Here is a 71,779-nt window from a genome sequence, read left to right on the forward strand (position 1 = left end):
TTGTGCCCGACACATGGTAGATGCTTAATAAATACCTGTTCCCATTCTCCTTTGGCTCTCTGTTTCCCTCTCCTGTCTTCTCTTCTTGTACCCCTGCCTACTTCCATGTACTCCTGCAGCCCCAGCCCACCCACACCATCCAGGAGAGAGCCCTGACGACCAACTGGCCAGTGCTGGGCTTAGACAGAGGGCTCTCGGGGGCACACACGTTGGCTGCCTGTGGAGTAATGCAGGTCAGCACACTTTGTAAACTGTAGGGACTGTATGTGTGCCTCATGGACAGTTGTTATGAATTAAATTTTGCCCTCCAAAAAGACTCTTTGAAGTCCCAACTCTTGTACCTGTGAATGTGACCCTGCTTGGAAATAGGGGGTTTCTTTTGTTCTGTCAATAGGGTCATCCCAGAATAGGGTGGGTCCTAGTCCTAATTTCTTCTGAGTGTGTCTTATAAAAAGGGAGTGACACACAGGGGGAACATAGATGCCATGTAACAACAGAGCCAAACACATCTATGGGCAACAAAAGAGGCCAGGGATTCCTGGTAGCCACCAGAAAGTAGGGGAGATGCCCATAGGAGAAATCGACATCGCCAAGACCGTCATTCAGACTTTTAGCCTCCAGAATTGTGAGAATATATTTCTGTTCTTTAAAGCCACTCCCTTGCAGTGTTTCTGTTATGGCAGCTCTCATAAAAAGGTGTCAGGACAAGGTTGAAGGGGACGGCATGGTTGCATTTAAGTACTGGAAGGGAAACTAGAATCGGAACAAGAAGACAGGCAGCCAGACAGGGTGAGGCTTGGCCTGAAGGGGGAAGAAAAGCAGCAGGGTTTGAATTTTGTTCCTGTTTATTAGCTTTTCCAATGACAAAATGAATTCCTGGCTCCCTCCGCCTGGCCTGGCAGCAAGCAGCCCAGGAAGAGTGAGGCACTGAGCCAGAGGGAAGAGCACCGTCCTGGGAGTGAGGGAAGTCCTTGGGTGGGCAAACAGTTAACTCACTCGGCTCCTAATCTAAAGGTTGGAGGTTCGAGTCCACCCAGAAGCACCTCAGAAGAAAAGCCTGGCAATCTTCTTCCAAAAAATCAGCCATTGAAAACCCTATGGAGTACAGTTCTACTCTGGCACACCGGTGGTGCAGTAGTTAAGTGTTATGGCTGCTAACCAAAAGGTCGGCAGTTCGAATCCACCAGCCGCTCCCTGCAAACTCTATGAGGCAGTTCTACTCTGTCCTATAGGGCCACTACGAGTCAGAATCCACTTGACGGCAGCAGCTTCGGTTTGGCAGCAGCTGGTCTTTGGAAGTCAGGAAGCCCAAGTTGCAGATGTCTGTCTCTGAGTTGGAACAAGTCTCACGCCATCTTGTGCCTCAGTCGTCCCATCTACAGGCTTGGGGAGGGGGCTGACAGGGGCCCCCGAGCAAGGCTGGAAGTTCCCTCTTGCTCTTGGATGCCTTGAAGCATTTGGAGGCCCCAGCTTGGGGTCACGTCAGAGCTGCCACCTCATCAGCATCAGCATAGAGACCCAACAAGGGAAGGAACAGTTTCTCTTAATGAAGTGTGACTCCAAACAGGCTGTGGCCTTGGGGCCCTGCCCAGTGCTGCGTAGACATTATACATCTGGTCCTTGCATCTTGATGGAGACTTGGCTTAACAGTGAAGGGGCTTGGAAGAGAACAGTGGGGACAATCTGGGGACAAAGGGCCTAGGCCTCCGTCCAGCCTCTCTCCCACTGCCTCCCCTGCAGGGGTGGGGGACATGGCAGTGACATGCCGATGAGTGACCAGGGAGCTGGAGGCCAAGTGCATTTTCTTTGCCACGCTGGGTCATTTTTGAACTCTTTCCTACGCTGCCTTCACAGCCGTGAAGATGTTCACATTCATCTGCTAAGGAATCAATATTTAAGATTAAAACCTCAAGCCTCTCTGATTCTGTAGCCTCCTTTGAGCCAGCTGGGCGCCCTGGGGCAAGTTACTAACTTCTCCGAGGATCAGTTTTCTTATCTATAAAAGGGAAGTGGATGGAGTCCGTGAGTGGGTGGTGTGAATGGCTAAGCTCTTGACTACTAGCCGAAAGGTTGGCGGTTCAAACCCAACCGGAGGTGCCTCGGGAGACAGGCCTGGTGATCTGCTTCTGAGAGGTCACAGCCTTGAAAACCCACTCTGCATACATGGGGTCATGTGGGGTCGCCATGAGTTGGAATTGGCTCGATGGCGACCAACCACCACAAAGTATTGCATCTAACTCAGGGTTGCTATGGAGAATAAATGAGATAATACATGCCAAGTGCTTAGTACAGAAAGTGCTAGATAAACGTGAACGATCGTTAGAGTCTAGAATCTCTCAGTAGACGGAAAGAAGGGACTCACTGGAGCCAGACAGCTGCGTTCAGATCTGAACTCTGCCACTGACAAACTGTGTGACCTTGACCAAGTCATTTCCCTCCTCTGAGCCTCGGTTTCCTTGTTTGTAAACGAGATGGTGACACGTTTTACCCCAGGAAGACATTGGTACTGGATGAGAAAGGCATGGCCCGTGGCTGTAGATGGTGGGCACTTGGTACCTGTGTCCCTCACTTCCTGAATCTCAGGAGCACAGTTCAAGGACTCAGCCTCAGATTCAGCTTCAAATTCACCGACCGAGCCCTTGGACAAACTCTTCTTCCATTGAGAAGCTCCGAGCTTGCTTTCTTAAGCTGCATTTCGACCTGTCTCCAGCAAGGCTTTGAGGAGGTTGAGGAGGAGCCACCCACCCCCACCCAGACACCCACTTTGAATATTTTATTCCAAGCGGCTCCCACCAGAGCCCAGTGGATTAGAGAAGGAGGGTAGGAATTGCTGTGAGCAGTGGGTGCTAAGGAAACCACCTGCCCTGACCCAGCCCCTGTGTAGCAAGTAGAGCTGAGAGGGGCTGGAACACAGGGCTGGCGCCATTCCCTCACCAAAATAGCTACGGCCTAAACCACTGTCGGGGCCCTGTGCCACAATGGTTAAGACCTCGACTGTTAACCAAAAGGTCCGCAGGTCGAATCCACCAGCCGCTCCTTGGAAACCCTATGGGGCAGTTCTCTGTCCTATAGGGTCACTATGAGTCATAAGTGACTTGACAGTAATAGGATAAACCACTGTCACCCTGGAAAGTTTTAGGGTGGACTGCTTCATGGAACATCCTTTTAAGGACCCCAAGTCTTGTGGCTTAAGGGCCCCCAACTTGTCTTTCCCATGCAAGACACTGGGCTGATCTGTCACTATCCTCTCGCAGGTAACCTGTGTGTTCCCATAGAGACGTTCTAAAGATTATGCGTCAACCCTGAGGGGTGGCTTGACTGGTGGGATTTTTCTGGCTAGCTATTAATATAGGTGTATGGTGGTGAGGGAGTCCTTTCGTGGTGCAAATGGTTAATGCACTTGGCCGCTAACTGCAAGGATGGTGGTTCGAGTCCACCCAGAGGTGCCTCAGAAGAAAAGCCCGGCAATCAATTTTTGAAACATCAGCCATTGACAACCCTGTGGAGCACAGTTCTACTCCGATACACATGGGGTTGGCTGGATGGCAGCAATTTTTTTTTTTTTTTTTACAGGGGTAAGAGATCTGCATCGCGTTATATTTTCCCTAATCTCTGCTCACGCCAAGCATGGCCTTGTAAAATGTCATGCCATCCCTGGGGAGCACATAGCAGGTAACTTAACATCACTGTCTTATACCAATCCCAGTTCATGGCAGTGTTTTTGAGAATTCTTCCTTTTTGCTTTGGTTTGGTCCCTGAGGAAATGTGGGTCACTGATCCAAGGCCAGGAGCAACACGGCATGATCTGTTTACCATCCCACTTGGAGAAAGGGGTTCTCAGGCTGGATTTCCAGCTCAAAACACTGTTCGTGCCCACTCAAAATACAGGGGATTTGGATTCACTATTGGACACACTCTTCTTCCATCGAGAAGCTCCGAGCTTGCTTCCTTGAGCCGCACTTTGGACAGTCTCCAGAGAAGCTTTGAGGAAGTTGAGGAGGAGACACGCACCCCCACCCCAACACCCACTTGGAATATTTTATTCTGAGCAACTCCCACCAGAGCCCAGTGGATCAGAGAAGGCGGGTAGGAACTGCTGTGAGCTGGTGCTAAAGAGGTTCCTGCCTTGGTCTTCAGAAAGCATACCTTCAGGCCTTTGTGGGTTGGCAGTGTCCAGTGAGGGCTTCCCAGGTGAGGCTCAAAGCATGTTGGTCTCGCGCTCATGCACGGAGGACCTCTCATTCACTGACGACATCTTGGTAAAGCTCCTGTGGCTGGGGTAGGAGGAGTGGCCTGTGTCCTCGCTCAGAGCATTGACCAAGCGGGAGAAGAGGGCCAGCTTGAACTTCTTGAAGTCCTGACCCATGAAGACGTACAGAATGGGGTTCATGCAGCTGTTGGCGATGGCGATGGCAGTGGCCAGGGGCAAACCCAGGCTGAAGATGGAGCCAGGCATGGCAGTGTGATGGAGCTCCAGGAGATAGAGTGTGTGGTAGGGGCACCAGCAGAGGAAAAAGGTGACGATGATGGTGATGATGATTTTAAAGGGTTTCTTGGTCTTGGCCAGGCGGTTACGCTGCAGCTTGCAGACAATGGTGAGGTAACAGGCTGTGATGATGAGGACAGGGACCAGGAAGCCACAGAGGAAGCGGGTGATGGTTACCACCATGTGCCGGGTATACCCCACAGGATCCAGTTGGGGATGAGTGGACTGTGGGGAAGAGCTGGCCGCTGACAGGCTGAAGTTGTTGAAACAGGTTATTTTCCCATGCTGGTTGGCCGTGTCCCGGAAGATGAGGGATGGGGAACTCAAGAAGAAAGCCAAGACCCAGATAACTGTGCATGCCACATAGGCCAGCCTAACACCTCGGTGGTTCTGGGACCAGACAGGGAGGAGCACAGAGACACAGCGGTCGAAGCTGATGACGGTCAGCAGGAAGACACTGGTATACATGTTGTGGGTGAGCAGGAAGCTGCTGATCTTGCACATGGCCGTCCCAAAAACCCAGTGGTAGTTCATGGCCGTGTAGGCAATGTGGATCGGCAAGAAGACATTGAACAGGAAGTCTGCCATGGCCAGGTTGAGGAACCAGACGGTGTTCACAGTCTTCTTCATCTTGAAGGTGGCAATGATGATGACCAGGCCATTACCCAGGATCCCTAGGAAGCAGACAATGCTGTACACCACCACCAGGAAGATCCTGGCCACCCCACCTCCCAGGTGGGGAGACATCTCCTCCAAGACCATGATGGAGCCAAAATCATCAGGGTACTCATCGTAATAGGCGGAGGCGTTGTAATCTTCGTCTGCCATTTTCTGCAAGGGAAGACAGGGGGTTGTTAGGGGAACCAGGTCTCTGACACTACAGACCCCACACACTTCCACTACCCCAAGCTTCCCCCTAGTCTGGCAAAAGGGCTCCAAACCAGATGTTTCTGCTTAGTGATGCGGCTCATCGATGCTTCATTTTAAATAACTCTAACTTTCCAACACATAAATTCATTGCAGTTGTTGGGTGCTGTTGAGTTAATTCTGACTCGTAGTGACCTCAAGTGACAGAGTAGAACTGCCCCATAAGGTCTTCTTAGCTGTCATCTTTATGGGAGCAGATTGCCAGGTCTTTCTCCCACAGAGCTGCTGGGTGGGTGTGAAACATCAACTTTTCGCTTAGCAGCTGAGCACTTAACTGCTGGGCCATAATTTCATTACTGGATCTTAACAGGCTCGAGGTTATATTTTATTACATAAAAGTTATCTTCTGTTTTTTTATTAAAGCCATTTGGAAACTTTCATTGAGTTCAAGGGACTCAGAATTTAAGTTCGGGTGTTGACCCACTCTGTAAACTGGGAGAATATTCTAGATATGCCCAGTTAGGGGTCCCAGAGGATTTTTTGTGGCACTGGAATGCTGACAGAAGATAGGAACGCTATCTGGGGTCTTAAAAGCTGTGAGCAGCCATCTAGGATACTCCTGAGCAGCCATCTAGGATACTCTACTGGTCTCACCCCTTCGGGAGCAAGGAAGAATGAAGAAAAATAAAGACTAGTCCGAAGGACTAATGGACCACATCTACCATGGCTTCTACCAGACTGAGTCCAGTACAACTAGATGGTGCCTGGCTACCGCCACTGACTGCTCTGTCAGGGATCACAATAGAGGGTCTGGAGAAAATTGTAGAACAAAATTCTAACTCAAAAAGAAAGACCAGACTTACTGGCCTGACAGAGACTGGAGAAACCCTGAGACTATGGCCCCCAACACCCTTTCAGCTCAGTAATGAGGTCACTCTTGAGGTTCACCTTTCAGCCAAAGATTGAACAGGCCCATGGAACAAAACAAGACTAAAGGGGCACACAAGCCCAGGGGCAAGGACTAGAAGGCAGGAGGGGACGGGAAAGCTGGTAATAGGGAACCCAAGGTTAAGAAGGGAGAGTGTTGATATGTTGTGGGGTTGGTAACCAAAGTCATAAAACAGTAAGTATACTAACTGTTTAATGAGAAACTAGTTTGTTCTGTAAACCTTCACCTAAAGTACAATAAAAAAACACACAAAAAAGAAGATAGAAACACTAACTGAAAGACATATGACTGCTGTTAATGACAAGACTGGGTGGCCTGCATTGAGCACTTCTGTCTGTGGGGGGCTGTGCTCAGCACATAGACTAGATTATCTAACTTTAACCCCAGGAAGGGGGTACAAGGAGGCTCAGGGAGATGAAAACCCTTGCCCAAGGCATCCAGGCAACTGTGGGAGAGGCAGGATTTGAACACAGGTCTGCAGAGCCTGGGCTCTTGACCATCAGCCCACACTGCATGGAGATCAACCTCTTCCCCAGAGTGACGACTGCAGTCAAGTGCAGCCTGTGAGGAAGAAGTGGCCTGTTTACAGTCTCGGGTGCCAGGCTGTACAGGAAATGCTTTCACCAGGTCCCACCCCAAGGGAGCTCACGGTCAACTACAAGGCACAAGGCAGACGGTCAACTACAAGGCACAAGGCAGACAGCTAAGTGCTGGTGCCCGGGCAAGCCCAGCACACTCCTAGGAGCCCAGAACCAAAACTAGTTGCCACTGAGTGGACTCCACTCATGGAGTGTGTCAGAGTAGAACTGTGCTCCATAGGGTTCTCAACGGCTAAGTTTTGGGGAGTGGATCCCCAGGCCTCTCTTCCAAGGCACCTTTGGGTGGACTCAAATCAGCAACCTTTCAATTAGCAGCCAAGCCCTGGACCATTCGCACCACCTGGGACTCCTAGGATCCCAGAGGAGGTGCTTATTCCCAGCCTGGGAGTCCAAGAAGGCTTCCTGGCAGAGGCAGTGCCTAGGCTGAGTCTTAAAGGACAAATAGGAGTTAAGAAGGTGGATGAAGGAGCAAGGCAGGAGGGCACACCAGACTGGCAGCAGACGGGTGTCTGAGCCCCGAGCCAAGGGTGAGGAGGAGGAGAGGGGACTTGGGATCCAGCACTTTGCACAAATGTCTGCAGAGATGGGCTGGACCCAGATAACGTCATGTCTGGCTCTCTGGCTGGGCTGTAAGCAGCTCAGGGTCAGAGGCCACATCTTTTCATCTTTGAGCCGGGGCCAAGTGTGACGATGCTGACACCCTCTGGGCAGGCTGTCCATCCACCCCCATCCCTCATCCCGCTGGGAATGGCCTCGGCACTGTGCCCCATGTTGGTTCTCCGCTACAGAGGGTGCTCCTGCTCCCCCGCCCTGAGCCCCTCAGCTCTCCCTGGAAGAGGAAGGGTGTCCAGTCATAGGCTTGCCCTCTGGCCTCCACTCAGTCCTGACCCACATCCCGCTGTCCACAGCCCAGGCAGGACAGCAGAGAGATCAGGACGAAGGGCTATGGGGCCCAACCAGGCTGCCTGCATCCAAACCTGGGTCTGCCATGAACTTCTGTGAACTAACTGCTTTCTGTGCACCTCAGTTGCCTTGTCTGTAAAATGGGCAGGGTAACAACAGTTTCTACCTCCTAGGACGGTTGTGAGGATTCAAAGGGCCATCATAGGTAAAGTACTTGGAATAGGGCCTATCATGGGGTAAGTGCTATGTAAGTATTATTATTATTGTTTCTTGGTATCCCCCTCTTACCTTCCTCCTAAACATGGCCTTTGCCTGGGGAGGTAGGAGGAGACAGGAAGGCCAGAGGACCCATGAGGTTCTGCCTACTTGTATCCACAGCTTGGGTTCAAGGGCAGGTTAGGGAGCTCACAGCAAGTGTTTCGCTTCTCTAAGTCTAGTCTCTCCACCTCTCCAATGTGATCCTCACATTGTTGGGAGAGTCACGTGAAATGACAATGAGTCTCTTGTCAATTATAAAGAGCTGCAAAATTGTAGTTATTCATATTCCTCAAGCCTCCACAAACAGGAAGCTTGTGAAAAATATTATGTATATATATGCAATATATATATAGACACACAGTTAACGGTTATTTGCCAAACACTGCACTATGCAAGACTCCATTTAATCCTCCCAACAGCCCTGCAAGGATAACGCCACTTTGCAGAAGAGAAAACTAATGTTCAGAGAGGTGCAGCAACTTGCCCAAGGTCACACAGCTAAGAAGTCTGGTTCTAATCCTGACTTCCAAGGATCCCAAATAAAAAGTTTTTTAGGATCCCCCTGCTTCCCTGAAGGATTAGGAGTGCCTGATCTACCCAGTCCAAGCCCTCTAAACCTTAGCCTTGAAACGTGGCCTGGTCCTGTGCCATCCGCATGACCAGTGGTGAATGGGACCATTATCCCCCTGATCAGTGGTGAATGGGACCATTGTGATCCACTGGGTTTTTACTGGATGCTTTTCAGCAGTAGGTGGGCAGGCCTTTCTTCCTAGTCCATCGTAGTCCGGAAGCTCTGCTGAAACCTGTTTGGCATCATAGCAACACGCAAGCCTCCAACAGACAGACGGTGGCTGCACGTGAGGTGCATTGGCCAGGTTTTGAACCCAGGTCTCCTGCATGAAAGGTGAGAATTCTACTACTGAGCCACCACTGTCCTCTGGCCAAGTCACATAGTCTCTGCTTTTTCTCAGTTTTGAAGTGGGCTTAAGGATTCCCGCCACTGTTGTCAATGGGGATGAATAAACACGGATGGGTGAGCATGCACACGTATGAGTGATTCGTGGGTGGGTAGTGGGGACACGGCAGGCACGGGCGTGTATATGCACAAATGCGTCTGTTGGCGTGTGTACACGTGTGGTTTCACGGCACCTTCTCTGTGTTATGATGGCGTCCAGATGATGTGCCAAGGAGCTGAACCCTCAGTCCGTTTCCAGTGTGATTGCCCTCATGGGAGGGGATGGCTCTCGGTTGGATGGCAGCAGAACTCCTTGTACCACTTAGGATGCGGTGAAGATGCCGCAGGACCAGCACTGGCTGTGTAGAAGGTGCATTGGTCAACAACTGAACCCGGGTCTCCCTCTGGGAACCAAGAATTCTACCACTGAACCAATAATACCGTTCACGTTCACTGAAAACACATGCCCACAAAATAGCAAGGCACGTTTTGCGAGAAGATGGCCAACTATAAGGATACACATTGAACAGATTGAGACGGTTCCGTGGGAAAGGGCGTGGAGAGGGGCAGTGAGAGGAGAAAATGGGGCTAAAAGGAAATAAACATAATGAAGAATGACAATAAGACAAATGCCGGGGCTTCCAGAGGCTAACGACAGAAACAAGGATGGACCCAGGGATGTAATTAGCTCAACTGTTTCTCCTCTTCTGAGGTCCAGAAAAACCCCCCAAATAAACCAACACGCACCCCAAATCCCTGCCTGGGGTTCATGCATGTTGACGCCCAGCCCAGTAACCTGGCAAAGCCACACTGGTTAGGCTCAGGGCCAGGCAAACAGGCTTGACCCTGTCCAGGGCCTTCAGAACCCCAGCCTTCTCTGCCAGGCCAGAAATGAACCTGGATGAGCCAACAACCAACAGAAGCAACAGTGTCAGCTGAACCGGCGGAGGCCCGGTGCTGGGAACAGGATGGTCACCAGGCAGAAGATGCTGTTGCAGACAGCTGTGACCTGCCCATGCCACTACCACAGACCCTTGTTGGGGATGACACAGGGCTCAAGGTCACATCTGGTTCCTGCAGCCAGAGAAAACAAAAAAAACCTCAGGCAGAAGTTACTCACTTTATTTTTATTAAACAGACATGTATATGGAGTCCCTGGATAGCCTAAACAGTTAAGCACTGGGCTACTAGCCAAAAGATTGGTGGTTTGAACCCACCCGGAGGCACCTTGGAAGAAAGGCCTGGTGATTTGCTTCCGAAAGTTCACAGCCTTGAAAGCCCTCTTCAGAGCAGTTCTACTCTGTACACATGGGGTTGCCAGGGGTCGGAATCAACTCCGCAGTAACTAACGACAACAACACATTCCAGGCATTGTCTTAAGCACTGCTACAGATGAGGCACCAAGAGGGTCAGTAGTGTGCTAACGGTAATACCAAGAGCTCAGGTGAGCCCTTCTGGACACAAGAGGACACTCAGAGACAGGGCAGGTGCCAGGGTTCAAACTCAGCACCTGCTGATTTACCAAACCCTCTCTTGTCCACTGCCTCGCCTCCTTGGAACATTCCAGAATCCTTCTGGGAATCTCCTGAGAGCCCCCAGGAAACCAGTCTGGCAGGGTTCAGGATATGCATTTTACAGGTGGGGCAAGAGGGGGTTCCAGACCCCCAGAAATTTCCCATGTCCATCGGCCTCTAGTTAAGTGCAAAAATAGCCTGAATGGAAACACACTGTGCTCCCCACGGGGAGCGGGGGTGAGGGGGCCTTCATTTACCCGTCTTCTACCCGAGGCGTGGAGCCAGCCACTCCGGGCCCCGTGTGGATGCTGGGACACAGCAGACCATGGGCGCCCACACACCTTTTCTCTCCTCCACCTCCCCACACCTGCAAGGTTGTGTGACTTTACCGAAGGACACCTGAGACTGGGGGGGTGGGGGGCTGCTTGCGTGAGGTCACTGCCGCTAACCAGGCAGGCAGGAATTTGAACCTGTGGGTCCCGAGTCCTGGTGAATCCAGGGACCCGCCTCCTCTGGCTGCCCCCGCTGGCCAGGACCCAAGTCCCTGTGGGGCTTGGGGACAGCAAGGGCCCTGGGGCGTCTGGACAGCAGATGTTGGCCTCTGTCCCTCTCCAATTCACTGCCTGGGCCCCTTCCCAAATGGCGCCTTAAGTCTTCGAAGGACTCACTCCTATTCTGTCCTTGACTCTGTCTCTCTCTCCCCCTGCTTGTTTCTCTTTCAGCCTCTGACTTGACTACTAACCTAAACGTAGATGGTTCGAACTCACCCTGCCTCACTGCAGAAGAAAGGCCTGGCAATCTGCTGCCATAAAGATTACAGCCAAGAAAGCCCTCTGGAACTGTTCTACTCTTGTAACACATGAGTTGAAATCAACTTGAGAACAACAGGTTTGGTTTCTTTGGTTTTCTTGTCACTCTCTCCCTCTGTCTCTTGCCTGACTTGTTCTCCCTGCCTCTCTCCCTCCCTGTTTCTCTCCCTCCCCCACCCCAGTCAGTCCTCCCTTCTGAGAAGCTCAGCCACCCCCTCACCTGCTGAGCTTGCTCACCTGTGTGTCCCTGGTTCACCCAAGCTGCCAGCAGCCCAGCTCTCCCTATCGGCTGTCCCTCCAGCACAAGGGCAGCCTTCTAGAAACTACTCCTGGGCGGTAGGCCCCAGGGCCAAGTACAGGGGCCTTATCAGGGTCCGTGGGTGTGGGGGCCCCTCAGGGGAAGCTGGCGGCTCTTCCCTCATCCTGCAAATGGCCCATATGGCTTGGCTCCTGTCCCATTCCCCCGCCCCCACGGACCAGCCCAACAGCCAGGGGGCAGCCCTGGGGCCTCTCCTCAGCTGTTTGATTCCTAGAGACTCTGGGGAGTTAGGAGGCTCCTCCAAGGGCATCCCATTTTGTAGCTGAGTTAACTGAGACCCAGAGAGAGGGAGCGACCCTCCCTAAGCCACAGAGAAGAGGGACTTGGCCTGGCTTGTGAATGGTATATCCACAGAGCCTAGAACTATGCCTGGCAGCTCACCACATTCTGTATCCCCACTGCACAGGCTTGCAGATGGAAGCAGAGAGGGAAAGTGACTGGTCCAGACTCATACCACCTTTGAACAGAGGACTCTCTGACTTCTGGATCTTGCTCAAGGTCACAGCCTCAATCAGCAGCTGAGATGCACTGGGGCTCCTGGGTACCACACTCCTCTTGCACACATCCCCGCTGAGCCAGCATCCTCACCTCCCCAGGCCTGGCCACAGACTACAAGCCCTGACGTCTCTGCATTGCTTGACTTCCAGGCTTGCCCCATTCACCAGATCCCCCACCCCACCGTGCTAAGACAAGGGGCCTCTGGCCCCCACAGATAGCTCCAAGGAGACCTCTAGGGTTACTGTCCCCAGGCTCCAGGAGTCTGGGGGACCTCAAACCCCACAGCAGCAGCAGATATTCCCACCACTGGCCTGGCTGCCAGCCCCAGGACGGAATTAGCTCTGTGTCAGGAGGAAAGATTCCTCCTTGGTCCCACGCCCACACATGCGGGGCTCACGCTGAGTCACCGCCTTGGGGCCAGGAGGCTCTGGCTGCCTTTCAGGCGGCCCCATTTCTTGGGGGTTTGGAGAAGGCCTGTTGGAGTTTGGGACCTTGCCAGGGTAGGCAGCAGCGAGGAGCTTATCCCCTGAACCTGTTCGGCCCATTTGCTCAGCGACCAGCAGGCCCCAAGAAACCTCCAGCCACTGCTGAGGGCAGAGGAGTAGGGAATCAGACCAAAAAAAAAACAAAAAACCTAACCCCTTGTCTTCGAGTCAATTTCAACTCACAATGACCCCATGTGTTACAAGGTAGAACTGATCCATAGGTCAATTCTAATCTTTATGGCAGCAGATTGCCAGGCCTTTCTTCTGTAGAGCTGCTGGGTAGACTCAAACCAACCTTTAGGTTAGCAGCTGATTGCAAACCGCCTGCACCATGGAAGGTCAGAGAAGCAAGGAGACCCCAAGATAGCCCCTCCACTCCCTGACATCCTCCCGTTAGAGCTCTACACCCTTGGACCTTGAAGGCTTTTCCTTCTTCCTAGCTATTCTCTGTTTCCAGGTCCACCCCTGTCACTGCTCTGTGTCCTCTGTGTGAATGACCTCAGTAGGCTTTCTGAACTCCAGTTGGGTTGATCAGTGAAAGGCAGCAGCAGAGGGCTGCAGGGCAGGAGGAGAGTGAGGCTGGGTGTTTTATCTTCACAGCTCTCTCCCTGTGGGATCTCCACCGGTCAGCCTCTGCTACCCTCTATGGGCCGCGGTGCCTACTCCCTCCTGTGGCCCCTCCAGCCCAGGGGTGGGAAGAGCTTCTTGGCCTTGCTAGACCTGGAGTGCTTCATTGCCGGCGACCCTGTCCACCCGTTTGTAAGCCCCTCCCTTGATGAGGCTCACATCATTACAATGTGTCGTTCATTTCCTGCTGGGAAGAAACTTGTTGCTGTCTAGTGGATTCCAACTCATGGCAACCCCATGCGTGTCAGAGTAGAACAGTGCTCCATAGGGTTTTCAATGGCTGATTTTTGGGAAGCAGATCGCCAGGCCTTTCTTCTGAGGCACCTCTGGGTAAACTCAAACCTCCAAACCTTTTGGTTAACAGCCAGGTATGTTAACCCTTTGCACCCCCCAAGGACTCCTTCCTGCTGAGACCCTGACTGATACACCAGTGCCTTCCCTCCTCCACCCCGTGGCCCCATGTCTATCAATACGTCCTATCCACTTATCCTCCTAAACACCTCACAAACCTGTCCATCATTCCTGCCCACCTGTATGACACTGATAGGTTCCTAACTCGTCTCTCATTTCAACTATGATTTCATTTTCCACCTAGTAGTCAGAAAGACCTTTGCAAAATGCAAAATACATCATGTCACTTCCTGCTTAAACCCCTCAATAACTGCTTATGGGTCTTAGGATCAAGAGCAACTCATCACCAAGGCCTCTAAAGCTCTAATGGTCTGGCCTCTGCCTGCCTTAGGATGGAGCTGATGCCCGAACCCAACCCCAACCCTGACTAAGAGCAGGTTCCAGTGTGGACACTCCCCTGTAAATCTTGCCCCATTTTGGAGACCCAGTTGCTCTTGTAGCCATCACCCCCACCCCCAGCAGACATTCTGAGCCCCCAGCAAGAGCACTTGAATAGACATCTCTCCTTCCAGTCCGGAAAGCCAGAAAACCACTCTGTCTACCAACAACGGCCTAGTGCACAAACAGCATATCCTCCCAGCCACCCAGCTTACACACAAAGCCATCAAGCTGACGGACTGTTTATCTCCTCGTAAACACTGTCCCAGCCCCTGAAGGTGGCTTGTAAACAATTTTCCCCCCTTGCTTACATCCCACGGGACTGGGAGTCCTAGCACCCACATTCAGTTAATCCCTGAAGTCGGCCTTGATTCCAGTCACGCAAATAATCCCTGAGCTCTATACACAGTGCGTCTGGAAGGCGGTGGGTATGGGGGTGGTTTACGTGGGCTGGTCAGGATGTGGTCTGAGAAGGCAGCTAGTGGTGGCCAACTTCTCCCCAAGCCGGAGCCAACCCATGGCACGGGCTCAATGTCCTGCTCACAGCATTGGCTCAGAGCCTAGAATCTGAGTGTCTCCTGGATGCCCCCCGCCGCAAGAGCTGTTTGTTGTCCAGCCTCTACCCTCCAAATCCAGGCCAGCATATCCTGTCTTCAACGCTGGGATCAGCTGGTATCTGATACCACCCCAGAAGCATTGATTCTCTTCCCTGGTACCTTGAGATCCTGGGAGATGGCAGCCAACAGAGCTCTACCAACTGCCTCTAGACAGAAGAGCAAAGAAATGGGGAACCCAGGCTTGAACCCCTATGCTCTGCTCCTCCCTCTGTTGTTGGCTCAGATGAATGAGAACAGCCTCCCAGACCTCTTAAACTCACACCAGAGCCACAGGCTGGGAGTGTGAGGGACACTGGGCCATCTTGATAAGGAATTTTGGGCCCCAGAATGTCAGAGTTAAATATTAATAATCATCACCATAATAACTACATTTAACCGAACACCTACTACGTGAGCCAAACATAGTAACTAACTGTCCACCCCTTTGTAGGTCCTCCTTTGATGAAGCACATGACGATTACCCTGTTTGGGTGTGTCATTTGTTTCTTGCTTGAAAAAACGGTTGCCACTGAGTCAACTAATAGTTACTACTAACAAAAAGGTAGGCGGTTGGAGCCCACCCTGTGGTACTGCGGAAAAAATGCCTGGTGATCTCCTTCCATCAAGATTACAGCCAAGCAGCCATCTAAGATGCATCAATTGGTCTCAACCCACCTGGAGCAAAGGAAAATGAAGAACACCAAAGACACAAGGTAATTATGAGCCCAAGAGACAGAAAGGGCCACATAAACTAAAGACTACATCAGAATGAGACTGGAAAAACTAGATGGTACCCAGCTACCACCAATGACTGCCCTGACAGGGAACACAGCAGAGAACCCCTGATGGTACAGGAGAACAGTGGGATACAGACCTCAAATTCTCATAAAAAGACCAGGCTTAATGGTCTAACTGAGACTAGAACGACCCCAGAGGTCATGGTTCCCAGACCTTCTGTTAGCCCAAGACTGGAACCATTCCCGAAGCCAACTCTTTAGACAGGGATTGGACTTGACTATAAGACAGAAAATGATACTGGTGAGGAGTGAGCTTCTTGGCTCAAGTGGACACATGAGACTATGTCAGCAGCTCCTGTTTGGTGGGAGATGAGAAGGCAGAGGGGGGCAGAAGCTGGCTGAATGGACACGGGGAATATAGGCTGGAGAGGAGTGTGCTGTCTCATTAGGGGGAGAGCAACTACGAGTACATAGCAAGGCATGTATAAGTTTTTGTATGAGAGACTGACTTGATTTGTAAACATTCACTTAAACACAATTAAAAAAAAAAAGATTACAGCCAAGAAAACTCTACGGTGCAGGCGCAGTTCTACTCTGTAACACGTGGGGTCCTTATGAGTCAGAACTGAGTGACGGCAATGGGCTTGGTTGTTTTTTCACCATGTGAGGCAGGACATTGAGAAGCTCTTCACATGCATCATCTCCTTCAGTCCCTGTACTAACCCCATGGGGTACCAAAAACCAAAAGCCAAACCCACTGCCGTTGAGTCGATTCTAACTCATAGCGACCCTGTAGGACAGAGTAGAACTGCCCCATAGAGTTTCCAAGGACTGCCTGGCAGATTTGAACTGCCGACCTCTTGGTTAGCAGCTGCAGCACTTAACCACTATGCCACCGGGGTTTCCAAACCCCATGGGGTAGTCGCATTTATTACGGTCTTTCTGGAGTTGAGGAAGCTGGAGCCCAGAGAGTTTAAGAGTCTTGCCCGAGGTCACGTGGCTAATGAGGGGCACGGGGAGATTGAACCCAGGTCAAGAATCCAGTGCTCTTTCTTTTAGACCTTGCAGGCTCTACTTCGAAAACATTCTTAGATAAATCCCTGGCCCAGTAGGGCCTCAGTTTTCCCAACTGTAAAACAAAGAGGATGGACTTCCTGATCTCAGAGGCTCTCTTCTAGATTTAAAAAATGCCATAGTTGAATGGGCCAAGTGTCTATTTCTAATCTTGTACTGGAACCAATAAAAAGACAGCACAGCTCAGCTCCATGCTGTGCGACCCTGGGCAAGTTGCTGTGCCTCTCTGAGCTGTGCTTGAGACAGCTACAAAATGGCAACGATGAAAACTTCATTTTTGGAAAGCAGGGGGTCTGGATGAAGTAGATGAAGGGGACCCCTTGCTGCTTTAAGACTCTGGGTCAGAGGTTCAAGGTTAATTTACAAGGCTCTCACCACCACCATGACCAAGACTGAGGCCCTTGCTGTCTACAACAAGGTCACCTCAGACTTGTCCCCCACCCAAACCACAGGGGACAGTGCAGCACGGTTGCTAAGAGTCCACACCTGGGGGTCAACCAGAGCAGGTTCCAACCCCAACTTTGCCTCTTTCTAGTTCAAGGATCATGGATGAACCACCTCTCTTCTCTTAGCTTCAGTGGCTGCAAAATGGGGTTAATACGATTACCTCTGTGGAGTCCTTGAGCTGTTCGAATAGTTAACACGCTAGGCTGCTAACTGAAAGGTTGGAGGTTCGAGTCCACCCAGAGGTGCCTCAGAAGAAAGGCCTGACAATCTACTTGTGAAAAATAAGCTTGGAAAACCCTATGGAGTGCAGTTCTACTCTGTCACACATGGGGTCGCCATGAGTTGGAGTCAGCTCAACAACAATTGGTTGGTTAGGGTTATCACGAGCACACCATGAATCAATGATGTGGAGACGGTGCCTGGCACACAATAGGTGCTCAGCAAACGTGTATGTAGAAAAATCAGACGTGTCTGTGAGGACCAGCCACAAAAACCACCGTTTGTCCCACAGTGGGGAGAAAGCCAGGCCAATTTCAGTTTGCTGATTCTGGGCCAGCGCGAAGCCAACAGAGCTTAGAGATGAGCCAGGATGATGTCCGGAAGCAGCGGTCCCTCTCAGCTTCAGCTCAAAGCAGACATGGCCCTGAGGCCAGAAGAGGAAGCCACGCCGTCTGCCATTCCCACCCTAGCACAGCCCTGCCTCCCTTTCCAGCATCCCACATCCTCTGGGAGAGACACTGTGGAACATGTTTTCACAGTTCATTAAAGTCCCAAGAGCCCTGGTGGTGCAGTGGTTAAAGCACTTGGCTGCTAACGGAAAGGTCAGTGGTTTGAACCCACCAGCTGCTCTGCAGGAGAAAGATGTGGCAGTCTGCTTCTGTAAAGATTTATAGGCTTGGAAGCCCTATGGGGCACTTCTACTCTGTCCTACAGGGTCACTGCGAGTCAGAACCGACTTGATGGCAGTGGGTTTTTTTTTTTTTTTTAATTAAAGTCCTTCAGTGGGACTGGTTATAGCCCCATCTCTGTTGGGCAGGGTGTTAAAGCTTAGGAGGAGACGGCTTCACTTTGTGACTTCCAGGCTATTCTACAACCCTCTGAGCTACGTTTCTGCCTCTGGGGCCTGCAGATCACACAGCATAAGGCAGAGATGAAGGGAAATCATACATGTGATGCACTTAGCAAAATGGCCAACCCTTTGAAGGGTCTCAAATGATACCAAAAACAAACAAACAAAAACAGTGGCCATCGAGTCGACTCCAACTCATGGCGACCCCATGTGTGTCAGGGTAGAACTGTGCTCCACAGGGTTTTCGATGGCTGAATTTTCAGAAGTCGATCTCCAGGCCTTTCTTCCGAGATGCCTCTGAATGTGTTCGAACCACCAACATTTCAGGTAGCAGCTTAGCGTGTTACCCATTTGCACCACCCAGGGAATCCTGAGATTCAGAAAAGCTTAGTGATTTTTCCCAAAGTTACCCAGCAGGTAAGCATGTGGGGGAGAAGCAGGGCTCCATCCTGGGCTCCCTAGAATCATGTTATATATATCACTGAGTCCTGGGTTTTCATTCCAGCTCCATCATTTCCTGGCTGTGTGACCTTGTACAAGTTACTTCACCTCTCTGAGCCTCAGGCTGTTCATCTGTAAAATAGGGATAATAGCAGTATCATTTCAAAGCACTGTGAGAATTAAGTGAAACCAGGCTTGTGAAGTTCTTGGTATGGTGCCTGTCACAAGGGCGATTATTATGTTAATATTATAGGATTTTTTAAAAACCCCGTTGCCCTGGATTCCAACTCATAGTGACCCTATAGGACAGAGTAGAACGGCCCCATAGGGTTTCCAAGGCTGTAATCTTTACAGAAGCAGACTGCCACATCTTTATCCTGCAGACTGTTAACTTTTGGTTAACAGTCAAGTGCTTTAAGCACTGTGCCACCAGGGATTGGGAGAGTTTACCCCACAGCAGTGAGCATGAGAAGTGTGTTTCCACTGCTCCTTCAGCTGAGTCCACTATTCTAGGGTCCAAGGAGATCTTGGCAGTGCACAGGCCTCCTCAGAAATACGGTCAGATGTCTGAGAATGTTGGGTGAACTAGAGACGTCTGAAGGCCACAGCGATGGGTCCCAAGCCCCTTCCCAGCCTCTCCTCATGTGCCATCCACTCATCCATGAGCACATCTGGCGAGGGCAACCCCACCTAGGACCCTTCCTGGCTGTCCAACAGCTCTGTTCATTCCAGGCCCTCTTGTTCCAGAAACTTCTGCCTCGACTCTTCCTTCCATGGCTCCTGTCATGGGAGGAAGTGTACTCGGCATGAGCCCAGGATCCAGGAGTGTGGCTTGGCATCTTTGCGTGGGAGAGATCTGAAAACAGAGGCCCTCTTGGAGAGTGAGGGAGGGTGGGGCTGGGCCCCTCCCAAACAGGCTGACTCAAACCCTCTGGGAGGCTGAGAAGCTTCCGGCAAGACAGGCCTTGACGTTGAGCTAACGGAAAGCTTGAGAGGCTAAGAATTCCTCCCTCCAGCTCTCTGGTCTTCTCTTCTCCCTGCCTCCATACTTCCAAAAACTATTTCTTAAACACCTCTTATATGCCAGGCCCAGATCTGGGTACTGGGTTTGAATCCCAGCTCTGCCACTCACCAGCTGTGTGACCTTGGGCAACTCATTCAACCTCTCCGTGCCTCAGTTTCCTCATCTGAAAAATAGCGGCGATAGTAGCTCTTCCCTTACAGGGTTGTTGTGAAAATTAAATGATATTACATTACTAATTTTTTTTTAAAAGAGCCCTGGTGGCACAGTGGTTAAAAGTGCTTTGCTGCTAACTGAAAAGTCTGTGGTTCGGACCCTCCAGCCACTCGATGGGAGAAAGATGTGGCAGTCCGCTTCCATAAAGATTACAGCCTTGGAAGCCCTGTGGGGCAGTTCTACTCTATCCTATGAGTTGGAATTGACTCCACAAGGGGTTTGGTTTGGTTTGGAATGTTTTTTGTTTTTGTGTTCTTAGAGGGGGAAGCAATGGTTCAGTGATAGAATTCTCGCCTCCCATGCGGGAGACCCAGGTTCTATTCCCGGCCAGTATACCTCATGCGTAGCCACCACCCGTCTGTCAGTGGAGGCTTGCGTGTTGCTATGATGCTCAACAGGTTTCAATAGAACTTCCAGACAAAGACAGTCTAGGAAGAAAGGCTTGGAGATCTACTTCCAAAAAAGCGGCTAATGAAAACCCTGTGGATCACAAAGGCCCAATTCCATTGTGCGTGGAGTCGACATGAGGCCGGGGCCGACTTGACAGCACCTAACAACAACAACAACGTTTTAGAAGCCTGTCTGGTTCATTGAAGGAGCCCTGGTGGCATAGTGATTAAGCACTCAGCTGCTGACTGAAAGGTTAGTGGTTGGAATCTACCAGCCGCTCCATAGGAGAAAGATGTGGCAGTCTGCTTCTGCAAAAAGTTGCAGCCTTGGAAACCCTATGGGCAGTTCTACTCCATCCTTTTTGGTTGCTATGAGTCAGAATTGACTCGTCAGCAACATGTTTGGTTTGATTTGGTTCTGGTTCACTGTAATGCTGGAAAATGTAAATGATGGAAAAATAAAGTAAAATATAATAGCAGGTGGTGATGTTATTGTTATTAGGTGCCACCAAGTCAGTTGACACATAGTAACCCATGTGACAGAGTAGAACTGCCCCACAGGGTTTTCTAGACCATAATCTTTATGGGAGCAGATCGTCAGGTCTTTTCTCCCTCGGAGTCGGAGTCGCTAAGTGGGTTAGAACTGCCAACCTTTTGGTTAGCAACTGGGTGCTTAACCCTTGAGCTACCAGATCTCCTCCAGGTGGCGATATGTACTATGAATAAAAAAGAGGATTTGGGCATAGAGTGGGGTGGAGGGGGGGGGTGCTATTTCAGATAGAGTGCTCAGGTAAGGGTTCTCTGAGAAAGTGACATTTGTGTGGAGACCTGAATGAAAGCAGAGGGCGACGCATGGCTACCTGAAGAAAGAGTGTTTCGAGGGTTAAAGTTGGGGAAGAGAAAGCCTCTTTAACAAATGGTGCTGGCAAAACTGGATATCCATTTGCAGAAAAATGAAACAAGATCCATAATTCACGCCTTACACAAAAAACGAACTCAAAATGGATCGAAGACCTAAATGTTAAACCTAAAACTATAAAGACCATGCAAGAAAAAATAGGGACAATGCTAGGAGCCCTAATACATGGCATAAATAGAGTACCAACCATAACTAAGTATGCACAAACAAAAGATAACCTAGATAACTGGAATCCCTTAAAAAATTAAATATTTATGCTCATCAAAAGACTTCACCAAGAATAAAAAGAGAACCTACAAACTGGGAAAAAAAATTTGACTATGACAGATCTGACAAGGGTCTAATCTCTAAAATTTATAGAAAACTTCAACACCTCAACAACAAAAAGACAAACAACCAAATTAAAAAATGGCAAAGGACATGAACAGACACTTCACTAAAGAAGACATTCAAGCAGTTAAAAAACACGAAGAAACGCTTGCAATCATTTAGCCATTAACTTGTTGCCGTCCAGTCAATTCCGACTCACAGCTACTCTACGGAACAGAGTAGAACTGCCCCATAGGGTTTCCAAGGAGCACCTGGTGGATTCAAACTGCTGACCTTTGGATAGCAGCTGTAGGTCTTAACCACTATGCCACCAAGGTTTCCCATTAGCTATTAGAAAGATGCAAATAAAAACAACATTGAGATACCATCTTGCCCTGACAATAATGGCACTGATTAAAAAAAAAAAAACAGAAAACAACAAATGCTGGCAAGGTTGTGGGGAGACTGGAACTCTTATGCACTGCCAGTAGGAATGTAAAATGTTATAACCACTATGGAAAACAATATGATGCTTCCTTAAAAAGCTAGAACTAGAAATACCATATGATTCAGCAATCCCGCTCCTAGGTATACATCCTCGAGAAATAAGAGCCATGACAAGAGCAGACAGATACACTCTCATGTTCATCGCAGCATATTTAGAATAGCAAAAACATGGAAACAACCCAAGTACCCATCAATGGATGAATGGATAACAAACTGTGGTACATACACACAACGGAATACTACTCAACCGTAAAGAATAATGATGAATCTGTGAAACATCTCACAACAGGGATGAACCTGGAGGACATTATGCAGAGTGAAATAAGTCAATCACAAAAGGACAAATAATGTATGAGACCTCTATTATAAATAGTCAAGGAAAGGGTTATACACAGAAAGAAATATATTTTGATGGTTACCAGGGATAGGAGGGAAAGGGAGGGAAAATCACTAACTAGAGAGTAGATACGTGTTAACTTTGGTGATGGGAAAGGCAGTACACAATATGGGGGAAGTCGGCACAACATGACCAAGGCAAGGGAAAACACTGAGAGGAACATAAGAATAAAAGGCAATGACAGTAAATACCATAACATATACAATCCTGCAACACTAATAACAAACAAGAAATTATGAGTGGATACATAGGTAGATAGGTATGTTGGATAGATGTAGGGGGGCGAATGGGAGTACAGCCATGTGCATGTATAGTTTGGCTGCACATATTTCTACAGACATATTTGTGTGTACTGAGTGTATATTCATATGTGTAACAGAGCACACAGAGGCACAGTCGTGGGAACATCCTAGACACAACCAAACACCTCGCAGGACTGAGTTACTGGGCTTGAAGGCGAACAACCATAGTTCTGGGGGACATCTAGGTCAATCAGCATAAAGGCAGCGTTCTATATCCTACTTTGGTGAGTAGCATCAGAGGTCTTAAAAGCTTACAAGCAGCCATTTAAGATACAACTATTGGCCTCTTTCCATCTGGAGCAGAGGAGAGTGAAGATAACCAAAGACTCAAGGAAACAATTAGTCCAAAGGGCTAACGGACCATGGAAATCATAGCCTCCACTAGCCTAAGACCAGAAGAACTAGATGGTGACTGGCTACCACTACTGACCATTCTGATGCGGACCACAATAGAAGGTCCTGGTTAGAGTGGGAAAAAAATGTAGAACAAAATTTAAATTCATAATCAGACCAGCTTCACTGATCTGAGAGAGACTGGAGGAACCCCTCTGAGACTATGGCCCTTAGACACCCTTCTAACTTGGAACGGAAGCCATCCCCGGAAATCACCTTTCTGTCAAATAATAGACAGTCCTGTAAAATAAACAGTAACACCCACGAGGAAAATGCTCCTTAGAAAAACAATCTATATGAGACCAAAAGAATAACACTGGCCCAAAAGCAAAGATAAGAAGGCAGGAAGGGGCAGGAAAACCAGACGAACGGAAATGGGGAACTCAGGGTGGTAATGCAGAGTGCTGACGTGTTGTGGGGATTGCACCTGATGCCACAGAACGATTTGCTCATAAACTACGGAATGGGAAACTAATTTGCTCGGTAAGCTTTCATCTAAAAACAAAATAAAGCAAAACTGAATTTCTTTAAAAAAAAAAAAAAAAAGGAAGAAGAAGAAAGAGTTTCAGGCAGCGGGAACAGCAAGTGCAAATGTCCTGAGGTGGGAGCAGGTTTGGCAGGCTCAGGAAACAGCATGAGCTGTGCATTCATCCAGCCATTCAAAAAGCTGCTACTGGGCGCTTTCTATGTGCCACACTCCTCGCCAGGTGCTGTGGGGTGAGATGGCCCTGTCCCTGCCCTTAGGTAGAGGAGGTAGGTGGAGGTACAGACCATGACACCATCTGTGCTCTGAGATGTCACATAAAGCCTCGACTTCCTGGGAACTGGCCACACTGGGCCTGCATTACAGATAGGGAGGGCTCCCCACACTCCCCACTCTTCCCTATTGTCCCCTTGAGCTTGCCCTGGGTTTTGGCTGTGGCAGAAATAAGTTCAATCTGATGAAAGATGAAGCAAGTCATTCTCTGTTTCAAATGTACTGGGACTGCACGTCTTTCTTTGTGAAAGTGAAGAATGTCCCTGCTTTGGTCTTTTGTGTTCCCGGCTGGCCTTATTGGTAGCTGAGCTTGTGGCTCTGGCTCTGCCCAAAGCAAGCGGAAGGCAGCTGGGAAAATCAGTGGAAGCTTCTTGGAGGAGGTGATGTTTGAGCTGAGCCTCAGAAGGTATGAAGCCTTTGCCAGACCGAGCGGAGGAGAGAGAAGTCATTCACTGCAGAAGGAACTGTGTGTGCAAAACCACAGAGGCTTGACAATGTGTGGTTAGAGTGTGAATGTGTATCTGGGAGGAGGAGGGCGAGGGCAGGAGATGTGGTTGAGGTGGAGGAGGGGCTCAGACTGTGAGATCCCCTGCAAGCCACCAACTTTATTCTATGGGCAGTAGGGAGGCATAGATGGCTTTTAGGAGAGGTGTGTCCATCTTTCTAAAATGACCCTGGCTCCTAACCCTTGTGGCTGATGTGGGGGCTGGGTTGGAAGAAGAGAGCCTGGAGAGAGGAAACTGCAAGGGGCCTGCGGAGCTGAGTGCGGATCCTACCGCTAGTTCCAAGTCTGTCCCTTGTCCCCACCCAGGACGGGTGGTCTTTGGAGGCTCCAGGAATCAGAGATCCCACCTTAGAGCTGGGGAGCCTGACAATCTCCCCATTTTCTTGAGGATTCTTTTTCTCAGCCCACAAGGGCACGTTTGCTTTGAGAGTCATTTCCATGGCAACTGCTAGTGCTCAGAGGAAGATTCTGGATGAACAGATGGGCGGAGACCAGAGAGTCTCAGATGACTCTTCATGGAAGAAGCCAGGTCAAGGAGAGGGGCTCAGGCTGGCAGGTCCCAGGGGCTGAGACCCTCCCTGCCTCCAAGAGTCACGAATGCCACAAACAAAATCTGGTCACCGTGGTCATGCTGATTCCCCATCCCTTGGCCTCACTGACCCAGGGTCTTTCAGAGGTGGTGGTGGTGGGGAGAAGACAGGAGAGACAGTGTGTACACATCCCAGGACAAGTGTGCCATTCCAACTCATAGGGACCCCATGTGTGCAGAGTAGAACTGTGCTCCATAGGCTTTTCAAGGCTGTGATCTTTCAGAAACAGATTGCCAGGACGGTCTTCAGGGACACTTCTGGGTGGGTTCAAATTTACAGCTAGTAGTGGAGTACTTAACAATTCGCACCACCCAGGGACTGAATTACAGGTGCTGGAAGGGCAGCAGAGGGGGATAGCTATGAACCTGGGCTTTGGAATCAGACAGTCCCGGGTTTGAATTCCAGCTTTTCCGCTAATTTAGCTGTGTGCGCCTGAGTAAGTTATTCAACCTCTCTGAACCACAGTGTCCTCGCCTGTAAAGCACAGGTTGTTCATTCGACATGTTTATGTGCCAACAAAATTTGCTCTTAGTTATATTGCTACTTAGAACTTTTTATCCCTTTTCCTTTGTTTTTCTCAATATCTCTGCCACAGACACTGTGATCAGTGAAAATAAGGCCATAAATTATTCTCCCTCCAGTTATATTAAAAAAAAAAAAAACAGCTGCTGTTGAATTGATTTCGACTCATGGTGACCCCATATACGTCAGGGTAGAACTGTGCTCCACAGGGTTTTCAGTGGCTGATTCTTTGGCAGTAGATTGCCAGGGCTTTCTTCTGAGGGTGCCTTTGAGTGGACTTGAACCTCCAACCTTCCGGTTAGCAGCTGAGTATGTTAACCATTTGCACCACCTAGGGGGTTCCAAGGATGCTCATGTAGAGCCTGGCACATGAAAGGTGAGGACTTCCCTCTCAGCAAAAATCACCCAGGTCACACCTCGGCCTCTCTCCTCACCACACGTGCAGCCCTGCACGTTTCTCTTAGTGCCAGGTGTGGGGGCAGGTGGGCAAGGGCCAGGTGCCTAGCGCTGCTTATGCCGAAGCTTCTTCTGGTTCTTGAACCCTGGAGGCTCCTCCTTCAACCCAATGACTAGTAGGCAGTTGCAGCCTGATCCCGCCCCCTCTCCATCACTCCCACCCCTGAGGCCAGCGTCTCCAGGGACACTTCCGCTAGCTCAGGCTGGTGTGTGGAGGGGTGGTTGTTGTTAGCTGCTGTCGAGTCGGCCCCCGACTCATGGTGACCCCAAATGTCACGGAGTAGGGCTGCTCCATAGGGTTTTCTTGGCTGTAATCTTTACAGAAGCAGTTCACCAGGCGTTTTTTCCCTGCAACTGCTGGATGGGTTCAAACCACCAACCTTTTGGTTAGCACTCCATTGCAAACCGCTTGTACAACCCAGGCTCCATGTGGAGGGATAGGGGTAGAAAAAGAAGTGGTAGAGAATGGTTGCTGCTAAATGGTGGGACATCTCAGGGATACAACTTGGCCCCCCAGCCCCCAGGTTAAATAACCAGGTCAGAATCACCAGCCGGGGCCTGGTGGAGCCTGGACTTGACCCGGGTCTGTGGGACACCAGAGCCCTTGCGGTAACCAGCCCCAGCTTCATCCCACACAGCTGTTTAAAATGTTCTCATCTTATCACAGCACGCCCAGGCACCTCCAGACAGGCTGTGGGCCCCTGTTACTGACGGCTGGGCTGGGACAGGCATTAAAGTACCAGCCTTCTTTTCTCTCCCTCAGGTTTCCCTCATGTCTTATCAGCAAGGCTTCTCGGTATGGACTCAGCAGCGCACTCCCATTCACAGGTCCTGCACTCAAGGGCAGCCCTAGGGTAAGAAGGACAGAAAGTGAGAGACTGGGGCGTGACATTAACCCCCACTTATCAGGCACTGGAGCCCTGGTGGAGTAGTGATTGAGAGATTGGCTGCTAGCTAAAAAAGGTCAGCAGTTCACACCAACCAGCCGCTCCTTGGAAACCCTATGGGACAGTTCTACTCTGTCCTATAGGGTCGCTATGAGTCAGAATCGAACTCAACGGCAATGGATTTGGTTTTGGTTTTGGTATCAGGCACTGACTGCGTACCCTATGCTTCTACTCAAAACAAACCTTCACGATAGGAATTTTCATTCCCATTTTACAGATGTGAAAACTGAGGCACAAAGCAGCAAGGTCACTAGCCCCAGATCCCACAGCTAGGAAGGGGCAGAGGTGGGATTTGAACCCAGGCTAACTCCAGGGCCCAAGTCTTCAATCACCATGACTGCCCTTGATGTCCTGTGACTTGCTCTACTGGAGGCACTTCTGGGTCCAGAGTCTGGTTTCTTGCACCCACTGCCCTTACTGTGTGCACAGGGTTGGCGAGTGAACGGGTTTTCATACATCCACATATCCTTGGTGACCCCCAACTCACCGGACTCACCCGCCTCTGAACAGCACAGGCTCCCAGGGTAGGTGGTGTAGGGAGGCTGCAAAGGCCTGCCCAGCTGGTGGGACCCCTGAGAGAACCCAGAGCCTTGCACCACCTCAGCTGCCCCTGCCCAGGCTGCCCGTCCTAGGGTGCAGGGGCTGGGGGTCAAGCAGACAGGTTCTGTTCCCTTGGAATTTCCTGGCTCCAGCCCAGCAGCTGACGAATGAGCTGATCCAGCAACTAGGACATGGAGTACAAGATCTCACCCTGTTCCCAGGCGCTGGGGAGGAGGAACAGGCTGCCCTACACCTCGACCCTGTCACAGCACTGCCACCTCTCCCAAGGCAAAGCCCAAGCCATGCCTAGGAGGGGCATTACTGGGAGAAAAACAGAAAAGCACTGGTTGAAGAAACAGGGGGAATTCCAGAACCCTAAACGTCTCCTAAAGCCAGAGAGGCTTTAGGCTCAAGTGACAGAAATGAGGAAAGCGACTCCATGCAGCTGACAACTTAAGTCTCACTGAGCTGCAAACGCCAACCCCAGCCTGGGCCCTCGCTTGCTGTGTAACGTGGGTGATGGAATCAGTTTCCCCATCTGTAAAGTGGGTTGATGTAAGGGTTACATGAGATCACATATATAGGGTGTATAAGGAGATCAATCATCCCAGTCTGCCCAAGACTGAGGGGTTTTCTGGGATGTGGAGCTTTCAGTGCAAACTAGGGTAGGTTGGTTACCTAAATATATAAAGAGTTTGCTTCAGACAAACAAGCTCCTTAGCTGTTGTGTTTTAAGAGAGCTGCTTCCGGAGTTGGATAACAATGAGTTTGAATTCTGCCTCTGCCATCATGAGCATTGTTTTTTCGTTGTTGTTGTTTTCCATTCATTCAATGAATTCGACCAATCTCTACAGAGCACCTGTGCTAGGCTGGGGGTGCCACAGTGAGCAAAGGGGACAAAAGGCTCTTGCCCAGACGGAGCTTACTTTGTAGAAGGAGGAGACAGGCATAAGCCATCATCCCACTAACAACCAAGGGGTCACATTGTCTATCTGAGTCTTGGTTGCACCTTAAAATGGGGAGCGGCTCCATCTCAAAAGACTTCCACTCATACCTTCCTCTCTAGCGCCCACCAGCCCTGGAGTCAACACCCATCTCTTGGATGATAATTTTTCCCTTTTCCAGCCACCCCTGCCCTTCAGCCCAGAAACAGGCTCAGGTCTCCTGCCCCAACCCTCCAAGAACAAAATAATTGGAAATAAACATTCTCTGGGTCCTACATTCTCCAAAGCGTTCTCTCTCTCCTCCCCCACCCCCTCGCACAAGCAGAACTTCTAGAAAGACTGGCCGAGTCATTAGAAAGCTCTTCCTTTTTTGTTAATATGAACTAGAGCAACCTGTCCCGTCCATCTCAGGCCTGGCTCAGCCCTCTGGAGTCACAGGGGACAAGCCAGCCACCTCCTTCCTCTGGCAGCGGCCACTTCCTCACTTTAACATTGGCTGCTTCCTCTGCACCATTCTTAACCCCTCGCTGGCTGGCCTCCACCAGACCTCCAGAGCTGCTCCCCTGGAGCAGGGGTCTAGGGTGCTATGGGATGTGTTGGCTTGTAGATTTGTCAAATTATTTACTTATACATTTTATTTACATTGGCTCAGTCCAGATGGGAAGACAAAGTTCAAAGAGACTCACTTCTACTGGGGAACATAAATTATAAGTCAGAGTAAAAGGAGGAAGGGAAATGTGGGTGAGGCCAGAAAACAGAGCCAGGACTGAGGGGGAAAAATGCAGATGATAAGGAAAGTCTAAATGCTTACTATGGGTGTGCCACACATTGGGCTCCCAGGCCCCTAGTCTGGAAAAGGGAAACCAGTTTCACAGGTCACTTGCCCCCAGTGAAAATCAAAGCCAGCTCAGGGGAATTACAAGACTTCCTGTGTTAGGAACAGAAGGACTTTCTCCTGGGACCCGTGTAGAGAAGACACGGTGTGATGTGCTGATCAATGTCAATGACCGTGGACACACACAGCCTTGAGTCTCCCGGGTGTTCCCGGAGATACCCACATTTACTGTCTGGATTACAACACCCCTCGTGTAAGCTGGTGGCACCGCCCCAAACTGCAGTGCAGTAAAAACAATTTTTCCTAGACGTGCTGGGGGAGACATGCCTATTAGCTTCAGTCTAGATAGCCAGGTTTATGCTGTTGCCGTTGCCTCCGACTCATGGTGACCCCGTGCACAAAAGAACAAAACACTGCCTGGTCCGGCACCATCCCCATAACCAGTTGAGGATCACTTCCTTATGACCCATTGGTTTTCATGAGCTGATTTAAACTGTTCAGCATCATAGCAACACGCAAGCCTCCAATGACAGTGGGGGTGGGGGGCTTATTCTCTCACAGTCTAGAAGGCTACAGGTCCTAATTAAGGGTGTCAGCTCCAGTGGAAGACTTTCTCTCTGTGGGCTCTGGGGGAAAGTCCTTGTCATCAATCTTCCCCTGGTCCAGGAGCTTCTCAGCACAGGGACCCTTGGTCCAAAGGACATGCTCTTCTCCTGGCTCTTCATTCTTGGTGGTAGGAGGTCCCTAACCTCTCTGCTCAATTCTCTCTTTTATATTTCAAAAAAGATTGACTCCAGATACAACCTAATCTTGTAGACAGAGTCCTGCCTCATTAACATAACTGTCTCTAATCCTGCCTCGTTAACATCATAGAGGTTAGGATTTACAACGCAGAGGGAAATCACATCAGATGACAAAATGGCAGATAACCACACAGTACTGGGAGTCATGGCCTAGCCAAGTCAACACACATTTTTGGGGGGACACAATTCAATCCAGAACAGTGCCCTTTCCTTTCTCCAAAGTGCCCCAGTTTGGGCAATAAATTTCATGGTTTCCCCTACTGACAGATCACCCCCTCCTCCACCCAGAGGCAAGAGGGGCCCATGGAATAGAAGTGCCCTTGCTCACACACCTTGTGCAGGACCCTCTAGGTTTACAATCCTAAATGTGTACATGCATGATGGTCAAGGAGATGCTGGGTATGGAGGCCATAGACCTTCCATGCTCACTGCCGTCAAGCTGATTCTGACTCATAGCAACCCTATAGGATCTTAGAGTTTATAATAATAATAACACTTGCGCAGTGGTTAAGAGCTTGGCTGCTAACCAAAAGGTCAGCAGTTCAAATCTACCAGCTGTTCCTTAGAAACCCTATGTGGCAGTGCTACTCTGTCCTGTAGGGTCACTATGAGTTGGAATCAACTTGATGGCAATAGGTTTGGTGGTTTTAGGGAACGTGCCCGCACAGTTCTAATTTGGCCCTTTTTTTTTTTTTTTCCTGACTAGGTAACACAATTCTATGATTGAAAACTATCTAAAACCTTTTAAAAAGCTAGAATGAAAAGCCTTGCTCCTACCCTGTTGCCATTGACCTAATCCCCCCGCACCCACCCCTTTATTAGTTTCTCATGTCTCCTTCCAGTGTTCTTTTAGGCAAATACAAATGTATATTCTGATTTCTTTCCTTTTTTACATAAAAGGTGGTATACTATACACACTATTGCAACTTGCCTTTCTTACCTAACAATATATCTCGGAGATGATTTCATACCAGAATGTAAAGAGCAGCCTATCCTTTTTGACAGCTGTATAGTACTCCATCACTGGATTTGCTGTGATTTATGTTACCAGTGTCCTGTGGATGGGTGCTTGGCTTGTTTCTAGGATCTTATTGTTACGATGTCACAATCAATACAAAAATGCTGTAATAATATTAACACGCTACATTGTAACAATGTTAACATGTTGCACGACACCAATGTTAACAATCAGTAATCATGTATTATATCACTTCCCACATATTCTTAATATGTTTTGGGCCTCTTAGTAGATTTTGGGTCTTTTATGATGAGCAAATGGGTTTTAAGGTCTCCCTTTGCACTGGTCCCCAGTGGCACAAACTGCACTCAACTACTAACCAGAAGGCTGGCGGTTCAAACGCACCCTGAGGCACCGAGGAAGAAAGCCTAATAATCTCGTTCCGTATAAGATTACAGCCAAGAAAACCTTATGGAGCAGTTCTACCCTACAACACATGGGGCCGCTGACTCAATGGCAATGGGTTTGGTATTTTGGGTTTGCACTGGCCATGCGGTGGTTTAATCCATCTAGAAAATGCTTCAGAGTCATTTAGGCTGTTTGTCCCCATAGAGCCCGAGCCACATCCGTGGTACAAGGTCTCACAGGAATTCAAAGGCTCTTGGTTCCTATCCCAGCTGTACTGGCTGTTTCAACTCCTGGTCCTCAGTTTCCACATTTATCAAAGGGCAATAACAATTGTTCCCAGGGCTTCTGTGAGGATCAAGAACTAGGAAAGCATTTTTGAGGTGCATGAAATGCCCTATGGTGTGAAGTGGCAGATTTATGCCTGAGGTTCCCTTATCAGCTGCAAAGAGTGGCTCTGGGCTCTCAAAGAAGGAGGCTCCTACCCACCCGCTCCTCAGCAGGTGGGTTGGAAAAGGTGGATGGAATCCACAGGGAACAAGACAGTGACCTGCGGCCAGTAGGTCCCCAGTGTTGTCCCTGAGCCCACAGAGTCCGATTCAGACCAAGAGCTTCATTCTGGACGTGGCTTGGTAGCCCTGGGCAGCCCCAAGTAGCCGCTGAGTGAACCTCTTTTCTGTTTTTATTCTGTTTTAAAATAAAACCACGATCACATTCCTGGGGTGGGGACAAGGCCCTCCCCTCTGTGAACTGTACCCAGCCATCCTGGAACGTTCAGGAAAGGATCCAGAGTAATTTTCCACCCATTGCTCATGGAGAATCAATGCTGGCAGGCAACAGGGGGCTGCCCCGCTCCCAGGCAGGGGTCCTCATGCCTTCTCTGTGTTTTCACACCTGCCCCACTCACTCCCCAAGATTTCGAGTGGCAGACAGAGGCGCCTTTGTCTCTCTCCACCCTGTTTCCAAACCCCCCCTGCCAAGAACTCAGGCCCATAACGTCTCAGCTGGTGCAGGTTTCTGAGACCCCTGCAGCTTGTAGTCATGGGCAGAGAACCTTGAAACCACAGCCTTGTTGAGCCACTGGAACCATCACTATTGACACTCAAGGGCCTTCCCACCCCTCACTTTGCCCCAGCCTCCCAGCAGCCCTGATTGCCACCCCTACTTTACAGTGGAGAAAACTAAAGCCCAGGCGGGTCAAGCAACTTGCCTAAGGTCACACAGCTAGAAAATGGAAGAGGCAGCAGCATGAAATGGCTAAGAACACCTGGGTTCAAATCTCAACTCTACCACTTACCTGTAAGGCCTCCTTGTTGCTTAAATTCTCTGTGCCTCAGTTTTCCTCACCTGTAGAATGGGGCAGTAATAGTATATACCTCATAGAATTGACACTAAGAATAAATAAGAGAAGGTATATAAAACATCTAGAGCAGTGACTGGCCCATGGTAAGTTTTCAGTAATTTATCAATTATTATTTCTGCTATTATTGTTGTTGATTATGACTATAATTATTACCATTATATCACATTGTCCCAGACATGAACATGGTACAGTTGTAAGGGAGTGTGATTAAAAACAAGCAAACAAACAAAAACCATCTAGGGCTTCTTTCACATTGAGATATAAATATCTAATAACAGATAACATGTTTCTCATTCATATGTTCGATAAACCTTACTGAGCACATATTACCTGCCAGGTGCCAGGTTAGAAGCTAGGAATACGAAAAGAAAAGATTCCCCCTCCCAAGAAACCCAAAGTCAGGTAGAAGAGGCAAACAATGAGTAAATCACAACACAGCAAACCCAGGGCACTGGGGGAACACAGGGGCATGGTACCAACTCCAGCCGCCAAGTCAGGGAAGGCTGCCTGGAAGAAGCGGAACTCAAGGGACAAGTAGGAGTTGGTCAGGCCAGCATCCTGGACAGAGGCAGCTCAGAAGCATAAGAGCTTTGCTCATTCAAATAATATGGTGGCTGGAGGGGAACATTATGACCGGAGTTGAATTCTAAATCTTTGATGATGGAAACTCAGGCACTGTGTGGAGCAGAAGGAGAGTTTTAGCAAAAACATGAGGACCCTGGCAGCTTCCTAAAAATCACAAAGGGGAGGTGTGATTAAGGGAAGACACCCTTTGCTCTCTCCCCAAGCCCAGGGAGGTATGTAACCCATATGTGCTTTCTCCTGAGTTCTACCAAGAGACCCAACCCACTCCAAGAGCCTGGATCTCAGAACTAAATATCTAAGACCTCAAGCCTCCACCACCACCTTGTTCCAGTTTAGGAAGAGAAAAAAGTGCCAGCCCACCTTCTGAGATCCTCCCCACATCCCCCATTACCCAAAGGCAAAGCTTTCTCCTCCTTCTTTCTTCTTCCTCCCTTAGTCTCTTCCTTCTCCCTCTGCTTCTCCTTATGTCTTAGTCATCTAGTGCTGCTGTAACAGAAACACTACAAGTTAATGGCTTTAACAAACAGATGTTTATTTTCTCGCAGTCTAGTAGGCTACAAGTCTAAATTCAGGGCGTCGGCTTCAGGGGAAGGCTTTCTCTCTCTGTCTCCTCTGGAGGAAAGTCTTTGTCCTCAATCTTACCCTGGCCGAAGATCTTCTCCGGCACAGGGACCCTGGGTCCAGAGGATACGCTCTGCTCCCGGAGCTGCTTTCTTGGTGGTATGAGGTCCCCTCTCTCTGCTAGCTTCCATTTACTTTTATCTCTTGAGAGATAACAAAGTGGTGCAGGCCACATCCCAGGGAAACTCCTTTTACATTGGATCAGGGATGTGACCTGGTAAGGGTGTTACAATCCCACCCTAATACTCTTTAATATAAAATTACAATCACAGAATGGTGGACAATCACAGAATGGTGGACAACCACACAATACTGGGAATCATGGCCTAACCAAGTTGATACTCACATTTGCTGGGGGAACATAATTCAATCCATGATAACTCCCTTGTCTAGACACTTGCTCCACTTTGGTCTTCCTCCCCCAGCCCCTACCCTTCAAGAAAATGACCCATGGGCTTGGGACAAGCATAGCCCTTCAGGCCACACCTATATCCACACTAGCTCCACCTACCTTCTTGCTCCTCCCGCCAACTGCTGGGGGCCTGGACACCCTCTCTGATGGAAACCATGAATCCATTCATTCATTTAAAAATGGAAATAGAAAAGGAGGAGGAACAAGGTGCTGGGGGAGATGGGTGACCTGGGTTCCAGTCCCAAGTCTGCTCCTAATTTGTAAAGTGAACCTCCATAAGCCTCTCCCCTCTCTGAGCCATGACCCCACGAATCTTTCAGAAAACAGTGAGCTGGAAGCCACTATCTGGCCCAACATGGCGGACATGGCATACAGGACTTTCCTGAGCTCAGGATCCAGGATAACTGGAGAAACAGGACTGGACACCTGGCCTCGTTTTCTGACATTGTATCTAGGGCCTCAGTTTCCTCATCTGAAATGAGTCCTAGGATGCTTGCCAACAACTCCTGGCTGCCTCACAGACAGTGGCAATGGAGCCAAGAGGTAGAGACTTGGCAAGAGTGGAGCCAGCTGGAGAAAGAGGCTGGCCCCACAGCCACATGCCTCAGATGAGAAGCACACAGTTCCAGAAAGGCCAGTGGGTCCACAGTCCTGGCTTGGCAGCTTCCCAGCCAGGCAGAGATCCAGCCAAGGCCCAAAGTCCAGGGCTCCAGCTGGGAGACCCCAAAGTTTACATCTTTGGGCAAAACCAAGAACTTGCCTATTGTCTTAGTCACCTGGTGTTGCTATAACAGAAATACCACAATGGATGGCTTTAACAAATACAATTCTATTCTCTCACAGTTTAGGAGGCTAGAATTTCAAATTCAGGGTGCCAGCTCCAGGGGAAGCCTTTCTCTCTCTGTTGGCTCTGGGGGAAGGTCCTTGTCATCAATCTTCCCCAGTCAGGAGCTTCTCAGCACAGGAACCTTGAGTCCAAAGGATAAGCTCTGCTCCCAGTGTTGCTTTCTTGGTGGTAGGAGGTCCCCCTGTCTCTCTGCTTGCTTCTCTCTTTTATATCTCAAAAGAGATTGACTAAAGACACAACCTAATCTTGTAGATTGAGTCCTGCCCCATTATATAACTGCCTCTAATCCTGCCTCATTAACATCACAGAGGTAGAATTTACAACACAGAAGAAAAGGACATCGATGACAAAATGGTGGACAATCATACAATACTGGGAATCAAGGCCTAACCAAGTAGATACACATTTCTGGAGGACATAATTAAATGTATAACACCTACCCATGGTGCAAGGAAGGGGTCTCAAAGCCCCTGGTGCTTGCTGGCTGGGTTCTTGGGGTTTATTCCCTCTGGGATCTGGCTGTGATAAAATGCAAGGTTAGTTGGCACAAACCGTTTTCACTCAACTACTAACCAAAGCCAAGGGTACCACAGAAGAAAGCCCTGGCCATCTGCTTCTGTTAAGATTGCAGCCAAGAAAACCCTATGGACCACAGTTCTACTCTGCAACACATGGGGTTACCATGAGTCAGAATTGGCTTGACAGTAACAGGTTTGGTTTTTTGTGTGTTTGTTGCCCAGCCACAGATTTAGGCGGGCAGGCAGGAACGGGGTCAGCAAAGTGGCACCTTTCCAGGTGTTGCAGTTAAGTTTGCATGGGTTCAAACCCTGGTTCTGCCACCTCCCAGCTGTGTAACCTTGGCCTAATTATTTAACCTCTCTGTGCCTCTATTTCCTTGTATATATTTCCTCCTCCAATGCAACAATCCATGGATTGTCTGCCATTTCTCAAAATGAGCTACCAGACAGGGAGCCCAAGCACAGACAAGTTACCTCTTCCAGGAGCTGACTCAAAGGTTTCTGAGGGTCCCTATTTTTGTCTTTAAATGCACAGGTATATATGCAAAGTTTCCATGCATTAAAATATATATATATATATATATACACATATATACATATGTATAATCTCAAAATAATTGTATGTGTTTTAAAAAATAAAACACATGACCTCAAAATAATTTTAGTAAGGGTTTGGTTTTCCCAAAGGGAAAGAGGGGGTTCAAATGGTGTCCCAGACCCTGTGCCTCAAAGTATGAGGTACGTCCCTCTGCCATCCCGCTCCTCAGTTCACTCCTTCATAGATGTTTACTGAGCACCTACTATGTGGTGTGTGCAGGGGTAGTGGGCAGGCAGCATATTTCCTGGACAGTGGAAACAGGATTCCTGCCACAGCCTTGAGTTTGATCACATCCAGCTCCCAGGGGAAGAAATCACGGAGAACTGGACCAGCACCTGGGGCCTTGAAGTCCCATCCACATGGACAAGTAAGTGCTTAGATTTGCCCAAAGATGCTCCACACACTTCTGGAAGACTCCAGCTGGCTGAGGACACTGGCTCCAGGAGAAATGAGGAAAGAGGAGAAAGAGAAAGGAGAACGGAGGGTGAGGCCAGTTGGAGGGCTCACAGGGCAAGAGGAGCAAGACAAGGCAGTGACCAGGGCAGATGGCCTCGGACCCAGCACCTCACAGTGGCCTCGCTCTGCATCCTGAACCCTATAAGCTTTGGAGCCACCTAAGGAACTTGAGACCCTAGGTGGCACAAACAGTTAACGCAGCTCAGCCGCTAAGCAAAAAGGTTGGCAGTTCGAGTCCACCCAGAGGTGCCTTGGAAGAAAGGCCTGGCAATCTATGTCTGAAAAACCAGCCGTGGAAAACCCTGTGGAGCACAGTTCTACTCTGACACACATGGGGTCACCATGAGTTGGAGTCCACTCAGTGGCAACTGTTCTTTTTTTTTTTTCTTTTAAGGGACTTGAGTGTCTGGGGCTGCACCCTGTATCTCCAACACAACATCCCAGGTGATACACAAGCTGGTCACCACCATCCCTGAGGGAGCCAGGTGCTGGCTAGAGTCAACCCACAGAACCCTTTCAGATAGTTCCAGAACCATGTTACCAGGGTCTCCCATGGACCTGCTCCCTTCTAATCACCTGAGGTAGCCCCAGTTTTTTAGGAATGCACAACGCAGAGAGGTGAAGAGCCTTGTCCAAAATCCCAGACGGAAGGGGGCAGAGCTTCTTACTTAATCCGCCCCATTGCTATGGATACCAATAAAAAAAATAAAAAATAATTTTTTTTTTTACCAATAGCTAATAGCAAAATAGCTAACTTGCACACTTATTGCGAGAGGCTCCTGGAAGGCGTAGGCAGCCTGCATCCCTGCTATTATTAGCGCAATTCCAACATCCCCAGTTCCAAATTCTTTCCTTTAAACAACTGGCAGTGGAAAATACAAAAAAAATAGAGATTAAAAAATTAGAATAAAATTTACCTCCCTATGTCCGTTTCTCTCCACCCCCCGCAAGCCCGTTAGATTTCAAAGTCAAACGGGGCCTGAGAACACAGCACAGGTTCCCCCTAGAACAACAAATCCTGTGAGTTTTAAAGACAACATGATGCCAGAGGGACTGCAGTTCTCAGAGGAGAAAGCTCCAAGAGTCTGGGGAAGGCAAAGTCCCGCTTCCACTGGCCCCACACCACACCCAGTCTGGACAGCTTCCCCAAGGCGGGGTGGTGGCCTGGGCCTGGGCCTTCTCTGAGGCCAGATTTCTGAGACAATTTCCCTAGATAATAACTGTGGTGCCTTTCGACGCTCTGTGGTTTGCCCATGTTCTTGCGCTGATGCCTGTGGCAGCTTGAGGTGGCATGTTATAGTCTTAGTTTCATTTACAGATGGGAAAACGGAGCCCTAGAGAGGCCAGGTGTCCTGCCCAAGGCCTTACAGCTAGTACATGGCAGAGCTGGGGCAGCTGAGCCCTCAGCTCCTCTCGCCCATCCAAGGCCGTGCAGCTAGGAAGTCAAGCAATTTGAAGCCAGCAGTTGGATTCCAGACGCTTCTAAGCACCAGTTCCACCTTGATGAGATGCACTTCTCCCCACACAACCCAGCCAGCACTGCCCCATCCCCTCCCAGCACCCCCTGCAACACGCACACAAGGAAGGAAGGAATGCCTGAGTGAGAAGACAGTTTTAGCCGTTCGGCAGAGGGCCACTAAGACCCCAGGCTCCTCATCCACACCACAGGACAGAGCTGGGGTAACCACTTCTGCCCCCAGTCTCCATCAGAAAATGACAGGCTGGTGGGCAAGCAGTATAGACACAGGGTGTGTCAAGATTGCAACACTCACCTCCATACCTCCCAGGTCTGAGCTCTGCAAATGTGCAATTGTCACATGAAAAAGAAAGTCAACTCAATTCTCAGCTACGAGGAAAAAGAGAAAGAGAGAAGCCCCACTGGAGACGTGGGGAAGTTGAAAGTATAAACTTCTCCTAAGGACTTGACTCAGTAACTTCCTGTCCTCCAGTCCTTTGTAGCAGACGAGGCTGCTGCTTGCATGCCTCCAAGAAGATCCTGGCCAAAAGGTTCCCCTCACCTCATATCCATAGCGCCTGAATGTCCACCATCATGGACACTCACTGCTCGTTTAAGGCATTGTGCTCACGAACCCCCACTCCTGCCCCCAAAGACTGTGCACAGCAAGCTGTCATCAGTTGCACACACATCAGTGTGAGTGAATTTATTGCTTTGGTTTCCAACCAGACATCTGGATGAGAACAGTTTCCTGAGGGAATGAATGAATGGGAAGGCTGATAAGTTTTGTCAGCTCATGGAAGATGAAGACATGGCCTGATCACAAAGGCCCACTTTGGTGGGAGTAGTCTGTGGTGTAGGTAAAGGGACAAGGCTTGGAAACCACAGAGAAGGAGGGAACATGGACCCTGGAGAAAAGGACTGGGAGAATAGGAGTAGTCTGGGTGGTAGGCAGGCAAGGGTAGGATGAGGCACCAGGAAACTTCCTCTGTCTGTTATCAGCTGTGTGGCCTCAGGCAATGAACAAACCTCTCTGAGTCTCAGTCTCATCTACAATAAAGTTGTTATGAGACGTTGACAAGCCTACATTGCTTTGGAAACTGGGAAACATGAATGCTCTCCAGAACAGGGGTTCCTGTTCTCAGCTTTACTCTTTCTTCACACCTGGGAACCCTGACCTCCTCTTGGTGAGGTGGACAGGGGCTGGGAGTGGAACAGAGGGGGCAATTTAAGAAATTCACTTCCATTCCAGAAAGTATTTACCAGGGACCTCAGATACACCCCATCTGTTTTAAGGGTCCAGAAGTCTAGATACATGACTTTACGGAGCACCTACTAAGTGCCAGGCACAGTGTTAAGCCCTTGACTTGGACTGTCTCATTTAATCCTTTTTTTTTTAATTGTGGTAAGTAGATACATATAAGAAAACATTTGACAGTTTAAACATCATTCACATGTACAATTCAGTGACATTAATTGTTGTCCCATTTAATCTTCAGCACACAACTCAAGACAGATCCTCTCAGCACCTCTAATTGACAAGTAAGGAAACGGAGGCTGAGAGAGAGTAGCTGACCCAAGGTCACACAGCTAGTAAGTGAGACTCAGGACTCGAATCCAAGTATAACCAAATTCTTAATCATTACACTTCATAGAACTTCAAGAGCAAAGAGTTAAGAGCCACTGGAGGGTGAATGGCGTTCTGAAGGCAGAGAAGGAAGGTAGCTAATAAAGACATCGTGGATTAAAGAATGAAAGAGTGAGTCAAGGCACAACCTCTCTCTGGGCCTTAGCTTCCTTGGCTGTAAAATGGGACTGTTTGCCCCACCTCCTACGCTTCCAATGGCTGAGTGTGTGTGAAGTTAGAGGGTAGGTATCCAGTCTATAAACCGTCTGCTGTGACCCTGCCAGGAGGAGTGGCTGGCCCCAGAGGATCTTAGCGACAGGAAGCAGAATCTGGCAGAACCCTGGCCTGAGCTCAGCTAGGAAAAGTTCCTTCAGGCAGCGGAAACAGCAAAAAAGGCTCATGGAAGGAGGAACTACGAGGGGCTGCTGACTTCCTAAACCCAAAAACCCAAACCCGTTGCCGTGAAATTGATTCCAGTTCATGATGACCCCATGTGTGTCAGAGTGGAACTGCACTCTGTAGGGTTTTCAATGGTTGATTTTTGGGGAAGTAGATCACTGGGACTTTCTTTCAAGGTGCCTCTGGGGGACTTGAACTGCCAGCCTTTTGATTAGCAGCCGAGTGGGTTAACCATTGGCCCCATTCAGGGACTCCGCTGGTTTCCTAGCGCCCTGGAAAATGTGAAACACCAGAGCTAGGATATGGCCAAGAATGTGGAATAAACAGAAAGTATGGATCAGGAACAAGCTCACCGAAGCAGAGAGAAGATATAGGGCCCCAGCCTCACAAATATCTTCACCCCAACCTGGCAGGATCCTCCTCACCTGAGAGGAGCCTTCTCATCTGAGAGGTATCTCCTTATCCCAGACTTGATAGGAATCTCCTCACCTCACACCTAACAGGAATCTTCTCACCCTACAGCTGACAGGAATCTCCTCACGTCACAGCTGATAGGAGCCTTCTCACCCCATACCTGACAGGAGCCTTCTCAACCCACAGCTGACAGGAGTCTTACCTAAGACTTGATAGGAATCTCCTCATCGCAGACCAGAGAGAATCAGAGGGGGGCGGGGGAGGTGAGGGACATCACCAAGCCAGCAGATCTTTCCAGGCTGTTCCCAACTGCCCCTTCCCTCCCTTCCCCTAGAGTCCTGTTTCTGATTTCCTTCATGTCTGAGGCCTTTCACAGAAAGAGGGGAGGAAAAAACAGGAAAAGAAAGGCCCATTTACCAGACAGGCACCGCTTCCCCCAGGAGAAGGGAGGCTGGCGATTCGAGGTCTCTACCCAGTCCTTCCCTGCTGACTTTTTAGGCCAAGACAGGAAATGGAGGGAAATGCTTGGAGAGCCCAACCGTGATCCTGGCATTTCCACAACTGGCATTTCCTTGCCTTCCGCAGCACAGGAGTTCCGGTCCCCATTGCTCCCTCATGTCCTGGAGCCAGAACAGGTCTCTGAGAACACAGAGTTCCTTCTTCTGTCCATCCAGTAGCCATTCCATTCTTATTCAAGGGAAACCCTTTTTCCTCATGACCCAAATCCCTGACAGTTGAAGAGGCCCCCTGTGAATCAAATCTGTCATCAAAGAGACTGAAAATTGCCCCCACTCCCTGAAGAGGCCCACCCTTGATGTCAGTCAGCCCTGCATCCTCGGCCTATAGAAGCTTTCGTGCCCAGCCCAGCTCAGTCTCCCTCCCTCTAGTAAAGACCAAAATGCCTTCCGAAATAAACTCTCTTTAACCCCAAAGGAAGCACCTCATTCTCTCCCGACATCTGTCAGCAAGTCGTGCATGGGGCAGGAGAGGGGCCCCATCGTTCAGTCAAGAAAGCCACCAATGCAGAGAAATATTCTCCGAGCTAGTTTATGGACCAGACAACCCAAGAGATAAAGCCGCAAAGCAACATGCCCTCCGCTGAGCTGGAATTTCAATCAATTAACTTTGGATTGTCTGGAATCTTCAGTTGTCCAAATGTTCAAGTTTTAAGCCCCAAGTCTGGAGAGGCAGACGCCTGGGGACAACAGGATGGTGTTCCAGTGAAGGGAGTGAAATGGACCACCCAGAAAATTAGTTGTGGTCTTCAAGGCCCTGCAAAGCTTCCAGATCCCTCCTGCCACCCCCCCTCACTCATCAAATCAGCAAGTCTCTATTTGGGCTGCTCTCTCTGCCTGCAATCTATTTTATTTCCCTTTTGTTGTATAAGGTAACATAGTCCCAGGTTCCAAGGACTTTGCAGGCGTGATTAAGTTAAGGATTGGGGGACTGGGACTTTATCCTGGATGATCTGGGTGAGCTCAACGTAATCACCCAGATCTTTACAAGCGAAAGAGGGAGTCAGGAGTTAGAGTCAGAGTGCTTCAATGTGAGAAGGACTCAACCACTGTTACTGGCTTTGCAGACAGGCGTTGAGGGGACCACAAGTCAAGGAATGTGGGTGGCAAGGAGGTGGAAAAGGCAAAGAAACAGCTTCTTCCCTAGAGCCCCCAGAAGGAACACAGTCCTGCCAACAGTTTGATTTTAACCCAGGAAAACTCACTTGGGATTTCTTAGCCCCAGAACTGTAAGACAACAAATACGTGTCGTTTTAAACCGCAATGTTTGTGGTGGGAGTCCCTGGGAGATGCAAATGGTTCACACTCTGAGCTGCTAAATGAAAGGCTGGAAGTTCAAGTCTACCCAGAGGCACCTGCAAAGAAAGGCCTGGTGATCTACTTCCAAAAAAAACCAGCCACTGAAAACCCTGGGGAGCACAGTTCTACTCTGACACACATGTGGTTGCCATGAGTCAGAATCTACTTGACGGTAACCGGATTGTTGTTAAAATTTGTGCTGACTGTTACAGCAGCAACAGAATACTAGTACACTTGTTATCTGAACTCCCAAGTCTTCTCTAACTCTTACATATTAATAGATTCTGTTAGCAATTTGGTACTCTTCACTGTCCTGGTGGCATAGTGGTTAAGTGCTATGGCTGCTCACCAAAAGGTCAGCAGTTTGAATCCACTAGGCGTTCCTTGGCAACTCTACGGGGTAGTTCTACTCTGTCTTATAAGGTCGCTGTAAGTTGGAATCGACTTGACAGCAACAGGTTCACTGTCCAAATAAATTCAAATAACGAGGGATGGATGCACTGTGCATGTCCCTCTTGCCCTAATCACTACCCAAGATCATTTATTGAGCACATACTATACCCCAAGGGACACTGCAGACACTATTTCAACAACCCTAAGACAAGGGGAAACTGAGGTTCAAGGTCATGTGGCTTGCCTGAGCTCACACAGGTGGTAGGTGCCAAACCCAGGACTTGACCCCTGCTCAGCCTGGCCACAGGGTCCGCCCTTGCCCCACTACACCTCGTTTGCTCCCTACCGGCCCTCCAGTTTCCCTGACTCCTCATGCCCAGAAGGAAACAGAGGGTGCTGACCTTCCTTTCTTGTACCAACCCCCACCCACCCACCTCCTTGCACAAGAGTTGCCCTCAGTAGGAACCCAGGTCTGAGATCAGAGGATCCAAGTCATTTACCCCAAAAAGCAGAACGGATTCTGACATCCTGCCTAGACGGCAGCTGACCTCTCTGCTGAGTCAGCTGCTGGTACTTCCAGCGTTGCCAAAACGCGTCTATGGTGGGGGGAGGAGAGAGGCCCAACCAAGCAGCTCCCTACCTCTGGAGTGGAGGTCTTCTCCGCTGGCCAGGCATGAAGCCAGGAGACTGGCCAGAATGAGCTTTCCCAGCCTGGGAACCCAAGGTCACAGGACACTGATGCCCATGCCAACCCAAGTGTGCAAAGGCAAATTCCAGTGCCCACTCTCCCAACAAAGAATAAAATAGAAATGCTTTCATTAAGCTGACTGTGTGCTGTACTCAGTGCCTTACACATATTTTTTCCAATTGCTGTCGAGTTGACTCCAGCTCATAGCAACCTCATGTGCGTCAGAGTAGAACTGTACTCACAGGGCTTTCAATGGCTGATTTTTTGAAAGTCAATCGCCAGGCCTTTCTTCTGAGGCACCACTGTGTGGACTTAAACCTCCAACCTTTTGGTTAGCAGTTGACTGTGTTAACCATTTGTACCACCCAGGGACTCCTTCTGTATATTAGCTCATTTGATTCCCATAACAACCCTTTGAAGTAAGCACTAACAGTATTCCCATTTTACAGACTAAGAAACTGAGGCCTCAGGAGGCTAAGTGGCCAAGCTGGGATCAGAATCCAGCAGTTAGCGCCAGTGTCTATGAACATAATCAGCACATTGTGCTGACAACCAGTGCCATTGAAATTAACATTCCTTCCTTTTATCAGCAGTGTGTAGAATCATATATGTCTCTTGGTGCCATCCAGCAGGGTGACAAATTTTACTCTTTCTTTATCATACCTGTGCCCATTTCTGGGCAGAGGTTCTAAAAGAAAACAAAATTAACCGGTCTCCTGATTTTGCTAGAAACCAGCATGTCCTGGAGCCGAGAGGCGGCACAAAGTGGCTGCCAACTCACATGGCCCCTTCTCTGCATCCCAGGCCTGGCCTACGGCTTCCTCAAAGGTTACTGCCCCATGGCCCCTACAAAGTTCCATGAGGGCAGGGATGCCTTGTGAAGTGCCTGACACATAGTAGGTGCTAATAAGTGTTTGTTGAGTGAATAAAAATATTGGCAACAAGTTTGCCTCTCCTCCCCTGAGGTCCTTAGGAACAGGAACTGGGTCTGATTCATCTTTATTTCTCACATTGGTATCGTTTTTACTCTTCTGTGGGTGTATTCACTCAGGAAATTGTCCCCATACACCCAGAACCCACAAGATACCCTCCCCATCACAGTCTGTGCCCTCACATACCACCCCCTTCTTTTCATGGCCAGTAGTTTTAACACTTAGTCATGCTGGGCTTCCCCAGGCAAGGCCAACCACCTAGCTGCCTTATAATTGGCAATCTTCTAAGCTTCCACATCCCTTATGCCCAAGCCTTGAGAGAGTCCAGCTCAAGGAAAACTCCTATACTAACCACACACACACACACACACACACACTACACACGTGCAATGGAACTCCTAGACAGGAATAGGTTGGACTGGGTTCAGATCCCAGCTCTGTTGCTTACTTACAAGCTGCATGGCCTTGAGTAAGTCCCTTTACCTTTCTGAGCCTCAGTTTCCTCATCTATAAAACGGGGGCGATAATCCTGATTCCTTTCTACATAGGGTTGTAGGGGGATTCAATGAGATAAGAGATAATGGGTATGAAAACCTCAGGCTCGGTAAATGTGATGTGCTCAATAAAGTTCCTACTTTTGTTTCCTTTTTCCAAGAGGGAGAGGGACTGCCCGTTGCCACGTTCAGGAGCCTGGAATCTAAGAATTCACTCAGTATACTTCGTGGTGATTATTTTGAGGATACAAGTCCCTGAGTTATGCAAATGGTTAAGAGCTCGGCTGCTAACTGAAAGGTTGTGATTTGAACCCAACCAGAGGCAACTTGGAGCCCTGGTGGTACAATGATTAAGAGTTTGGCTGCTAACCAAAATGTTGGCAGTTCGAATTCCCAGCTGCTCCTTGGAAACCCTATGGGGCAGTTTTACTCTGTCCTATAGGGTTCCTGTGAGTTGGGATTCACTTGAAGACAATGGGTTTGGTTTTGGTTTTAGAGGCATCTTGGAAGAAAGATCTATCAATTTACTTCTAAAACATGAGACATTGAAAACCCTATGGAGCACATTTCTACTCTGACATGCATGGGGTTGCCATGAGTTGGAGTCAACTCAATGGCAACGGCTACTGGTTATCTTGAGGACAGGAAAGGATTGTGGGCCCAATATCACCATGTTAACTCAAAGATTAGCTAATAAAAATTTAGAGTTAGAATTAAAGCATGGAAGGGACTCAAGAGGCCATCCACATTTGTGGCAAAGACAGCTTAGTTGTCCACAAAAATCCATTCTATCCTTTCACAGTACACATGTAGCTAAGAAAGAGTTGCCCTGGCAAGGACTTCATTTCCAGCCTCCTTTGCAGCTAGTTTGGCCACATGACTAGTTCTCACCAATGAAATGTAAGTAGAAGTGATATGTGCCACCTCTAGGCAAAGACGGTTATGAACCAAATATGCCATCTCCACACCTTCTCTCTTTCATCTTCTACCAGCTGGATACAGACAATGCCAATGTTCAAAAGGATAGTACGGCCACCAGACGGGTCACTGAATCATTGCAGGGAGGAGGACTACCCTCCATCCAAGAATACCGGCCTGGGAGTAGACATCTGATTTTTTGTTTTGGTTTGGTTTGTTTTTTGTGTTTTGTTTTGCTTTGTTTTTTGAGCCATTATACGTTTTTGGGTCTATTTGTTACTGCAACTCAGCCTATCCTGAGTAATATAACATTCAACCTCCTTATTTATGTATGAGATGATTATGGTCAGAGAGTTGGAAAACCTTGCCTAAGATCATATAGCAAGTTCAGTGAAGGTCTAAAACTTTGGTCTCTTAAACTCCGTGGAGTAGATTTTCAGTTTTCAGACTGCCCCGAAGAACCATAGGGATTCTTAGAGGACTTTCAGCAATGAGAGTGAGGTTCAGTGAGCAAAGGCCTGGACTCCTCCACCTCTGTTTCAACTAGAGTAACACCACATTTATCTATTTTCAAATTGTACTTCCCATATATTTTCATTTGAGGAAAAGGTCTACAGCTTAAAATAATTTCAAAGCCACCACACTGGGTGGGTGTGAATGCGATTAAACTTTCTGTGGTACTAGGAGATGGAGTTTCACTTCTTTCCCTCCCTGCCTCCTGGCCTCAACTGCTGACACAGAACATTTGGATTCACAGAGGCACATGGATATTTGCTTAGAGAGGAAAAAGAAAATTTCAATGTGCAGCAAAAAAAAAAAAAAAAAACCCAGAATCCTGGGCACGGGCCAAAAAGAAGAGCTGTTCAAGAACTCTAGCTCAGTCATTCTCAAGTTTTGGGGTGCGTCCAGGTCTCCTGGTGAACTGGTTCAAAATTTAGACTCCCAAGCTTTATCCTCAGAGATTTCTGATTCAGAAAACTGAAGTTTTAAGAAACATTCATGAATATTCTGATGTAAGTGGTCTCAGGATTGCCCCTTGAGAAGCCTTGAGTCTTCTTCATAGCTGTGCAACTTGCAGCGATGACTGCACCAGTGCAATGTTACTGAAAGGGTATGAAATAGACTTTTGGTTTTTCTGTATGTTGGCGGGAGCCTAAGCATTAATACTCCAACTGATATAGAAATCAATAATACCTTCTACTTGACTCAGATGGGTGTCACACAGGTATAGACAACATGGTGGTAGAGAAATGATGAGAATAATAGCTAATATTTCTACAGCCATTACTACATGACAAGCCCTCTGCTAAGCACATTACATGTATTGTCATTTAATCTTTTAAATAACCCTATAAAAAAAAATTTTTTTTTTAGTAGTTATTATTCATATTCCCATTTTACAGATGAGGAAACTAAGGCCCCAAAATAAGGAATAACTAGTTCAATGTCACTCAGTTGGCAGGTGGCAGACCAGGTTCAAAGGTACCCAATAGAACCCACCCCAATAACCACTGCCTGGTGGACCTCTGGTGGCGTAGTGGTTAAGCATTCGGCTGCTAACCAAAAGATCAGCAGTTCAAATCCACCAGCCTCTCCTTGGAAACTCTATGGGCAGTTCTATTCTGTCCAATAGAGTTGCTATGAGTTGGAATCAACTCGACAGCAATGGGCTTCAGGAGATGCAGTATCAAAACTTTTCTCCAAGCCTCAATTTCTTAATCTGTAAGACAGGTGTGTTAATAGTACCTTCGCTACACATACATTTAACTCAATAAAAAAAGATAGTGCCTTTATAATACAGTCATGGCGAGAAGTCAAGAAATCATCTCAACAAAGTGGTTCGTGAACGGAGAGAGTTATTATGTAAACATAGAATTAGGCCTTTAGTACAACTCCCCATTTTACAGATGAGGAAACTAAGGCTGGTTACTTTATTTACTGAGCACCTACTGTGTTAGGTCTTTTGCAGAGGACTGAGAATACAGAGAGAATAGTACCCCACGTCTGGCCTCAAGAAATGCCAGTCTAGTAGGACAGAAAGACATTTTTTTTTTTATGGTAGGTGCCATGTTGGGAATGAACAGGCACCACGAGAGTCTAGCAGGCAGGCCCTTAGCCCAATCTGGGAGCCCAGCAAATTCTCAGAAGAGGTCAATCCAGAGGGGGAACGGACTTGCCCAAAGACAACTTTATCTATTTCCTAAAGTTCAAGGCATGGTTTTGGGAGGGGTCCAAAGAGGCCCCTATGTGCCAAGAGATAAAAATCCTGTGAGCTTCCCAGCGCCTGCTACCCCTACCGCTTGAGCTTCCTTAGCTTTAGGTTAAAGCTTAACAAGATGCCAATCCACCTACCCCATCCCCACCCAAGGCCTGGATAACCGGTCACATTCATCTCAGCAGCCTAGGAGGTTTAGGGCAAGAGAGAGAGCAGGAGACTCAGGGAAGGTGAATTGTGAGAAGGGAAGTCAGGGCTAAGAGAAGAAAACCCATGGCCTGGACACTTCCTCACTGTGACCTTGGACTGGTGACCTGGCCTCCCTGAACCTTGCAGGTCTGAGGGGTCACACTGAAATCAAATAGCAGTTACTTCATCATTATGATGTGTTTTTTGTTTGTAATTTTGCCAAAAGCTGGTCTTTGTGACTCATCCATTTACAGAAGCCCTAGTGGTGCACTGGTTAAGAGCTAGGCTGCTAACCAAAAGGTCGGCAGTTCGAATCACCAGTCTCTGCTTGGAAGCAGCTCTACTCTGTCCTAAAGGGTAACTATGAGTCAGAATTGATTCGATAACAACAGGTTTTGTTTCGTTTTGTTTTAAGTCTGAAAGTGGAGGTGGGGGTAGATATTTTCAACAAATATCACAAATGGTTTGAGCCTTAATGTGCAAAGAACTCTTAAAAATCAATAAGAAAAAGACAAACATGCCAACAGAAAAAAATGGCAATGAACTTGAAGAGGATAGTCATTTAAAAAAAAAAAGTGAGCAATAAGCTTAGAAAGGATAATCGACCTCATTAATTAAAAACAAAACAAATTGAAGCAGGCAGATATTTTTCTCACCAGGAAATGTTTAAGAGATGGGTAACAACAGTGTAGGTGAGGCTGGGAGGAAACTGATATAATGCCAGGGGGAGTGCAAGCCAGCACAACTTTTCAGGGGGCAATATGACCAAAAGGCTCAAAAGCCTTAAAAATAGGGAGACCTTTGACCTAATAGTATCCTCTCTGGAAAGGCAGCAATATGACAAATGTGCAAAGATGTCGTACTAGGGCATTCATACCAGCACTGTTTATAACAATGGAGAAAAAAAAAAGAAAATTAGAAACCAACACAATGGGGAATGGTTAAGTAAATCTCCAGACATCCTTTCTGTGCAACCATTAAAAAGTCTATTGGAGAAATGTAGATGAGATGAAAGGATGTACACAATCAATGGCTAAGGACAAAGCAGGTTACCAGACAAGGTGTTAGAAAAGCTTGTAGACAGAGAGATAGATAGATCCCTAGATGATAGAGTGGTAGGCAGACAGACAGACAGACATGGGTGTGGGTATGGGTGTGGGTGTGGGTATGGGTATGGGTGTGGGTGTGGGCGTGGGCGTGGGCGTGGGCGTGGGTGTGGGTATGGGTATGGGTAAGGGTAGGGATAAGAGTCTCTGGGTAGCACAAATGTTAAGTGCTTGATTATCAGCAAAAAGATTGGTGGTTTGAACCCAACCAGAGGCACCTCGAAAGACAGATCTGGCCATCAGCTTCTGAGAGATCATAGCCCTGAAAACCCTATGGAGCTGTTCTACTCTGCATGCAAGGGGTTGCCATGAGTCAGAATCAACTTGGCGACGACTAACAACCACAACAGCAAAGAGTAGGAACAGGGATAGAGATACACACACACATGCTTCCTAGTGTGTGTCTAATATATAGTAGGCACGCAACAAGAAGCACAGGTCAGTTAACGACTGAGTGAGTGAATGAGACACCTGAAAGGGCCACCTCTGGTTGGGGACCTCGGCTTCTGTCTGTATAGCTGAGAGGCAGTACAGCCCAGTGGTTAAGAACATGACATAGGCTGTGCACACCCTCAATCCAATCTTGGCCACACGGCTAACCATCTCCACGGCCCTGAGCCAGTTTCTGCCCCCACTCCCCCTTCCCTGCCCTGCACCACCACTGAGCCTCAGTTTCTCCACCTGTAAAATGAGGGCTATGACAGCACCTGCCTCACATAGTTGCTGCAAGCATGAAGGGAAACGCTGAGCACACTGCTTTGAAAACTATTGCTTCCTCGCTATTATTTACAATTAACATGCATTACTTTTGAAATCTGAAAATAATAATTAAACCTATTTTTATTTTGACAAAAGTTATCTTATAAGAAGAATCAACCTCACCTCCTGACCGGTATTGCCCCTCCCTGGCCCCTCTGAGAAAAGTCAAAGCCAAGCATGATACCTTTGGAGGGTCTCTGTCCAGGTCTTCAGAGTTTCCCTGAGGTTTCCATGGCTCCAGGCTACTCGAGGCTGTTCAGGCAACTGGTGCTCTGACTTTTCTCTCCCCTCACACCATTCTTTTGGCTGTGCCTGTTTGCCCAAATTACAGGTCATTCATTCACCCACGATCTCTTCTGAGATCCTAGAGTACAACCCCTGGGACAGCTTACCCCCAGGCTCCCAGGGATCCTCGCTCTGTCCTGAGCTCCCTGCCTGCCTGCCGGGGCTGCTGCCCTGAACGGGATGGGGACAAACCTCAGCCAGAGAAACAGCTGGAGGGAGGAGAGTGAGAGGGAGGGGCAGGAAACTGGGCTCACTGAGGGCGGAGGCGGCCAGCTGTGTAGGGTGGAGGCTGCCAGGGGAGCCTCCCCCTCCCGGCCAGCCAGCAGGGACTGGGCCTGTGGGTGGCAGTGACCAGGCCTGCTGGGGACGACCCGCCCCCTCTGGCGACAGGAACTGTGCCCACCAGGCAGGCGGCAAGGCTGTCTGAGCAAAAACCAGGAGCACATGCAGGCCAGGCTGCTGGGGGAAGCGCCCACTCCTGCAAGGGCTTGGAGCTCCAGAATTCCAGGCTTGCTGCTGGTTATCCCACCCCAGGCCTTTGCACATGCTGTTCCTACCCCCAGGGCATCTTGAAGGCTACCTCCCAGGGAAGCCTTCCCTGACCTTCAGGGGGCTCCTCTGGGCTCCCCTCAGACCCTGGGGGCTCACCCCCATCACAACACTATCTCAGTATTGTTCTTGTCTGCTTACCACTTGCCGGGGAGTTGACTCCGACTCATAGGGACCTCATGTGTGTCACAGTAGAACTGTGCTCCATAAGGTTTTCAATGGCTGATTTTTCAAACAGAGATTGCCAGACCTCTCTTCTCAGGTACCTCTGGGTGGACTCAAACTTCCAACCTTCCAGTTAGCCACCGAGAACGTTAACCATTTGCACCACCCAGGGACCCCTTTTGTGTGCCAGTGCGTCTCTTTCCCTTGCTCTGGAAGCTCCTTGGGGAAGGGACTGCACTATCCCAGCTCTAAGTATCTCACTTATGGATCACTGTCTGCACCACCTGTCCTCATTGTCATCATCATCACTAGCAGAGTAATCAGAAAAGCTAAATAGCCAGGCAGTGTGCTGGCACTTGATATTTGATCCTCCTGGCACCTCTAGGAGGTAGGTACTACCACTACTCCATTTTACCAATGAGGAAATTGCACCACAGAAAGGTTATGTCACTTGCCCAAAGCCACACAGCCAGTAGGTAGCAGAGCTGGAATTTCAAGCCAGGTTCTCTGGCTCCAGAGCCCAGCCCATAGCCTCCAGACTAAAGAAATAACAGTAAAAGTACCCACTGTGTGTATGGCCCTGTGCCAAGTGCTTCCCATGGGGTAAGTCATGTGAAGCCCAATAATGCCAAGGGAGGTATCACTCACCCCATTTTACAGATAAGGACAGTGGGGTCCACAGAAGTCATTTTGCCAAGGGTGCCCAGCTCAGGCAGACAGAGCTGTGATTCAACCTAGCTCTGTCTGAGTCCAAAGCCAAGGCTGCCTAAAATAACATTTGTAGAAAGGAAAAGAGAAGAGAGTGGAGGGTGGGAAGGGGAGGGAATGAGAGAAGGGGAAAGGGGAGGAGAGAGAGACAGAGAGAGCAGGGAGGGAGGAGAAAGGAAGGGAGGGAAAGGGGTCTGCTCTTTTCTGGGCCTGGCAAACTCTGATGATTGGAGTAACATGTCTTCACCATCTGATTAGTCTTAGACCCTCACCTGCCTCTCTCTATGCCACCCCTGACTATTCTCAATCCTTAACTCAGTGAGGTTTATGCCTAGAAACCATCTAGCCTAACTCCTTCATTTCACAGATAACTTGAAGCACAGAGAGGTTAAGTTACTTGTCTAAGGTTACACAGCAAGCGCCCTAAAGCCAAAAGTCAGACCCAGCCTACCTGATTCCAAACTCATCTCCTCTCTCATCTGCCAGGTTGCCTAGGGGACTAAGAAATACCTCATCCAAACCCTTCCTTTACAGATGGGAGCATTGGGTGCAAAAAAGCCTAGTGACTTGTCCAAGGTCACCCAGCCGTTGGTAGCAGAGCAGGCTTTGGATCCCAAAGTCTCCTGGTTCAAAGAAGAGGGCATTTCCACCATGTTACGGGGATCCTGAACATCACTCTCAAAAAGTTACTTATTAATAAATACTAGGTTCTACTCGGAAACCCTGGTGGCATAGTGGTTAAGTGCTACAGCTGCTAACCTAAAGACTGACAGTTCGAATCCACCAGGTGCTCCTTAGAAACTCTATGGGGCAGTTCTGCTCTGTCCTATAGGGTCACTATGAGTCGGAATCGACTCGATGGCAACAGGTTTTTTGTTTTTTTTTAGGTTCTACTCTGTCCTGTAAGGTCGCTAGGAGTCGGAATCAACTTGACAGCAACGGGTAGGTTCTCAAAAGGAGCCGTGGTGGTACAATGGTTAAGCGCTCCACTTCTAACCAAAAGGTCTGTGGTTCAAACTCACCCAGCTGCTCTGTGGGAGAGAAGACCTGGCGATCTGCTTCTGTGAAGATTAGGGCCTTGGAAACCCTGTGAGACAGCTCTACTCTGCCCTATAGGGTTGCTGTGAGTTGAAATCCACTCAGCACCTAACAACAGCTTTCTCAAAGTGTTGTTCCCAGACCTGCAGCAACAGCCTCACCCGGGAGCTTGTTAAAATGTAAATTCTCAGGCCCTACCCCAAACCTACAGAATCAGAAACTCTGGCAGTGGGCCCAGCAATCCGTGCTCTAGCAAGACCTCCAGGGGATTCCGATGCTTGAGTTTGAGAGCCACTGATATGGACACTTCCATCCGGAATAAATTCTGGGTCCTGGAACAAGGTACTTAGCCGATGCCCGAACAGCAGTTAAGAATGGAGGATTCGGACCAGACAGAGCTCGTTAGAATCCCTGACTCCACCACTGTGAGCTGGATGCCTTGGGCAAGATCTTTCACCGCTCTAAGCCTCAGTTTCCTCATCTGCTGTGGACTGAGGAGGAGGAGGCGGGGGAGAGGCAGCCTTCAAGGAAGATCGAGCTTACTCAGGGAATCTTAAACAGGAGCTCAGTGAATCCAGCCTCTGGATTTATGGAAACTGCCTCTTCCTCCTTCGAACTGGATGCCCCCAGTGCAGGCCTTCCAGAACCCTGTGGCCTCCCAGGCCAACCTGAGGATACTGTAATGAAGTTCGGCTTGCCAGCCAGGGCCACATCCGGCAGAAGGAGGATGCTGGGCTCTGGGCCAGCTGGGCCTCTGAGTGTCCAGGGCGGAGGTCAGGACACCCAGGCTCACCTGGGCCCCAGTGAAGACCAGGGAGGGTGGGGAGGGCGGGGAAGGAGTCAGGCTACCCTGCGACCAAGTCACTATCACCAGGCTGCTGCTGGCAAATCAGATGCCACAGGTCTTTGGCTACCATTGTGAATATAGCTTTTCCTTCCTCAGAGGGGAAAGGATTTTTTTTTTTCCTTAATAGGATCCTGAAATCTAAAGAGAGGTTCTGAGAGAGAGCCAGTGCCCCTAAAGGGTATGCAGAGAAACTAGCTCTGTGTTAAAGGGAATCTGAGGCCACATTCCAGTTTGGTGGGGAAAGAGCTCGGGGATCGATTCGTGATGTCTGCCCTGGACCTAGGTAGAAGGTAGAGTTTTGCCTTGCTCATCCCACTCTGTCCTCCAGGAAAAGTCCACCCCAAGAGACTCAGGACCTGATTTCAGCTCTGACACTCCTCTTCCAAGTATTGGCTAACCCTAGTGTATGGAGATCACACTTATATCTCAATTCCCCAAGCCCCTTGGTATCTGTTTCTGATAGACCTTTAATGTCCATGAATTCCTAAATTCTAAAAATCCAGTTGCCTTCAAGTGGATTCCGAGTTGATGTCAGCAGAAACATCACTTTCTCTGGAGCCCGGCAACCAAGTCAGTGCCCCTGTTGTTCATTCTATGAGTGCCGTGTCCTCCACCGCAGCACCACCGAAAGTGTAATGCAATGACCATTGGCACCATGTATTTGGTATCTATCTCCCTGCCCACACCCAGAGCCCAGTGGGGCCAGGGACTAGGTGCTGAGCACATACCCCCCCACCCCAAAACAAACCAAACCCATTGCCTTCAAGTCGATTCTGGCTCATAGCGACCCTATAGGACGGAGTAGAACTGCCCCACAGGGTTTCCAAGAAGCGGCTGGTGGATTTGAACTGCTGACCTTTTGGTTAGCAGCCAAACTCTTAATCACGATGCATCAGGGCTCTGAGCACATAGTAAAAAAAAAAAAAAAAAAAGCTGTTGCCGTCAAGTCAGTTCCATCTCAAAGCAACCCTATAAGAAAGAGTAGAACTGCCCCACAGGGTTTACCATGGAGCACCTGGTAGATTTGAACTGCCAACCTCTTGGTTAGCAGTCATAGCTCTTAACCACTATGCCACCAGGGTTTCCAAGCACATAGTAGGTGCTCAATAAACATCTGTGAAATGAATGACAGAGTCCTTTTTGGGCCCCCTGAGCAGAAGAAGGCCCAAAGACTCCTCCTTCCACCTGGGAAGGCCGAGTTACAGCTCTCGACCACCGAGGGGACTACAGTGTTACTAAGACAGGAAAGTCAAACTCTGGGTCAGGAATCATCAGCCATTTGTAACACTGCCCAGACAGGCTGTGTTGGAAATGTGATCTGTATCTGTGCATAAGTGTCCAAGTACCATCAAGAGTTATTCAGCCCTGACGTGCAGCGGAAGGGAAAAAGGTGTTCTTTTGGGTCCTTGGGAACTGTCTGAGGTGGAGGAAAGGAGGGCAGAAGTGAGAAGCTGAATTTTTCGAACTGAGAAGGAGGAAGTCGTGGGAGGAGGCCAGCAGTCCAGCTGATTTTGTCTGCTTCAGGAACATCCAGGTCCCTGCATTTTCATCCCAGGCTGGCAGAGGTTAAAAGCACTGGCGGGGGGTGGGGGGTGGGGGGCAGGGCGGGGCACCGTGGGATGCGCAGTGAGGAAGCCCCAACTCTGAGGCCAGGGGAAGGGCTTTCTTGGTGGCGGTGGACAAGGCCACTGCTCCTGGGTGAGCCCTGGCGGCCCCACCTGGCCCCTCTAGGCAGTTTTCCACTCTGAGGGTGGTGGGACCACCCGGAATGCTAGAAGGGGGTAGTTCTAGCCCGTTCTCCAGGATGGGGATGGGAGGAGCTGGAAGCTGGCCTGGCAGGAAATCTACGGGTATTCCCTGCTGTGAGTGATACCTGACTGTATGTGGCTTGGTTCTGGGGAAACCTATTTTCCAGAAGGTGGAACAGAGGCCCAGAAAAGGTGAGCAACTGTCCAAAGCCACACAGCAAGTCCTGAGCAGCTGATGCTCCAATTCCCAGAGAATGACCCCATAACCCAAACCCCAAAACAATACACCCTGGCCCCTGCCCACCTCATCCATTCCCTCCTTCTATTCTGAACCCATCATGGGGTTTCAAGCCTCTGCACCTTTCCCAAGCTGCCCTTTCTGCCAGAAATGCCTTCTCTGGCTACCCCGTGCCAGCCACCTGGTAACTCCTGATCATCTTTCAAACCTAGTTCAGGTGCCCTCTCCTCCAGTCAGTCTTCCAGGGCTGCCCCTGCTCTTCCCACCTACCCGGGAAAGTTGGCCACTCCTTCTTATGGCAGGTCTGTACTTGGCCAATACACGCATCCTTTCCTGAATCACACTGTAGTCTAATCCTCCCTTGTACCTGTCTGTCTCCATCCCTGGACAGAGGTCGCTCCAGCTCCTGATACCAGATCTGACGCACACTGGAAATGTTTGATGAATTGAGCCAGACCCCAAGCCCACACCTCCCTCCCCGGGGCCAGCATTAACTGCAAAGGTCCCTGGGTGGTGCAAACAGTTTTCACTTGGCTATTAACTGAAAGGTTGGTGGTTCAAATTAATCCAGAGGCGCCATGGAAGAAAGCCTTGGCAATCAACTTCCCTAAGATTACAGTCACTGAAAATCCAATGGAGTGCAGTTCTATTCTGACACACACAGAGTTGGAATCAACTCCACAGCAATGCGTGTTTGGTTACTAGGAGTAAATTGAAGTGCCAGGGCTCCTGCATTGTAAGAGCCCAGCCTAGAGGTCAAGAGCACGGTCTTTTGAGGTTAGAAAGACCTGAGCTCAAATTCCAGCTCTGCCACTTTCTTGCTGTGTGCACTTGGGCAAGTTACTCACCCTCTCTGGACTTCCCCTTGCCCATCTATAGAATGGAGATTACAACCCCGACCTCACAGCGCTGGTTGGGAGGATTCGTTGAGATGATGCTTGGGGCTTGTGGCACAGGGCTCAGTATGTGGTGGTGGCCATAGCCCGTGGTCATCCCTGGGAGCCCCTCTTCCCACCTCTCCCCCCACCCCTGCCTCCACCCTCCTTCCTGGCTCTGGCCTTGTGTCATTCACCAAAGTCCCTGTTTTTGCCCTGTTCTTAACATGGAGGAAGTAGAACCACACGCCTGAGCTAGGTGCCTGGTGTGCTCGGCCACTTGATGGATGAGTGACTTTGAGAAAGTGCCTTCACCTCTCTGACCGTCAGTTTCTTCATCTGTAACATGTTGTTGTTGTTACTGGTTGGCATCGAGTCAGCTCCAATTCATAGAGACCCCATCTGCAATAGAACAAAATATTGCCCAATCCTGTGCCATCTTCATGATGGTTGATACGTTGGAGTCCATTGTTGTGGCCGCTGTGTATTTTGAGTGCCTTCCAACTTCGGAGGCTCGTCTTCCAGCACCATATCAGACAATATTCTTTTGTGATCCGTAGGGTTTTCACTGGCTGATTTTTGGAAATAGATCACCAGGCCTTTCTTCCTAGTCTTAGTCTAGAAGCTCTACTGAAACCTGTCCACCATGGGTGACCCTGCTGGTATTTGAAACATAGTTTCCAGCATCATAGCAACATGCAAGCCACCATAGTACAACAAACAGACAGACCGGTGTAACACAGGGGTAATAATAGTACCCGCCTCACAAAGTATCACGAGAATTAGAGGAATTCATTCCTGTAAAGGGCATAGAGGTGCACCTGGCACATTCTCAGTGCTGGCAGAGCAGTAGTGGCAAGACTCAAATCCACCACCTGGGCTGCTGCTTCCTCCACACTCTCTGTCCTCCCAGCCCCAGCCCAAATGCCGGCCCACTGCTCTCCACCTCCCCCAAACCCCCCACCAAGTCCCTAATTGGTAACTTAGCTTCTCTTCCTGCTCAGGAAAACCCAAGGCCTCAGAGATGGATGGACTCAGAGACTCTCGGGTCCTTAGACTGGGAAGTAAGTCCTAAGTGCCTTCATGGCTACAAGGCTCTGGGTTTCTCTTCAGAGAATCCCTTTCTTCCGGAAGAATCCATATGGAACCCCAAAATAGAAACCATATGAAAACGGATCTGCTTGGCTGAAGGAGACGGGGAACGTGAAGCCATACTCTACGGACCCCTGGTTCCCAGTCCCCTCCTGGGCTCCATTTGACCACAGACCGAAAGCCAGTAGATCCACCATCACCCTTTGGGGGGAGGGGTGTCGTGTCATTCTGATATAATTTCAGGCTTGCAGAAAATAAGCAAGAATGGTACAAAGAACTCCCTTATGCCTTCACCCATATTATTTACATTTGTCTCGTTTGCTTTATCATTCTATCTCTGTCCCTCTCTCCATCTCTCTCCCTTCATCTCTCTCTATCTCTGTGGCTATGTTCATCTGACAGGAAGCCCTGACTAGTTGGTAAATCCCACTGCCCCAGGCCTCAAGGTGTACCCCGCCCCAGCTACACATTTTTTTTTTCCTGAATCACTCCCATTTTGCAGCCGGGAAAACTGAGACCAAAGGGATTGCCTGGTGCCCACACCCTGTTTGTGCTTTCGGGGTACAATCCCTGGAATCCACGAGCTTGTCAGGGGCCTACGGGGATGTTTGAAACCTGACAATGCAAATGATTTGACCCCAGAATACCAAGAGGAGATTGCAAGATCAGAATTAGCAAACGTCTGACTATACGTCCACAAATGTTAGTGAGATCACTGCGACTTGAGGTGCCCAGGCCATGAGACATAGAAAAGCGCAAATCGCAAGAACACAGTGAATTATTTATTCCCCACAAACACCCATACTGTGTGAATTATTAGAGAGCCTTTTCCACTGTTTTCACAGGCAATGTCCACGCATATTTGTAACGAGATCTGTAGGGGCATTTTAAAGTTTGCCGGGCTGTGGGGTGGGGTCTGCCGATGTCAGGGATCCCTCGGCCTTCAAGGACCTGAAAACACACACTCCTGATACCACAGCATCTTGATCCTCTCCCAAACTGAGCATATGATAGGGATTTTTCCATGTATTTTTACAAGAAGGCAGTAGGTACCTTTTTATGTGGGTCACAAAAAAAGAAAAATTTATTTTAAATTTAAAAACATGGAGCAACACGAGGAATTTGTCATAGCAACGGGGCTGCCTTTCCTATTTTTGAAGAGCGAGCTTCCCCCTCCCCGCTTTGGTTCAGAAAGTTTATTTTCCTGTCGGGGCCTCTGACTCAGAGGCACACAGAGTACTTAGTCTCTGAGAAGAGCTAAAGGCCTGGCTCCAGGGAACCATGTTCATTTGCCCAGGGGTTCCAGGCCTTGGTCCCCCCTCAATGGCATCTCCTCAGGCTCCCAGATGCCCCTGGCATTTCTGGTCACCACCTGGGCCTTCCATTCTGGATCCTTCTGACCTGGTCCTGCCTCTTTGAAACCGCCCTGCTTTATGGAGACCCAGCTGGGACAGTCATAACCAGCTCTGTAAATATTAACATGCTTTCTGACCTGTCGGTAAATCCCACTGCACGGAGGCCCCAAGGTGCATCCCACCCCAGCTACACAAGACCCTCTCCTAGGACCACCCTGTTATGGACTGATTGGTGCCCCACCCCCACCCCCAAAATATGTGTTGGAGTCCTGACCCCTGTATCTGTGAATGTAATCCTATTTGGACATAGGGTTTTCTTTGTTATGTTAACAAGGCCATATAGTGTAAGGTGTCGTAAACCTAACCACTTTTGAGATATAAAAACAGCCCCATCTAGATATGAAAAGACCAGTTTAAGAGGACTTCTAGCCTCCTAAACTGTGAGAAGGAGCCCTGGGGGCCCAGTGGTTAAAAACTGTGCTGCTAACCGACAGGTCAAGTGGTTCAAACCCATAAGTTACTCCTCGGGCGAAAGATGTGGCAGTCCGCTTCCTAAAGACTGTTGTTTGTTGTGAGGTGCCATCTAGTCAATTCCAACTCACAGCAACCCTACAGGACAGAGCAGAACTGCCCCATAGGGTTTCCAAGGAGTGGCTGATGGATTTGAACTGTCAACCTTTTAGTTAGCAGCCAAGCTCTCTTAACTACTACGCCACCAGGGCTCAACCTTGGAAAGCCTATGGGGCAGTTCTACCCTGTCCTACAGGGTCACTATGGATTGGATTAAACTTAAACGGCAACAGGTTTGGTTTGGTTCAAACTGTGAGAAAAGGAGCCCTGGTGGCGCAGTTGAGAGGCACTCGGCTGCTAACCAAAAGGTCAGTGGTTTGAATTAATCAGGTGTGGCAGTCTGCTTGGGTAGAGATTACATGGGGGAGTCCTACTCTGTCCTGTAGGGTCACTATGAGTTGAAATCAACTTGACATCAATGAGTAAGCTGTGAGAAAATAAATTTCTGTCTTTTAAAACCACCCACTTGTGGTATTTCTGTTATAGCAGCAGTAAGCCTAAGACACTCCTGTGATCTACAAGTAAAAGGTACCAAATAGGGGCAAGTAGGGCCCCAGGAGCCTAATTCAGGAGTGCATTCTAACTGACCAGGGCCTCCTATGGGATGGAAATGGAATACTACAGCAGCTCATGAGCTTCAAGATAGCAACTGGAGGAGGCTGAGAGCATGGAGTGGGTTCAAATCCTGTCCCTGCACTTAACAACTGTGTGACCTAAGGCAATTGTCTTAACTTTTCTATGCCTTGGTTGCCTCGTGGAGGTAATAATAGTGAGTTGTATGTGTAAGGCGGGGCATGGGAATGATTTATGTTAGCTGGTATTAACATAGTGCCCGGCACACAGCAGACTCTCAATAAATGTTTATGTTTCTTGTTATTACTATTATTGTTGTATGGGGCCCTGGTGGCACAACAGTTAAGCACTACAGCTGCTAACCAAAAGGTTGGCAGTTCAAATCCACCGGCCGCTCCTTGGAAACCCTATGGGGGTCAGTTCTACTCTGTCCTATAGTGTCACTATGAGTTGGAACTAACTTGACGGCACATAACAACCACAACATTAGTGTTGTGGTTGTTTTTGTTAATATCTCCTGCCGCCTATTTCTCCATAATACTTTCTCTGAAATCTGAAGGCCTGAGTCAGAACCTAGGCTCGGTCAATTGCCAGCTGAGTGACTTTGGGCAAGTTATGAAACTTCTCAAAGCCAGTTTCTCATCTGTAAAATGAAGGGAATGATATGAGCAGATAACTCAGCTCCTGGCTCACGGTGAGTGTTCCTAAATACTGGCTGTTATTATTATCAGGGGCCAGCAAACTATAACCCATGGGCCAAATCCTGCCCATTGCCTGCTTTTTAAATAAAGTTTTATTAGAACACAGTCCTGTACATTCATTTATATATTGTCTAAGGCTGCTTTCATGCTACAATGGCAGAGCTGAGTACTTGCAACGGACAACCTATGGCCCGAAAAACCTACAATATTTACTGTCTGGCCTTAGTTTGCCAACCCCTGATTTTTATTATTATGACTGTCTTTGTTGTTGTTAGTTGCAGTTGAGCCGATTCTGACTCATGGAGATTTCATGTACGCAGAGTAGAACTGCTCCATAGGGTTCTCAAGGCTATGACCTTTCAGAAGTAGATTGCCAGGCCTGTCTTCCGAGGCACCTCTGGGTAGCTTTGAACCTCCAACCTTTCAGCTAGTAGTCAAGCGCTTGACCGTTTACACCACCAGGGACTCTATGGCCTTCTTTAACAGCAGTAATTTGAGTGCATATACGTTTCATCTCTCTCAATGGATTACACAAATTAAAATCTGCTTTCCAGGATCCCCTTAGCAATCCATGGTTGAGTGCCAATGGGCCAAAAGCCTCCACAAATTGTTTACAACGGTGTGTGGGGAAGAGTCCATAGCTTCCGTGGCTTCTCAAAGGAGACCACGACCCATGAGAGGGCCATAATTGCAGGAACATAAGCATTTGAGGAGCCAGCCCACATCAAAATCAACATCCCCTGCCATTTTCTCAGGCTTGCCTATTCTCAAACAGCCCCCAGTCCAGGGAACCAAGCCATGGAGCATTCATAAATAAGATTTCTCTTTGTACTGCTTGATAGCCTGTTCTGAAGCAGCTGGCTGCCTCCTGGCTCAATACACTTTCACACACCTTTTGTGTGATGTTGGGGTAGAGAGAAGGGAAGTGGGGAACCCAAGAGTTCATCTAGAATTCAGCAAAACAAACCCACGAATTATTCACCCCATCTCTGGTCAGATTCGCTCCTTTCAGGGGCAGGCAGAATCAGCTGCCCTTTCTCCTGGACTTCAGGGGATTTTGGTTGTGTGGTGAGCTGTGGAAAAAACTAATCATGGACCTCCCAGATCTTTAGGATTTAGTGGTCACGCTCCTTGGCTTGGTTCTATGCTCATAGATGTCCGCCTTAGTTTCCACTGTTGGAAGCAGTATATAGTATGTATATTTGTTCCCAAAGCCCAGCCTGGGCCCTGATGTCATCTAAAAGACCAGGCTGGACTTCAGCCCCCATTAGTTTGACAATGATTGAAAAAACAAAAAACAACAGGTGTTAGTGAGCACATGGAGAAATAGGAACCCTCCTTCATTGCCGGTGGGATTGTAAAATGGTGCATGCAGTCGCTGTAGAAAACAGATTGACAGTTCCTCAAAAAGTTAAATATAGAATTACCATATGATCCGGCAATTCAACTCCTAGGTACATACAGTACCCCCAAAGAATTGAAAGCAGGAACACAAACAAGCACATGTACACCGACGTTCATTGCAGCACTATTCACAACAGCCAAAAGGTGAAAACAGCCTAAACGTCCACCAACAGATGAATGGATAAACAAAATATGGTACATACATACCATGGAATATTATTCGGCCATAAAGAGAAATGAAGCCCTGATAGATGCCACCATACCCGGAACCCAGTGCCCTTGAGTCGATTCCGACTCATAGCGACCCTATAGGACAGCGTAGAACTGCCCCATAGAGTTTCCAAGGAGAGCCTGGCGGATTCAAACTGCTGACCCTTTGGTTAGCTGCCGTAGCGCTTAACCACTATGCCACCAGGGTTTCCAGATGCTACCATAGGAACCTTAAAAACATTATGCTGATGAAATAAGTCAGTCGCAAAAGGACAAAGATAGTATGGTCCCACTTATATAAAATATCTAGAATGGGCAAATGTATACTGACCAAGGTTTATGAGCAGAAGGGAGGGGGGAAGGAAGATTCAGTGCTTAGGGGGCACTGAGCTTCTGCTGAGGTTGAAGGAAAAATTGGGGAACCGATGAGGGTGATGGTTGAACATGACCATAATAAATGTCACTAAACTACATGTGAAGATTGTTGGAATGGCAAATATTTTATTACATATATATTTACCGCCATTTAAAAAAAAGACCAAGGTAGGCTCAGCAACCCACAGCCTCCTGTCTTGATTTGAGGTCACCTAGGCCAGTAAAGTCCAAGTGGCTTGATGACGAGAGTCCAGCTTCTCAGATTATTTGCTCAGCACACAGACTGAATAAGTATGGTGAAAGGATAAAGCCCTGACACACGCCTTTACTGATTTTAACCCATGCAGTATCCCCTTGTTCTGTTCAAACAACTGCCCCTTGGCCTATGTACAGGTTCCGCGTCAGCACAAATTAGTGTTCTGAAATTCCCATTCTTTGCAATGTTATACATAATTTGTTATGATCCACACAATCGAACGCATTTGCATAGTCAATGAAACACAGGTAAACATCCTTCTGGTATTCTCTGCTTTCAGCCAGGATCCATCTGACATCAGCAATGATATCCCTTGTTCCATGTCCTTTTCTGAATCCAGCTTGAATTTCTGGCAGTTCCCTGTGGATGTATTGCTGCAGCTGCTTTTGAATGATCGTCAGCAAAATTTTACTTGTGTGTGATATTAATGATATTGTTCAATAATTTCCACATTCCGTTGGATCACCTGTCTTTGAAATGGGTACAGATGTGGATCTCTTCAGTCAGTTGGCCAGGCAGTTGTCTTCCAAATTTCTTGGCATAGATGAGTGAGCACCTCCAGCAGTGCATCCTTTCGTTGAAACATCTCAATCGGTATTCGGTCAGTTCCTGGAGCCTTGTTTTTCACCAATGCCTTCAGTGTGGCTTGGACTTCTACCTTCAGCACCAACAGTTCTTGATCATATGCTACCTCCTGAAATGGTTGAAAGTTGATCAACAATTTTTGATACAGTGACCCTGTATTCTTTCCATCTTCTTTTGATGCTTCCTGCGTGGTTCAATTTTTTGCCCATAAACCCAGTAACCCAGTGCCGTCGAGTGGATTCCGACTCATAGCGACCCTATAGGACAGAGTATAGAATCCCTCAATATTGCGACTCAAGGCTTGAATTTTTTCTTCAATTCTTTTAGCTTGAGAAATGCTGAGCGTGTTCTTCTCTTTTGGCTTTCTATCTCCAGCTCTTTGCACGTTTCATTGTAGTTCTTTACTTTGTCTTCTCAAGCTGCCCTTTGAGATTTTCTGTTCAGCTCTTTTACTTCATCATTTATTCTGTTCGCTTTAGCTACTGTGTGTTCAAGAGCAAGTTTCAGAGTCTCTTCTTACATCACTTTTGGTCTGTTTTTTCTTTTCTGTCTTTTTAACGATCTTTTGCTTTCTTCATGTATGATGTCCTTGATGTCATCCCACAACTCATCTGGTCTTCCTTCAGTCATTAGTGTTCAATGCATCACATCTATTCTTGAGATGGTGTCTTAGTCATCTAGTGCCGCTATAACAGAAATACCACAAGTGGATGGCTTTAACAAAGAGAAATTTATTCTCTCATAGTCAAGTAGGCTATAAGTCCAAATTCAGGGGAAGGCTTTCTCTCTCTGTCAGCTCTGGAGGAAGCTCCTGGCCATCAGTCTTCCCTTGGTCTGGGAGCATCTCAGCACAGGAACCTCAGGTCCAAAGGACGTGCTCTGCTCCCAACACTGTTTTCTTGGTGGTATGAGGTCCCATGTCTCTCTGCTTGCTTCCCTTTTTTATATCTCATAAGAGATTGGCTTAAGATACTGTCTAATCTTGTAGACCTCATCAGTATAACTGCCACTAATCCATCTTATTACATCATAGTGATAGGATTTACAACACATAGGGAAATCACATCAGAAGATAAAATGGTAGACGGTCATACGAGGGAATCATGACTTAGCCAAGTTGACAGATATTTTGGGGGGACACAATTCAATCCATGACAGATGGTCTCTAAGTTCAGCTCGTACTTTGGCTCTTGTGGACTCGTTTTAATTTTCTTGAGCTTCAGCTTGAACTCGCATATGAGCAATTGATGGTCTGTTCTGCAGTTAGCCTCTGGCCTTGTTCTGACTGATGATATTGAGCTTCTCCATCATCTCTTTCCACAGATGTAGTCAATTTGATTCCTGCATATTCCATCTAGGGGGGAGATCCACATGTATAGTCGCCATTTATGTTGTTGAAAAAAGCATTTGCAATGAATAAGTCATTGGTCTTGCAAAATTCTATCATGCAATCTCTGGCATCATTTCTACCACCAAGGCCATATTTTCCAACTACCAATCCTTCTTTGCTTCCAACTTTCACATTCCAATCACCAGTAATTATCAATGCATCCTGATTGCAAGTTTGATCAATTTCAGACTGCAGAAGTTAGTAAAAATCTTTACTCTCTTCATCTTTGGCCGTTGTGTGTAAATTTGAATAATAGTCGTATTAACTGGTCTTCCTTGTAGGCGTATGGATGTTATCCTATCACTGGCAACAGCGTATTTCAGGATAGATCTTGAAATCTTCTTTTTGACAATGAACGTGACATCATTCCTCTTCAATTTGTCATTTCCGGCATAGTAGATCATATGATTGTCCAATTCAAAATGGCCAATAACACCCAGTCCATTTCAACTCACTAATGCCTAGGATATTGATCTTCAAGCATTCCATTTCATTTTTGACATGTAGAAAATTTATGTATATACAAAATAATTTCCCTCCAAATTCTTGAATAAAACTGATGCTCCAGGAAAAAAAAGTAAAGTAATATGGGAAAATGGTCATAACATAATGGTAGTCGTTGTTGTGTGCTGTTGAGTCAATTCCAACTCATAGCAACCCTATAGGACAGAGTAGAACTGCTCCATAGGGTTTCCTAAGCTGTAATCTTTACAGGGGCAGATTGCCAGGTCCTTCCTGCCACGGAGCCACTGGTGGGTTCAAACTGCCAACCTTTTGGTTAGCAGCTACCAAGGCTTCTTGACATAATGGTAAATGGGGGAAATCAGGTATAGAGCTCTGTATACAGGGTGTGAAGGAGCCCTTGTGGTGCAAAGGTTAAGTTCTAGGCTGTGAAGCAAAAGGTTGGCAGTTCAAACCAACTGCTCTGCAGGAGAAAGACCTAGGTGACCTGCTTCTGTAAAGATCACAGCCTAGAACACCCAATGGGGCAATTCTACTCTGTCACGTGGGGTCAAGATGAGTTGGAGTCAACTGGATGGCATCCAACGAAAACATAATGACATGCAGAATATGAGTCTACTAAGCATTGGTGAAAAGGAAAGTACTTATATATGCAGAGAAAAAAGACTGGAAGGAAATGTGCCAAGGTATCAGCTGATCATCTCTAGGTGGTTGTCTCTAGGTAGTAAGATTGCAACTGTTTTTTGTTTTGTTTTGTTTTTTCTTCTTGGTGATTTTTCTCCTTTTTCCTGTTCTTAAAGAGTGTTGTGTAATATTAAACAGTTTTTAGTCCAACAGACGAGACCCCAGAGTGAAGACATCAAGAAATGTTTTTCTGGAGGCAGCTTGGCATTGTCCTCCCTTAGTGAGCACATGATGACCTCAGCTCCTGGATCACAGCTGGGCCCTGAGTGGGATGACACGTGCAATGAGGAGGCTCCCAGCATCTTTGCATTCTGCAGGTGCTGGTGGAGAACACTGGCTTATATTCCCAGAGGGGAGATGACGCCAGAGGTTTTGCAAAGTTCTGGGAAGACAAGCAAGTAGATGATCCTATGTGACAACAGCTGGAGGAGGCAAATAAGGACTGGACATGATGTGAGGACAGTGCTCTAGTCTGGCCATAGGGAGACATGAGTTTAAGCCCCCGCGTTGCTATCAATTGGCTGGATGCTCTTAGTCAAGCCACCTTCTCTCTCCAGTCCTCAGTTTCCCTCTCTATAAAATGAGGGCACTGGGGCCTTCTCATTCTGATGATGTATGAGTCTCGTCTCATGTCTTCTGCCTTTGTTTCTACCATTTATGGAACAGTTTCATGCCCTTTACACTGACTGCCCAGCGTGGTTCCACCACTGCTGCCCCCCCCGCCCCCCCCCACCAGAAGCTAAAGGACTGTTCTGTTCCCAAATGCTATGTCTAATTTCTCCAACCCATCTGTTAGGAGAAGACCCGAGAAGAAGGCTGGCCCAGAGTGCAATGAGCATTCCTCACCCTGTGCACCTGGATCTGGTTGAATGTGAGGCTATTTATTGACCAGGTGGCAAACACTGGTGACAGGGCAGTAAGACAGACACTGTCCTGCTCTCTCAAAGCTCATGGGACTAACACTAACTAGCAATTACTAAGCACCTGTCATGTGACTGGGGAATTCACATACATTACTTCTTTATCAACCTCATGGCAACCTTGTGAGCCTGATGCTATTATCCACATTTTACAGCTGAGAAAATGTAGGCTTAGAGAAAGGAAGTGCTTTGCCCAAGGTCAGAGGTAAAGCCAGAGTTCAAACTAACTGTGGTCATTTAGACATCAAACGTTCCTATGATTTGTCAGTGGTTTTGAACTTGACAGTTTAAGCAAAGCAAAAGGCCTCAAGACTCACCCAATTCCAACCCTTTTGATCTGGCCCTAAGAAAGAACGAGAGAAAAACAAAATAAGTTGCAGTGAACTTGATGCTAAAATATAAAACCTATTGACTTTTTCAGAGAACAATGAGATCATATACGTGAACTTATATGGTAAAACAATACCCTGTAATGTGAACAAGACACAAAACCGATATTGAATCTCGACATGGGAAAGTTATTTTCTTTCCAATTCTTTCTCAGTCCCTCTAGTTACAACTAGGAGAAGGTCTCCATTTGGTGCTAACAGGTCTTTTACACCTTCTCCATCATGTGCCAATCTCCCTTTATAACAAAGAAAAGAGCAGATCTTGGGCTCAGGGTCTTAGGCAGGTAACAGTATCTGTTGTTTTTGTTGTTGGGTGCCATTGAGTCGGTTCCAACTTGTAGCAACCCTATGTGCCACAGAATCAAACACTTCTGGTCCTGTGCCATCCTTAACAATTGTTGTTATGCTTTAGCCCATTGTTGCAGCCACTGTATCAATCCCTCTCATTGAGGGTCTTCCTCCTTTCCACTGACTCGGTACTTTACCAAGCATGATATCCTTCTCCGGGGACTGATCCCTCCTGACAACATGTCCAAAGCATGAAAGACGCAGTCTCGCCATCCTTGCTTCTAGGGAGCACTCTGGCTGTACTTCTTCCGAGACAGATTTGTTCATTCTTTTGGCAGTCCATGGTATATTCAACATTCTTCGCCAGCACCACAATTCAAAGGCATCAATTCTTCTTCAGTCTTCCTTAATCATTGCCTAGCTTTCACATGGATATTATGCGATTGAAAATACCATGGCTTGAGTCAGGCGCACCTTAGTCTTCAAGCTGACATCTTTGCTTTTCAACACTTTAAAGAGGTCCTTTGCAGCAGATTTGCCCAATGCAATGCATCTTTTGATTTCTTTACTGCTGCTTCCATAGGTGTTGATTGTGAATCCAAGTAAAATGAAATCCTTGACAACTTCAATCTTTTCTCCGTTTATCATGATGTTGCTCATTGGTCCACTTGTGAGGATTTTTGATTTCTTTATGTTGAAGTGTAATGCATACTGAAGGCTGTGGTCTTTCATCTTCATCAGTAAGTGCTTCAAGCCGTCTTCACTTTCAGCAAGCAAGCCTGTGTCATCTGCATAACTCAGGTTGTTAATGAGTCTTCCTCCAATCCTGATGCCCCGTTCTTCTTCATATAGTCCAGCTCCTCATATTATTCGTTCAGCATGCAGGTTAAATAGGTATGGTGAACGAATACAACCCTGACGCACACCTTTCCTGACTTTAAACCAATCAGTACCCCCTTGTTCTGTCCAAACAACTGCCTCTTGATCTACATACTGGCTCCTCAAGAGCACAATTAAGTGTTCTGGAATTCCCATTCTTTGCAATGTTATCCATAATTTGTTATGATCCACACTGTCGAATGCATTTGCATAGTCAATAAAACACAGGTAAACATCCTTCTGGTATTCTCTGCTTTCAGCCAGGATCCATCTGACATCAGCAATGATATCCCTGGTTCCATGTCCTCTTCTGAAACCGGCCTGAATTTCTGGCAGTTCCCTCTCAATACACTGCTGCGGCTGCTTTTAAATGATCTTCAGCAAAATTTTGCTTGCTTGTGATATTAATGATATTGTTCTATAATTTCCACATTCGGTTGGATCACCTTTTCTTGCGAATAGACATAAATATGGATCTCTTCCAGTCAGTTGGCCAGGTAACTGTCTTCCAAAATTCTTGGCATAGACGAGTGAACACTTCCAGCACTGCATTCGTTTTTTTGAAACATCTCAATTGATATTCCGTCAATTCCTTGAGTTTTGTTTTTCACCAAAGCCTTCAGAGCAGCTTGGACTTCTTCCTTTGGTACCATCGGTTCCTGATCATATGCTACCTCCTGAAATGGTTGAACATCAACTAATTCTTTTCGGTATAATGACTCTGTATATTCCTTCCATCTTCTTTTGATGCTTCCTGCATCGTTTAATATATTCCGATAGACTCCTTCACTATTGGAACTCGAGGCTTGAATTTTTTTCTTCGGTTCTTTCAGCCTGAGAAACACCAAGCGCGTTCTTCCCTTTTGCTTTTCTAACTCCGGGTCTTTGCACATGTCATTATAATACTTTACTTCGTCTTCTAGAGCAGCCCTTTGACATCTTCTGTTCAGTTCTTTTACTTCATCATTTCTTAACATTTAATAACATTGTTTAAGTTTCATTGTCTCTGTCAGGGGTATTTTATGGTTACCTTCTATTGGAAAACAGTGATAACTGCCTTTCTATTTACTGTGGTCATATAAAGTGTCCTTTTGAGCTACATTTACTGATACATCTTTTAATGAGTGTATTTGATGAGATTTTTAATGATCAGATTTAAAGAAGAATATTAAATCCATGACAGCATTGAGGTGGTATAAAAATGGAGCAAAAAAATCAAGAAGGTGGCACTGGAATGACGGAAGCTTGAGGAATGCTGCCCCATGAAATTAAAAATAACCCAGCCATGTAATTACATTGTCCTGATAGTACACTGTGAGTCACCTAAATAGCAGGCGTTCACAGTGGTCCCTCACCATTAAGGCACACTTTGAGGGCTTACATATGCACTTACTTTAGCAACAGAAGTATAAAAGAATCATATTCGAACCACAAGACATATGTGCCTGTAAGTCTAATTATTGGAAAATTATAGACCTAAAAAACACAATTAGGCATTGCTGCACTCTGCAGGGTAGATCAAACGTCTTGTGAAAATTGAATAAATCTCGTCTTCATAAAAGCCAGGTGGTAAGGAAGAACCCCTCCCCCAATTGTGGTGCCTTCAGTCATTCATTCACTCAGTCATTCAATCATTCACTCATTCATTGCCATTTTTATTGAGCCCCTGTTATGTGCCCAAGGGACCAGACAGGCCTGATCCCTATCCCCAGACAGTTTACAGTCCAGAGGGAGCACCAGACACTCAGCACAGCCTCAAAAGCCTGAGTGCAAAACTACCAACTGGGCTCTGAAGAGAGCCCCATTCTTTGAAAACACAAAACAAAGGAAATTGCCTAGCCTGGGGGTGGTTGGAGAAGGCTTCCTGGAGGAAGTGACAGTTTTGTTCAAATCTAATGCAAGAATAGCAATTAACTAGGTAAGATAGGGAAACCCTGGTGGCATAATTGTTAAGAGCTACGGCTGCTAAGCATAAGGTTGGCAGTTCAAATCCACCTGGCGCCCCCTGGAAACCCTATGGGGGCAGTTCTACTCTGTCCTTTAGGGTGGCTGTGCATCGCAATCAGAATGACTGCAACGGGTAGGTAAGGTAGATGAGGTCATTGGTGGTTCAGTGGTGGAATTCTCACCTTCCGTGCGGGAGACCTGGCTTCGATTCCCGGCCGATGCACGTCACACGCAGCCATCACCCACCTGTCAGTGGAGGCTTGCGTGTGGCTATGATGCTGAACTGGTTTCAGTGGAGCTTCCAGACTTAGATGGACTAGGAAGAAAGGCCTGGTGACCTACGTCCAAAACTCAGTCAGTGAAAACCCTATGGATCACAATGGTCCAATCTGCAACCAATTGTGGGGATGGTGCAGGATGGGTCAGCGTTTCATTCAGTTGTGTGTGGGGTTGCAACAACTGGATGGCAACTGGCATGTAAAAGGGCAGCTGATCCCACATGAACCTTTGCCCCAGAGAGCCTCGGGACGGGTGGGTGATGTGATCTCATTTCCACAAGCCCCCCTTAATTTGAGCATCTCATCCTGAGAGTACCATCCTTGGATTCAAAGACACATATTTTCACATGTCTTGGCCCCTAAATGCAAGCCAGTGATGGTACACATTCTTCAAAAAAGGAAACAACCACCCAAATGCCCAACATTGCAGAAAATCAGAGATGGTGCGTGGGACTCCATCAGCCTCCCCATGAGATTTTGAAGAATAATTTTGACCACTCAGAACCGTCATCATAAGCACCATGGTTACAGCAGTGGTCTTCAGCCCTGGCTGAGGAACTGTAACTAATGTCACAGAATTGTACACTTGAAGAATGTTGAAGTCTCTGTGCCCAGGCCACACCCAATTATATCAGAATCTCTAGGGGTAGGCCCTGGGGTCAATAATGTTTAAAGCTCCCCAGGGGATTCCAGTGTGCAGCCTTGGCAGAGAAGCACCCAGGGGAACCTAGCCCTAAGGAGGGATTCAAATCAGGCTGTCTACAGAAATGTACTGAGCACCTACTATGTGCCAGGATTGGTCTGAGGGCAGGGTTGGGGCTGGTGAGAATTAGATTCCACAGTTATTTAAAAGGACTCCTGGGTAATGCAAACATTTAAGTACTTGGCTGTTAACTGAAAGGTCAGAAGTTCCAGTCTACTCGGAAGTACCTTGGAAGAAAGCCCCTGGAGATCTACTTGCAAAAACTCAGCCATTGAAAACTTAGCCATTGCTGCTTTCGTTTCTTAACAAAGGCCTTACAACACT

General features: G+C 48.1%; 1 protein-coding gene across 12 annotated transcripts; it reads right to left on the minus strand.

Moving 5' to 3' along the window:
* Positions 1-827: 827 nt before the first annotated feature.
* Positions 828-50,460, minus strand: CMKLR1 (chemerin chemokine-like receptor 1). Of its 12 annotated transcripts, none has more exons than XM_064272300.1 (5): positions 50,126-50,441; positions 35,406-35,484; positions 33,477-33,571; positions 32,435-32,484; positions 828-5,317 (listed from the first exon to the last, which is right to left on the minus strand). In XM_064272300.1, the coding sequence occupies exon 5, from the start codon at positions 5,312-5,314 to the stop codon at positions 4,199-4,201; it is 1,116 nt and encodes a 371-aa protein (XP_064128370.1). In that variant the 5' UTR covers positions 5,315-5,317; positions 32,435-32,484; positions 33,477-33,571; positions 35,406-35,484; positions 50,126-50,441; the 3' UTR covers positions 828-4,198. The 12 variants fall into 12 exon arrangements, 11 of the variants coding, with proteins under 11 accessions (XP_064128370.1, XP_064128371.1, XP_064128372.1 ...); XM_064272301.1 differs by having other exon boundaries at positions 32,435-32,528; XR_010318590.1 differs by lacking the exon at positions 828-5,317 and adding an exon at positions 20,153-26,554 and having other exon boundaries at positions 50,126-50,460.
* Between the last annotated feature and the right edge of the window lie 21,319 nt (positions 50,461-71,779).

This window comes from Loxodonta africana, chromosome 19, assembly GCF_030014295.1.
Source record: "Loxodonta africana isolate mLoxAfr1 chromosome 19, mLoxAfr1.hap2, whole genome shotgun sequence".
NCBI classification, from domain to species: domain Eukaryota; kingdom Metazoa; phylum Chordata; class Mammalia; order Proboscidea; family Elephantidae; genus Loxodonta; species Loxodonta africana.